Source organism: Dermacentor variabilis, unplaced genomic scaffold (assembly GCF_050947875.1).
Source record: "Dermacentor variabilis isolate Ectoservices unplaced genomic scaffold, ASM5094787v1 scaffold_12, whole genome shotgun sequence".
Classification (NCBI taxonomy): domain Eukaryota; kingdom Metazoa; phylum Arthropoda; class Arachnida; order Ixodida; family Ixodidae; genus Dermacentor; species Dermacentor variabilis.
This window is the reverse complement of record NW_027460280.1, coordinates 52532206-52604294: the sequence shown is the minus strand read 5'-3', so window position 1 is coordinate 52604294 and position 72089 is coordinate 52532206. Positions and strand designations below refer to the sequence as shown.

At 47.7% G+C, this 72089-nt stretch overlaps 1 protein-coding gene and 1 pseudogene across 1 annotated transcript; both read left to right on the top strand.

Annotated features, from left to right (window-relative positions):
• The first annotated feature begins 37385 nt into the window (after window positions 1–37385).
• Window positions 37386–37544, top strand: LOC142566453 (U4 spliceosomal RNA; annotated as a pseudogene).
• A 4685-nt stretch (window positions 37545–42229) lies between these two features.
• Window positions 42230–48117, top strand: LOC142565823 (uncharacterized). The gene is made up of 2 exons (XM_075676369.1): window positions 42230–42548; window positions 47824–48117. The coding sequence occupies exons 1-2, from the start codon at window positions 42230–42232 to the stop codon at window positions 48057–48059; spliced, it is 555 nt and encodes a 184-aa protein (XP_075532484.1). The 3' UTR covers window positions 48060–48117.
• The last annotated feature ends 23972 nt before the right edge of the window (window positions 48118–72089 follow it).

Here is a 72089-nt window from a genome sequence, read left to right as displayed (position 1 = left end):
GGCCTCTCCTCTCTTGTGAAGTTGTATCCAACTAGAGGATGCCGCTTTTCATACAACACAAAAGGACAAAGTGTACAATTATTTGGCCTATGAAATGGATACATCACAAGTGAGCTATGCATGGGCTTAAGCTGTGTGAAAATTAGTACATGCAAATATATGACATTGTTAAAGAATATGTGGTATCGAACATGCATGTAATGGCATGTTTAAATCTGGGAGTGTTGCATTCATGTGCACAGTCTATAGGTGATAGCATTATTAAGGTCATGCCGTTTCCTGTCGTTTCATTGCGAAATACACACACCGTTCATCTCGTGGCTAATCAACACCCACTGTATTCTTGCACATAGAAAGAACAAACAGCACAATGACATATATGCTGCATTAGTGTCTTTTTCATTTACACGGTCCAGGTTTTTACGTGTTTGCCCATTTTGAAGAGACATCAAGTGCATGTTACAAGTGTCCCAATATGCACAGCACAATGTTTACTGCAATAATCTTATTCATGTTCTTGAATAATAAACAAAATAATAAACTGAAAGCTCCTTTATAAGGTGTGTTCTGGGGGCTCGACTGGAAAGCAGTGAGTGCACTGATCCTACTGTTGCAGAGCAGCCCTCTGGACAGCAGAGCACGTGCCTGGCGCTCGCCTACTGCCACCAGGCGGTTGAGTGCCTCCAGCAACAGAATGTTTTGCTGCAAAAAAAGTGGATTGTTGGAATGAATCAACCGCATATAAATTATTATTTACAAATAAAAATGCTCATTGCACTATGGGTACTAACTGCCCTTAACTGTGGAGGCCTTTAGTGTAGGCATAATAAAACAATTTGTCGGGACAACATTGCTTTATTTTTCATAACGGGTTGTTTTTTTCAGCCAATTGTAATGTTTATTAGTGTGCCAACAGCTGAGGTGTCCTCGAACCTTCACGAGTCTCTACTGTCAGCACCACAAAACCTATTTTTGTTCGCTGCAAAATCAATGGCGCTCCCTACAATCCCGTCGTATGCGAGCTGATTGCATCCTATGCATACAAACATCATATTTTTGTCCCGTTACGTAATTTTCTACCATCCTCGGCTGCAGGTGTTTCTCCTTGACATCCATTCTGTCACGCTTATGTAATCACCTGTTATAAGTTGGCTACAAGTGATTGAAGACGTGCATGGCCTGCCCACCGATTCCATTTTTTTTTTCTTAATCTCAACTAGCATATCAGTTGCCATGGTTTACTACGCCACTGTCTTCCTGCCGTAATGCTATCTCCAACAATTTTTGTTACTTCGCTTTCTGCACAGTCCTCGACTTCTCAAGTTTCTTTGTTAACCTCCAGGTTTATGTCCCATATTGCATAACCGGCAGAATGCAACGATTCTAAACATTTTTCAAGGATATCGGTAACGTGGCGATCACGATGCGGGAATGCCTCCCATGTGCTGTTCAACCCATGAAATTTTTCTATAAGTTTCCTGCTTTATATCAGTACCTGCTATTGATATTTTACCTGGATAAAATACTCTTCCATAGATTCTGCGGGCTGAATGTCACTGATGAATTGCTGTTATATCACTAAGTTAGTGAAGGTTACCTTTATCTTTTCCATATTTTCGCGGGCCCACGTACATGTAAAAGCACAAACACTCTTATGCTCTCAATGCCTTTTTTAAACTGCTGGACATTTAGTTCGTTACTACGAAAGTGACTTAATCCGTGCACTATTATTATGCTAAATATGAAACAGTAGAAATATACTTATCCGCAGTTTGTCGATGCCTCCGTCACTGTGTTGGTTGCGAGATCCATCGTCGGCACCATCTCCTTGTCGCATCGTAGCTATATCGGCTGCCTTCCTTTTGCACACACTATGCAATATTCGTGACGCTCGTAGTCACGCAGAGTGGAGGAACTCAGCGCACTCACAGAAGCAGCACCGGATAAGTTGTTTGTTCAGGATTGTGCCGTGAACAGTAGGTACGCGTTGCGATCTGTAAAATCGCCTAAGCTATTCGCAGTCTTTCGGAGTGCACGAAAAGATTGCTCACGGAAGAACAGAACTATCCAAGAAATAGTGGTCATTGTCGAGCCTGATCACTACGTCGCGCACTGCAAGCTCGTTGTACGAGTTTGTTTACACTGGGCCTCTTCGATGTTTAGCCGCCATGCTCGCCCGATGAATGTATGTGATGACGCCACCACAGCGTTCCCTCGTGGTATAATGCGAAGCGTACTAAATTACAAATTAGTCGAATACACATTCAGTGTACATCTTGTAGCTTTAAAATGCTTTTAAACCACGTCAAACTAACTAATAATATTGTATTAAATGCATTTGTTTTATAACTCGCTTGTGCGTGTAATGCACTCGGTGGAACGACAAACAAGTGAAAGAAGGCGCGACCATGCACCGACGGTATGATCACGTGAGCCCCAGTTTGTCGACCGCCCAGAAGGCAACGCCCAAGGAATGATAGCCACCCAGAGTGAATCTAGATAAACCAATGAAACTGGAGGCTTGTCGAAAGATAAACTGTGTCTCGGTACCATTTGTGCTTTCATCTTGGGGTGTCGCCAGAGCTCGTGAAGATCCCGAGTTTCGCCAAACTCGGCGCATCCTGCATAGCACCCCTGGCAAGGGTCTTAACATTGCATGAAACCGGTTTCCTAAAGTTAGCTTTAGCGCAGTACACTTGTCTTATGCGGTAAAGCATACCGAACACAATGAGACGAAGCATATTAAAAGCGGGAAGGGGCCACTCTTTAAATGGCGCGAACAGAGAGGAAGCACACTCGAAGAAGCATGGAATTCGAACCCAGCCGAATTATTGTTCGTCCTTTGATTGTCGTTACGTTATCGTCATCATTGCGTCGCCGACCGTGCGTCGCCGACCGTGCGTCGCCGCAGGGACGGCGAAATGAATGGCAGTGGTGACGCCAAAATTAATTCCTTGACTTACTATACATGAACAAAGCAGTTAGACAGGAAATCGGCTTTAATCGCCACAGAAACGTCTCAAACAGCTTGAAATGGCTTCCAGTACAGTTATTATACGTCTCAGTATTCTTACTGTGACCGAATGTGAGACGTGTTCGCGTGTATAATTAAGGAACGCGTACTAGACCCCGTTACGGTCTGATATACGGGGCGTGCAAGGTGGGCAAAACCAGAGTTCAAATCGCCACAGCCACGTCTGAAACAGCTCTGACCGCCTGACAACACACTTATTAGGCATTCTGGCGCTCGTACTGTGCCAGGAGAAAGCGGGTGCCCGCGTGTATAATTAAGGAATACATACAGGGCACGTGTTCCAGCGAACACTTCCAAAAATCTTTAAAAGTTGCCTGTGGCAGATATCACAATTATTGTTTATGAGCTGGTCTACTCGAAGCGGAGGACAATAGTTGCACAAAAAATTGATATCCAAAATTGATTGATTAATAAAAATTCACTAATTATGTTTTTAACTAACTACAGTATGGCCCATATTGTAATTTACAAATTCTAGCCGAGGAGTTCGCAAGGCGGATCCACTTGGAACGAATTTTCAATATGACACCAGTTTCGAGATATAAACTCCCGAACTTCGCGGAGAAATGCATTGGCGTTCCAGTTAGTTTGTTAACAAAACATCGTTCCATGCATTGAAGCAAACAATTAACTGGAACGCCAATGCATTTCTTCGCGAAGTTCGGAATTTATATTTCGAAACTGGTGTCGTCCTGAGAATTCGCTTCAAGTGAATCCACCTTACGAAGTCCACTGTTAGAATTTGTAATTTGCAATGTGGGTCATAAGATAATTAAGTAAAAAGTTAATTAGCGAATTCTTGTTAATTAGTCGACTTTGCATTTCAATTTTTTGTGCAAGTAGTGTCCACCGCTTTGAGTAGACCGGCTCATAAACTATTATTTAGCTATCTGCCAGAGGCAACTTTTAAAACATTTTGAAAGTGTTGGCTGAAACACCCTGTATATTATGTCCCGTCACAGTCGTCCCGTTCCATTTTTTGGTGTGCTTCAACGCAATACAATGCGTATGTTTCAACGCATAACATTGCTGTACTGCGGCAAAGCTAACTTTCAAAACCGACGCTATGCATTGTTTTTTAGAGCCCTGCCGTTTAGGCGTACGTTTAGGTGTTTACGGAGAACAAGCATTGATTTTTATTCAAGGTTAATTTATTTCGAGAAAAAATTATCCCAGAAGACCAGCGCCACGAAAACTACATAAACAACAGTGCGCAATTAGAACACATTTACAATTTACGAAAACATAGTACTCTAAACCGCGAGAAGAATGGAAGCAGAAGGTCCCGGTTTTTTGTATATCACAACTACATAAAGTCAACAGACAACGACAACAAGGAAAATATAGGATGAGTTACTTGTGTCAATAGCAGCGAGACGACGGCGACTAGGTTATTAAGACAGTAATGGCATGACAACTGATTTTTTGTACGTCACCCAAGAAAAGTTATAACACGCTGCGTTACGAGCTGGGCCTATATGGAAGGCGATGAATTGTAGCTGCTACGAGTAAACGACTGGAGAATGTGGGCCATTCCAAAAGGAGCTGCAGCCTAACACAGAATCACAAACCGCTACCTGTCACGAGAGAAGAACAGGAGAAACTGGTGCGCTCTTGTATTTCTAACCAATGCGCAAATCACCTCAAAAATGTAACTACCGCTGGCACGCGAAATGTGTGGATGTCACCTTACAAGTGAATGATTTTTTTTTTCAAGGTAACTTCCCACCAAACGGATATTTACTGTCGAAGTGGATCTGTTTGCTTCCCATTTGAAGAACCGCTTGCTTTCCTAATTGTCCTGTGAATCGTTTCGTTTTGTGCTTGTAGACGCGGATATGACTCAATTGGCCACTCTGTGAACTTTAAGCACGCACGTTTTTGTATTTGCAATAAATATTATGAATAAAGAAAAAGACGACTGGGACCTAACGATTAGAGCATCGGGCTATTATGCAGGAAATCCGGGGTTGAATTCGACCACCGTATATTTCAATAAAAAAAAATATTGCTTTGGCTCTTTCGCCTGTTTCCGTGGTTGGTGACCTGATGTTGTGATCATGGGTGGTGGCCCTGTGTCTCCATGGTTTAAAATTTCTGCAGCGCGAAACACCGAAGTGCGCAAAGAAAGGTAAAAATAAAGGACGAAGAAAGAAGCATTGCAAGAGGACAACGGCAGGTGCTGTCCTCTTGCAATCCTTCTTCCTTCGTCTTTTTTTTTTACCTTTCTTTCCGCACTCCAGTGTTGCGCGCGCTGCAGAAATTTTAAAACATGGACCCAAACGAACTGGCCCACATCGCGATTCTTTTTTCCATGTGTCTCCGCTGCCTATATATTGTGGAGATGCGCTATTCTAACGCGTCCCCTGATATCTTGTTTTCCCGCATGGCTACCGTCTCCTGCATTGCGGCTTTGCCGCGTGGCCTGGGGCCCGCGGCGGTCGGCGTGGTTGAAGCGCAGTGCGAGAGATGGCGCGAGTGTTGCGCTTCTAACGCCGCCTCATAGCGGGGTTACTTGGGTGCGGGAAAGAGAAGGCGCTGCCTCTTTGGTTCGCGGACGGCAAGCAGCGCGGGTGCGGGAAAGAGAAGGCGCTGCCTCTTTGGTTCGCAGACGGAAAGCAGCGCGGACGTACCGCGCGTGCACCGATCCATGCTTCTGCGAGACCGTCTCGTGAGGCCTCGTGCGAACACGCCACCGTTCGCGTGACCGTACGCGCGAACGACCAGGCGTTGGGATCCAGCATGGGGCGAACATATTCGCTCGCTATCCGGTCGCGGTGAGTCGGACTTCCGCGGCTTGTCGCGCGCCCATCGGCATGTTTTGTGGATAGCAACTGGCTAGCAGACATTGATCTATGAAAGGTGCAATAAATGCCCTTGTGATTGTTTGCACTACTGTGTTGTCGTTCCTTTGTCCCAAGAGCAAGGGTGTGAGAACCCCACAATATATATAGGCTTACGGTGGAACCGTTCGGGCGTTCGTGTGCGGTCGTCGCCGACATCTGCTGCGTGTCTCTTGTCGAGGGGCGCAGTTCCTTCTTGCCGGCTCACCCCGAGTCCCACAGTGCGTAGCATTTCTGTGGTTTGAAAGTGGAGTGTGTGACCTCCGCAGAGTAAACCTAAAGTGAAGAAACCGCCGGTGCGCAGCCATCGCCATCGTCGTAATGCTGTCGTCATTGCGTTGTAGTCACGCCGTCCTGGTCACGTTGCCGTCGTCGTCGCGTCATAATTTGCGTCGCCGTCGCTTTGCCATCGTTGTCGTGCACCCTGTCATGCCGTCAACCAAAACATGTCCACGATAACGTGTGCAGCCGTCATCAAGCATCGTTATCGACGTCATCGCTATATACCTCGGAAGTATTGCTAGTGCTGGTGTGTGCATGTGGGTCCGTGCAAGCTATTCGCTGATTTTGACAATCATCTTTTTTCTTTCAACAATTTTCATTGAGGAGGGCCGCATCGACTCCTAAACGCAAACAACCCAACCAGCCAGTCACAGCCTAGCCTCGCCTACACTCTACCCCACCTGTGGCTTTACCTACCTGTGACCAACCAGTTACAGCCCAGCCACTGACTAGAATAGACTATAGTGTCACGTGGAGTGACGTATGAAGAACACAGTAGCAATACTGTGAAAGACGAAACTAACTTTTTTTGGGCGAACCTGTGACCACGAAAAAACAGGCTACACTTAAAGGGACACTAAAGGTTACTATTAAGTCAACGTGGACTGTTGAAATACCATCCCAGAAACCTCGAAACGCTTGTTTCGTGCCAAGGAGAGACTTATTTTAAGAGAAAATGCGTTCTGAAGCGTCCGCGTACCTCTAGCGCAGTTCAAATCGCCCGCCCTCCGATCGAGGAGAACTGACATCATGGTCTCATAGTGACGTTGCGCCATCGGTGAGTAGAACGGCGTCCGCAGACGGCGCTACGGCTTTTCTGCGCAAAACGCGAACGCGCGGCCAGAAACAGAGCCAAGACAGAGCCGACAGCAGAGCGAAAGCGGGAGTATGGTGGCTAGCGGAAGGAGAAACGAATTACGTCCCACGTTACGTCCCACGGCACACGGAGAGTCCGTTTTCGTTAAACTATAGGCTGCAGCGAGCTCGCAGCGTGGTCGGCGTGGTCTATGAGAAGCGACGAGCCTTTTCGCACTCGCAACAGGGCATAAAAATGTGCGAATCAACGGAAAACTCGGCCTAGAAACGTGCTTCGCCACAGCCAGGGCTCAATACGACCCAAGCTGGCACGACCCAGATGTCGTTTCCCGCACCGCCACCAGGCGCCGCTACTATACCTCACACTCCAGCGCAAGACGCCCATAAGCTGGTACTTCATTCTATGACGCTAACTTCGACGCTCGTCGCAATGGACCCTGACACCGACAGATTGGCTCGCGATGGTGGGCTCAACTTCAGCGATTTGAGCACCGACGAGCGCGACCTGCTTCTGAGGGCTCGCACTGCCGGCGTCGTTGCGTACTACGACGGTGGCCTCGACACCGGCTCTCCGGAGCGGGAAAGCAACGAGGGCTTCCCACGACATCACATGGACGTGGCATTCTCGCTGCTTGTTCCAAATGAAAGTTTCGCGAGCAGAACCCTCACAGCACGACGCGATAACGAAACTACTGAAACTCCAAAGCGTGCGCGGCGCAGAGTCGAGCGAAAACGAAACCTTTCGAACACCCATATTACTGAAGGGTAACGTCAAAATGTTATTTTTTCCTAGAATCGAATAGACGTAGACAAGTAGCATTTTTTCCGGCTTATAATCGAATGAAATGATATTTTTAATACGAGTAGTTGAGTATTAGTAACACAAATTATGAGGAGACCTTTCGTCATCGGGCTAGTACCGGAATGTCGCTGGGGGGTCTCAAATCGTGTCATGCATTTACCTCAATTTCTCGGTTACTAAAGCTCTGTTCGCGATTATATTGACGACTTAGACGTTCTAGAACATTGCTCTACCACTTTAACTTGAGTTTCTGGTAACCTTTAGTGTCCCTTTAAAGAACGGCGACAACGGCGAACACAGTCGGCGATCGTCAAAATCTGATCAGCGGGTCGAGCGCGTCGGCTTTTATACATCAGTCGTCGAATGTTCCAGAGTAATCGCTGGGACCCGCGTGCCTTCCACAAAGTCCTACATTATTCGCGTCGCGCACACATGCAATCAGATTACACAAGGTTCAGTCACAGACAGCGGATGGAAGCATCGATAACATGCCAGAAACTTCCGATACATGCAGGCGCGTCCTGCGCTGTGCGATAACACTTGTTAGGCGGTGAAACGTTTCGCCCGATAAAGAGACACATGTACACGTGTCAAGAGCATATCCTTGCCCCCTCGCCTTGCCCTTCCTGCTCGCCTATCTATCGTAAATTTATATTTTCGAGCACCGCTTTTGCCATTCTGGTGGACATAGTGCAGCCCTTTCAGATGTACCGAAAATTATGCCTACAAAGTCAAGACATGCTAAGTCTCCTGTTTAAGGTTGTTAATAGCAGTATGCATTGCCCAAAACTTCTTGATCGTGTTCAACTTAGCTTACCGCAAGAAATCCACCGGCCAGCTTCTTGGGCGAGTTGATGTTGTTTCATGCGATACTGGGGTTCGCGTGGATCGAAGGACAAAGCGAGGCGCGCAAATGCATGTGCATGTATCGGAGCGCTTTGTAGCAGCTGATGTTTAGTGAAAATTCCGTGTCTTCAATATACATAATCGTACAGCCATGTGACGCGGCCTTTCGATCTTCCTGCTGAATTTAAGAAGAAAACTTATTTTTCTGACAAAAAAACTGATGGTGTTGGGACATACTTGGAACCTTCGCTGATTTTCGCTTCTGCAGCTATAACTTCTCGTGTCAATTCTCCTTTGTCGGAGCTTATTAGGCGGCCCTTTGAAAAAAAGCGGGAAGCAACCGTAGTCACTGGCAGTGCGTTGACAGCTGCCAGTCTCTGTAAGGCGTAACGCTTTGTTTGTGCTCTAGTAACCGGTCATTTACACCTGTCTCGCCGATGTAGCTTCGGCCCCATTGACAGTGGTACAAACCACAACTTCTGCTCAACGAATGAAGTGCTTCTTCTGGCACCGCCTCGGGCTTTTCGTAGTCAGGACGAGAGAGTCCACACTGACGCTTTTCTGGCGCCGAAAAAGAAACTCTATTACCCCTACCTGGCTGGCCACTTTCTTCAGTCAGTGCGACACCTAGTATAGATATTAGAATGAGCGGAAGCTTCTACTTAATATAGTTGCGCTCGCAGCAACGCCATCTGGGTTCCGCCCTTTAATACGTTGCTTGCCACTGAGGCCTTGTTGCAGTAGTCATGTCCTATGGCTCGACTTCAAAAAAATATGCAATACGTGTTCTGCCCAAACTGACATCAGAGCTCAATTGCTGTGTTCAGTACAAGTGTAGATAAACATGTTGCATGACTAACTCGCTTTCAGGCCTCGTCGTCGTTCAATTTTTCTCCTATTCGTTTCTCTACTTTATATTGTTTTGTTTACCATGGTTGCCTTTTCTTTTGTGTATTTGTTCCTAAGAGCACTTTGAAGACTTCATATAGCTGTTTCTGGGCGATATATATATATATATATATATAAATAAACGTTTGATAGAATTATTATTATTATTATTATTATTATTATTATTATTATTATTATTATTATTATTATTATTATTATTATTATTATTATTATTATTATTATTATTAAGCGTGCGTGTCTCCCATGATGACAAGGAACTGGTTCGAGTAGACAAGTATACCCCTTGTCTTTCAACTGTGACGACACTGAGACTAGGCTTCAGAAACAATGCACCAAAAGAGCCCGACTCTCCGAAGTATAATTTCGCCGCTGCGGATTACGTCAATCTTTATCGCCATCTTTCTAAGGCACACTGGTCCCCTATATTAAAGTCGGGGAATAAAAACTATCAAGTTGGACAGTTCATTGCATGGAATCCTGCAGGGGAGAAGAATTTTGTTAGTTAGTTAGTTAGTTAGTTAGTTAGTTAGTTAGTTAGTTAGTTAGTTAGTTAGTTAGTTAGTTAGTTAGTTAGTTAGTTAGTTAGTTAGTTAGTTAGTTAGTTAGTTAAATGGTGTTTAATGGCGCAAAAGCGGCTAAGGCTATGCTGCGCCAAACACGAGGTGTTTTAAAATCCAGTTAATGAAGGAAAAGGGTTTGTCAATACTCTATATTTTATGTAAAAATCCAGTGTCGTCTAGAAATTTACGGGCGTCACATAATGGGACTAGCGGATCATCACCTAAAATTAGAGCAGGGTGTAAAGGTATGTGTAGTTGATATTATTTGTGCAAAAGTGTTCTTCTGTGTGTTTCAGTCTACGTACATGTGAGTAATATGTGCATAACTGTTAGTGGCTGTTGACATTTCTCGCATGTTGGTGTGTCTTCTTTCGTAAGTAAGTAATTGTGTGTGAGGTGTGCGTAGTCGACATAAAACTACTTCGATGAACCGCTCTTGATGATAGCATGACTTCCACTCGCCAACTATGGGTTTCGTGAGATGTAGTTTGTTGTGAGCACAACGGTCCCATTCGCGTTGCCATTTCGCCGTTAAGGCTTTTCTAATCGCGCGGATGCTATCTTTGTATGGAAGTGTTGTGTTTTTTATCTCTTTGTTCGCTGCCATCGATGCACATCTATCGGCTGCTTCGTTACCCGGTATCCCAACATCACTTGGTACCCAGCAGAAGCGGATTGATCTCCGACCATGTTTAGTATATCCCCTAACAGGGGTTCACACTCAGATTTCAGATTTAGAGCCTTCAGTGTACTTAAGGAATCAGTGTATATGACTGTGTTTTTGTGCTTGCCAGTGATAATCTTTTTAACTACAGCCCATACAGCGTAAACTTCAGCAGTGAAAACAGAGGCATGTTTTGGTAGACGAATACTTCTTTCCCAATTTTCTGTTACGGCCCCTACACCCACGTGTTCTTTTTTTTTTTTTTTGGACCCATCAGTGTAGAATTGCATGTGATTTTGATATTGGTCCTGAAGAGCACGGAATTCTTGTACAATGTGTTCGTGTGGAGTGTCTCTTTTCCTTAAATGTGTTAATGTCCAGTCGCACAACTGCGTTAAATCGTACCACGGGACCAACCGTTCTGGTTTATTGGCAACCTGGTGGACTTCGTGGGGAATTTCATAATCCCGACAGTATTGCTCATATCGCAGTACAAGTGGCCTAATCGTGTTTGGTTTATTTGTGTAGTGTAAGCGTGAGTTGCACTGTGTGACGATGTTGTAGCATATGTGTTGCGGTGATGACTGAATTCTGAGTACGTAAGAGAATGTGAGTAATGCTCTGCGCTGCTGTAATGAGGGTTCATTACATTCAACATATAAACTTTGAATAGGTGACGTTCTGTAGGCACCACTTGCCAGTCGCAATCCAAGGTTATGTACTGGATCAAGTCGTTGGATATAGGACTGTCTGGCTGAGCCGTAAACCACGGAGCCATAGTCTAAAACCCTACGCACAAGAGACCGGTAAATACTTAAAAGACAGGGTCGGTCGGAACCCCAGTGCTTATGAGATAGAACTTTGAGGATATTCAATGCTTTATCTGCCTTAATCTTTAGTGTTTTAATGTGGGATAGGAAGTTTAGTTTTTTGTCAGAGGTTACTCCGAAGAATTTATATTCTTGTTTTACCGGCAGCGCGACATCATTGAAATTTAAATCCGGGTCTAAGTACAACCCTCGTTTTTGTGAGAATAGCACTGTAACAGTTTTTTTTTTTTAGTAGAGAAGCGAAAGCAATTTTTCTCAGCCCGCTCAATTAGTTTATTAATTGTTATCTGAAGCTGCCTTTCACATGTTCGTAAGTTTGAGGCGCGGCACGCTATTTGCAGATCATCGACGTATATGGAGTGCATAATTGAGGGGGGATATGACTTTGTTAACAGAGTTCATTTTTATTATAAAGAGTGTTGTGCTTAGTACGCAACCTTGTGGCACGCCGTTTTCCTGGATAAATGTGCGCGAGAGCACATTGCCTAGACGTATTTGGAATGTTCTGTTGGACATAAAATCAGCGAGACAGTTTAGCATTTTGCCGCGGATTCCTACCGCAGCGAGGTCACGTAAGATCCCGAATCTCCACGTGGTGTCATACGCTTTTTCTAAATCGAAGAACACTGCCAAGCAGTGCTGTTTTTGTACGAATGCCTCACGTATTTCGTGTTCAAGTCGGAAGAGGTGGTCTGTCGTTGAAAACCCTTTTTTATAGCCGCACTGATGAGAATCAATGGAGTTCCGTATATGAAGCGTGAAAGTTAACCTGGCATTAACGATACTTTCACATGATTTCGCCAAACAGCTTGTCAGAGCAATGGGTTGAAAGCTGCTTGGGGATGTGGGAGATTTACCTCTTTTTAAAAAAGGCACAACTATTGCATTTTTCCAGCTTTTTGGCATGTTTCCGGATTCAAATACTTTGTTAAATAATTTAAGGAGAGCCTCTACGGATGCTTGGGATAGGTGTGCGAGCATGGAATAATGGATCCGGTCAGGACCTACTGCAGTTTTCTTGCCAGCACAGAGAACCCTGTTAAGTTATTGTACCGTGAATGGAGTGTTGTATTCGTCGCTTGACATGCTAGCAGTTGGTAGTTTCTCCTTTTCTGCCGACAGTTTGTATTTTAGAACGTGTTTGAATAGTTAGCCGAGCTGGAGACGTTGTAGAAATGCTCCCCAAGTATATTCGCTTGTTCTTGTAGTGTTGTTTGAGTACCTGAAGGTATAAGTATGGGTATCGCGTATGATGAGTAGTCCCCCTTAAACTTCCTGACCTGTTCCCACATCCTTTTGAATGTGACGGTACTATTAATTGTAGATACATATTTTTGCCAGGAAAATTGTTCCGCCTGTCTACGGATATATCGAGCTTGCGCTTTGGCTTGTTTGAAATTTAGAAGGTTGTTATATGTTGGGTAGCTGCGTAAGATTCCCCAGGCCTTATTTTGCTGCTTTTTTGCCACGGTGCATTCATGTGTCCACTAAGGATTAAGCTTTTTCCGAACAATGCCAGAAGATTGCGGAATGGCCTTTTCGGCTGCAGAAGGTGGGCTCATAGCTGTGTGAAAGCACAGTCTACTAATCCATTCATCTTTACCATGCAGACACTCACCGTCGTCGCCAGCACGCTCCTGGTGGCTCTCCTGCCTGCCTACGCCGTACCTGCACCGAATCTCGCCCCCAACTACTTCGAAGATGGCCGTCACAACTGGCGCCATCCACTGACCACTCTGCACGTAACTGTCCCGCCACCAGATGTCGCAATCTTCGATCCATCCTGGCCAATCGCAACGAAACAAACGTCAACCTCAGCCGCTATAAGAGAGTGCCACCCATCTGCGCCACTCTGTGGGCTCGGTAGCTGTGTGAAAGCACAGTCTACTAATCCATTCATCTTTACCATGCAGACACTCACCGTCGTCGCCAGCACGCTCCTGGTGGCTCTCCTGCCTGCCTACACCGTACCTGCACCGAATCTCGCCCCCAACTACTTCGAAGATGGCCGTCACAACTGGCGCCATCCACTGACCACTCTGCACGTAACTGTCCCGCCACCAGATGTCGCAATCTTCGATCCATCCTGGCCAATCGCAACGAAACAAACGTCAACCTCAGCCGCTATAAGAGAGTGCCACCCATCTGCGCCACTCTGTGGGCTCGGCAGCTGTGTGAAAGCACAGTCTACTAATCCATTCATCTTTACCATGCAGACACTCACCGTCGTCGCCAGCACGCTCCTGGTGGCTCTCCTGCCTGCCTACGCCGTACCTGCACCGAATCTCGCCCCCAACTACTTCGAAGATGGCCGTCACAACTGGCGCCATCCACTGACCACTCTGCACGTAACTGTCCCGCCACCAGATGTCGCAATCTTCAATCCAGCCTGGCCAATCGCAACGAAACAAACGTCAACCTCAGCCGCTATAAGAGAGTGCCACCCATCTGCGCCACTCTGTGGGCTCGGTAGCTGTGTGAAAGCACAGTCTACTAATCCATTCATCTTTACCATGCAGACACTCACCGTCGTCGCCAGCACGCTCCTGGTGGCTCTCCTGCCTGCCTACGCCGTACCTGCACCGAATCTCGCCCCCAACTACTTCGAAGATGGCCGTCACAACTGGCGCCATCCACTGACCACTCTGCACGTAACTGTCCCGCCACCAGATGTCGCAATCTTCGATCCAGCCTGGCCAATCGCAACGAAACAAACGTCAACCTCAGCCGCTATAAGAGAGTGCCACCCATCTGCGCCACTCTGTGGGCTCGGTAGCTGTGTGAAAGCACAGTCTACTAATCCATTCATCTTTACCATGCAGACACTCACCGTCGTCGCCAGCACGCTCCTGGTGGCTCTCCTGCCTGCCTACGCCGTACCTGCACCGAATCTCGCCCCCAACTACTTCGAAGATGGCCGTCACAACTGGCGCCATCCACTGACCACTCTGCACGTAACTGTCCCGCCACCAGATGTCGCAATCTTCAATCCAGCCTGGCCAATCGCAACGAAACAAACGTCAACCTCAGCCGCTATAAGAGAGTGCCACCCATCTGCGCCACTCTGTGGGCTCGGTAGCTGTGTGAAAGCACAGTCTACTAATCCATTCATCTTTAACATGCAGACACTCACCGTCGTCGCCAGCACGCTCCTGGTGGCTCTCCTGCCTGCCTACGCCGTACCTGCACCGAATCTCGCCCCCAACTACTTCGAAGATGGCCGTCACAACTGGCGCCATCCACTGACCACTCTGCACGTAACTGTCCCGCCACCAGATGTCGCAATCTTCGATCCAGCCTGGCCAATCGCAACGAAACAAACGTCAACCTCAGCCGCTATAAGAGAGTGCCACCCATCTGCGCCGCTCTGTGGGCTCGGTAGCTGTGTGAAAGCACAGTCTACTAATCCATTCATCTTTACCAGGCAGGTTGGTAACTCGCAGGTTCTGTTTTGTAAAAAATCAAGCAATTACTTCTTAGTACAGCTGCCGAGCCCGCAGTGCTGTGTTGTTATTATTGTCGAATGTTCGCAAGTGATCCGTTCTTTAATACTTTTGGCAGGGGATATTGAAACTAACCCGGGACCCACGCTAGATTCTGTGCTCGCTGAACTAAGAATTGTGTCCGCAGGCCAAACCAAACTAATCTCTGAACTTCAGACTGTTAAAGATCACCTGCTATCTACGGACGTAACATTGACTGACGTATGCAAGCGTTTGACTGATCTTGAAGCACATTACAGTCGGCTCTCAAGCATGCGCACTGAATTAGATGACCTCAAAACTTTAAGCGCTAAAATAACCCGCCAGTATCATGACCTTGAATCCCGTATAGACGACAGCGAAAACCACTCGCGCCGAAACAATCTTATATTTTATGGCATTCATGATCCCAATCCTAAAGAATCCTTCGCTCATTCTGAAGCAATAGTCATTCGTCACATCAGTGACAACCTTCAACTAACCACCGATCCTTCACATATAGAACGCGCACACCACCTTGGACGCTATTCACCTGATCGTGTCCGGCCTTTGATCGTAACATTTAACTCATTTAAAGTCAAACAGTCAATTTTATCGCAAGGAAAGAAATTCAAAGACACAAATTTCAGCGTTGGTGAAGATTTCTCACCCTCAGTCCGGCATGCCCGAAAGCATCTAGTAACCTTCGCCAAAACAAAATCTACAGCATTTAAGTTGAGCTTCAAAACATTGTTCATCGGTTCAAAACGTTACGTATTTGATGAATCCTCCCAGAGAGTAAAGGAACTAACGTAGCAATCACCACGATGTCAATTATCCTCAAGCACACCCCAATCAGCACCGCAAACTACCCTATATCTTTCCGCAGTTTTTACGAATATTCGCAGCTTTATTTCAAAACGTGAACTCGTCTCTAATCTTGTTTCATCCTCCAGCAGCAACTTACTCGTATTAACAGAAACATGGCTTAATAGTGACGTCACTGATCACGAGATCCTGGCTGACTTGCCGAATTTTCAAGTATTCCGCAAGGACCGCGATGGCAGAAAGGGAGGAGGAGTGCTCATAGCGGTTAGCCAGGAACTACCATCCACATTGATTAATCTTTCATCCGATCTCGAGACACTATGGATAAAATGTCAAGCCACACCCCAATCCGTTTTACTGGGCGTGTGCTACAGACCCCCGCAAAGAAACCCTGAATTCCCTGGCAAACTTAATTCCGTACTAAGTGAACTTTCAACCAAGCACCCTAATACACATATAATCTTGTTGGGTGACTTTAACTTTCCAAACATTGATTGGCCTAACCTAACTGTTGACGGAGGATGCCACAGCGAGGCAATCGAGTTTATAAATGTTTGCCTTAATTTTAACCTTACTCAAATCATATCCAAACCAACCCGTGTAACCCAAGATTGTGAAAGCATTTTAGACTTAATACTAACCAGTATCCCTGAAACCATAAAATCTATCTCATACTTGCCAAAAATAAGTGACCACAAAGTAGTTCAAGCCGACTTTATAATTACTCCACTAAAACGACAAGCCACCAAAAAGACCATACGACTCTACGACAAGGGAAATTACACCGCTATAAATAACGAACTAAATCATTTTCTTCCAATATTCCAAGAAAATTTTCATTGTCGCTCACTGCATGAAAACTGGACGCTATTTAAGGATAAAATAGATATATTAGTCGACAAATTCATCCCTAAATTTAGTTTCCGTGCCTGCTCTCAAAAACCATGGTTTACTAAAACACTTAAAAGACTAGAAAACAAAAAAAAACGCCTCTTCCGCTCCGCCAAGCTGCGGGATAATGAAAACTCCTGGCTGAAATATTATACAGCTGAAAAAACATATCTAACGGCAATTCGCAACGCTAAGCATTCTTTTTTCCACGCTGACTTGCCGAAAATGCTGACTACGAACCCAAGAAAATCCTGGCAGATTATAAACCCAAACCACGCATCCACTGTCGCTCTAACGAAAGAATCAGGTGAAGTGGCTACTGACTTTGAATGTGCTAATATATTTAACGCCGCGTTTTCATCCGTATTTAGTAAAGAAACCGACAGGCCACCCCCTGTACACTCCAATGTCTTCGGAACTGCTATGCCGCCAATTTTCTTTGTCGCATCTGGAATTTCTGCCATAATCGACAAACTTAAACTATCTTCATCAGCCGGGATCGATAACATTAACTCAAAATTTCTAAGGAACACTCAAAACATTTGTGCATCATTTTTGTGTTTACTGTACTCACAGTCACTTTCCACGGGCCAGCTTCCTGCTGATTGGAAATACGGAAAGGTCATTACAGTCTTCAAGTCAGGTATCAGAGAATCACCGCTAAACTACCGACCCATTTCTTTAACCAGTATCCCGTGCAAAATCATGGAGCATGTCATTTACACACATATCATGGACTTTCTCGATTCGAATAATTTCTTCAATCCTGCGCAGCATGGATTTCGCAGGGGTTTCTCGTGCGAAACACAACTGGCCATGTTTGCGCACGACTTACATGCAAAATTAGACTGCAATTTTCAGACTGACGCCATATTTCTGGACTTCGCGAAAGCGTTCGACAAGGTACCCCATAAACGCCTTCTACTCAAACTTTCACTGTTGAATCTTCACCCCGACATCATAAATTGGATCCGTGAATTTTTAAATAACCGCTCTCAGGCTGTTTTTGTGAACAATGCTACCTCTGCTTCCCTTCCAGTAACATCAGGCGTTCCGCAAGGGTCCGTCCTTGGCCCGCTTTTATTCCTTTTATACATTAACGACCTACCAACTCATGTATCTTGTAATATCCGAATGTTTGCCGATGACTGTGTTATTTATCGCACTATTACCAACGCCTCTGATCAATTAACCCTTCAAAGTGATCTTAACCATGTAAAGCAATGGTGCGATGATTGGCTCATGGAACTTAACCCTCACAAATGCAAAACCTTATCTTTAAACCGCCGCCGCTTTCCACTTGTTTTTTCTTATGCGATTAGCAGCGTTCCTGCCGAAGCAATTCAATCGTTTAAGTATCTGGGAGTCACTTTCTGCCATGACCTTTCTTGGGCTTTGCACGTCACTAACGTCATATCATCTGCAAATAAAACACTTGGATTTTTGCGACGTCATCTACATAACGCACCTAAGAACGTAAAATTGCTCGCTTATAAAACTCTCGTGCGAACAAAATTGGAATATGCTTCACCAATTTGGAACCCGCGACAAGCTTATATTCAAGACGCCCTTGAGTCACTTCAAAACCGTGCCACTAGATTCATTCATCGTTCGTATTCTTATGATGTGAGTGTGTCATCACTAAAATTAGAATCTCATTTACCCCTTCTCTCATGTCGCCGCCGTATCGCCAGTCTTTGTTTATTCTATAAACTCTTTCATAGCTCGATGGGCATCCCGCCATACATTGTTCCACCAACACGCATATCTAACCGCACTGGTCATCCTCTTCAAGTCGCGCGCCCACGTGCACGCACCGTTACCTTTTCTACGTCATTTTTTCCTCGTACAGCTGCTGACTGGAATGGCCTTCCGGGCGACACCGCTGCCATCCCTTGTCCATCCACCTTCATAGAAAGCGTCACCAATCACCTTTCACCATAGACTAACACATGGTTTCTCCTTATTTCTGTGTAACCCACCCCTGATGTAATACCCCGTTACGGGGTCTTTAAGGAATAAAAAAATTACCGACGATTACGTTACTTCCTAATGCGAAATTTGAGCGCAGCAAAGAAGCTGTTTCACCTTTTCGATAGATTGAGGCAAAGAAATCGAGCAACACATGTATGCGCCATCACAGAATTTTTTTTTGTATTTCCCGTACTCCTGGATCATCTCGACGGCGGCGACGGTAAGCTTCTGCTTCGGCGGCACGCACCTCTGGATTCTGACGGCGACGGCGCTGGGCCTCTGCTCTGGCAGCTCGTTTAGCAGCAGCAGCAGCAGCAGCAGACGGAGGACTTCCATCGGTCGTCTCGCTCATGGCTCAGAAAGAACTGGCAGATAATTTCGCAGTGGCGAACGGCAGCGGCAATTTCGGCTCGGGCGGTGCACATATACAGATCCGCCGCCACCGATCTGGCTCTCTGATTGCCACCGCACAGGGCGAACGGCAGCGGCAATTTCGGCTCGGGCGGTGCACATATACAGATCCGCCGCCACCGATCTGGCTCTCTGATTGCCACCGCACAGGGGTTGCATTGGAGGAGGAGCGAAGAAAGGAATTAAGTTCGAGCCGGCGCTTTGACAACCGGAGACTCGCAGGAAGAGGGGGGAGGGGGGCGGCGTGTACACCCAGCGGCAAACGATGGGGGCAGAAGCGCGCGCAGCAAGCGGACAACACGATAAAGGGAGGAGGGAAGAGATAGCAGCGACTGACTGATGCCGCTGACGCCGATAGTGAGTCAACCCCAGCTGCGGAGTTGGTTTCAGGGACAACGCCGCCGATGCCGACACAAACAATATGATACCCTCGCTTCCGCAGCGCTAAGAACCAGGTCTAGCCGTGGGAAGGTGGTCACGTATTCGTCGACGTGCCGGGGCCTACGTGAAATAACCGGCGCGTCGGCAACTGAAGAGCACCCTATCCGCCACACAAGAACAGGGGGGGGGGGGACCCTTTCCTCCTCTTTCTGCATGGCGGCGACGGTGTTCTATGCAGTCACGTTATCTTGACTCTCTAGCGGCGTCAGCGGCATCCAGCGGTATCAGTCGGTCGCTGCTAGCGCTGGGGGGATGACAGGGGGGCGGAGCTGGTTACGAGGCCGACGACAACGCCGACGACGACGCGAAACCCAGGAACGGACGCCAAAGAGCTGCGCTCTAAAATGAAATGAAATGAGATTGCGGAATGGCCTTTTCGGCTGCAGAAATAATGCAATTGGTAAACTTTTCATTAATTTCCTCAATGCTTAGGTCCGCTAAAATAAGTTCCTCCAGTCTGGCGCTTTCCGTAAAAACAGCCCAGTCTGCCATTTGTAACTTCCAGTGGCGTGGTTTGTGGGGTAGAATGGGTAGTGTTGATGTAAGGTGGATTAAAGCAGGTAAATGATCACTGCCATATGGATTCTCCAGTACGTTCCATTTAAAATCGCTAAATATATCCGGAGAGCAAAATGCTAAATCAATGCAGCTAAAAGTACGTGAACTCGGTGAAAAATGAGTTGGCGCACCTGAATTTAAAATACAGATGTTGTTTGTTAAAATAAAATCTCCGATAATTAAGTTGTCCTCTTTGGTCATTCTTATCGCTGCCCCAAAGAGTGCAATGAGCATTAAAATCTCCAACTAAAACAAAAGGCTTCGGCAGCCGGCTAATTACATTTTCCACGTCTCGAGTTGTGAAATGGGTATGGGGAGGGATGTACAACGAACAGATGGTGACAGTCTTAAAAGTTAGAACGGTGACAGCTACTGCCTCAAATGCAGTATTTAGTGAAACGTTCCGTGTAGGGATGCCGCCTTGAGCGACAATAGCGACACCTCCTGATAGACGGCTGGAGTGTTCGCGGTCCTTTCTTATAAAGCCTTTAAGAAAATTTGTATGCTTTGTTCCTAGGTTCGTTTCTTGAAGGCAGAATGCCACTGGTGATAACTTATTTATAATGTCTTTGATGTCACCTAGATTGTGAATTAGGCCTCTGCAATTCCAATGAATGATGAAAGCCATGCTATTGGGATTGGAAAAAAAGTTACTTGTGTATGTGAGCTTACGGGTTGTAGGTGACATGTATTTAAAAGCTGATTACTCTTATGAAAGGTGGTAACCGTTCAGGTTACCTTTCCTTTTCTCAGCGAAGGTATAATATGCTTATCCTTCCGTAAGCGCTCCAAGGAACGCTGGTCTTTTGGCGTCAATGACGCCGGGGTTTTCGGATCGACCTCCATCGCCTTTTCCGAGGCGCTGGACGATCGAGAGCCAGGTGCCGAGACGCGGGTCTCGGGCCGTGGGGTACGGTTCAACTTCGGGCCCTGCGGCACTGTGGTCTGCTGGGCCGTCTTCGTTGCTGATGGAGCAGCACTGGCTGCAGCCACCAAGGGGGCGGTTGGGGTTTCTACAGGGGAACCGAACGTGGACCCTGTAGATTCCTGAGGCCGGTGTGACGCTGCCCCCTGCCGCGTCACACTGGCATAGCTTGCTTGAGGTAAGTGCCCTAGCCTTTTCCTCGCTTCGTTGAATGAAATCTTTTCCTTTACTGTGATTGCAATTATTTCTTTTTCTCTTTTCCAGCAAAGGCAGCTCCGCGAGTAAGCAGGATGATCGCCCTTGCAATTGACACATTGTGCGGGAGCATTGCAGTTGTCAGATGGATGGTCGTTGGCACTACAATTCGCGCATGTTTCCTTTCCTCTGCATGATTGAGATGCATGCCCGAACCTCTGGCACTTGAAACACCGCCTTGGGATGGGTATGTACGGTCTGACGTTGATTTTCAGATATCCTGCGTCGAGTGAACTAGAGACAGTGCTACTACCAAATGTCAAAATCACATGTTTCTTCGGGATCTGTTGGTCATTCCATCGCAGTGTGATTCTCTGAACCTTAATTACGTTTTGCTCCTGAGATCCTTCGAGGAGCTCTTCGTCGCTGAGGTTCAAGAAGTCTTCTTCAGATATAACTCCCCTGCTAGTGTTGAGTGAGCGGTGTGGAGAGATTGTTACTTTGATGTCACCGATATTGGTGAGTTCGGCGAGCTTTTCTAGTTGACCTTTCTTGGTCAGTTCAAGGAGGAGGTCTCCGCTAGCCATCTTTAAGGCCTTGTAACCCGATCCATTTGTGCTTGCTAGGCATTTCGATACTATGATTGGTGACAGTTTTCTAACGGTGGTGTTGCCTTCACTATGAAGAACATGGTATTTCGGAAATGCGTCTTCGCTTGGTTTTAAAAAGAACTGCAAAGTTGCTTCGGTGCGACCTCTTTTCAGAGGCCGATCTGAAAGTCGCGGGAACGCTTCTGCCATTGGATGGTTTCAAAATTCGGTGGCGGTGGTAGCCACCCACCACGGAGCCCAACAAGGGAACGCTACAGGTTCCAAGAAACCTGCAGACGCCAGCTATACAGCGCCTCTATAACCTAATGTATATACCCAAGGCTGAATATATCACACACGGTTAACCCTTGCCGCCAGGAACAACGGAAGTAATAAGAAGTGAAGAGAAGACAGGAAAGATGGGAAAGTGGGAGAGAAAGACGAAGATTGGAGAGGAGGACAGGAAAAGGCGACTGCCGATTTCCTTCAGGTGGGTCAGTCTGGAGGTGCCGTCTATGTGAAGCCGAGGCCGAAGAGGTGTGTTGCCTCCGCCGGGGGGCCTTAAAGGTCCAAACATCCAGCATCGGCTCAACCCCCAGGATCCCCCTTTCCCCGCACACGGCTAAGCTGCGCACGGCTACACGCGGGAGGGTCCAACCCTCGCGGGCTCGGGTACGCGGTGTCGCAACACACCAAACGCCTGCTGACACAGACGCCCCTGCGGGGAAAGAATATTGTGAAAAATAACTAGGGTGTATTTGGATCCGACTGCTGGTACGATCTGTTGGGAACTCGGCGCTGACGCCCGTGGTTGTACCTGGGTCGCAAGCCCCAAGGGTAGCGTTGGCCTGGCGGCCTGGGGTACAACTACAAGCATCCGAAGGTCCCGGCAAAGCATGAGTCGACAGGTAACAACGAAACAACTTGTTTATTTTAACATCGCAAAGAGTTGGCGGTCAGGTTTGACCGAAGTAGAGAGACGGGAGAGCACTTCACTCAACGGAAGAAATCGGAGCCCTCCTCTGGCGTCCGGGGGCAGCTGTTTTTATACTCTCGCAGTTGAGGGCAAGAAGGAACCCCTCAAAAGACGAGCACGTGAATGTACAATGGGCTAATGGTGACGCACACTGTCGTAGCGATGCCGTAGCACCATGTCGTGGCGCTGCGCACGATCTCGTAGCACCTGGTCGTGGCGCTGCGCAGCACACTGTCGTGGCGCTGCCGGTCGGACACAATGACTGTAACGAGAAGATGGTCCCTGCTTTGGCATCGCCTGTTTCGGGCACAATGACTGGAACGAGATCCCTGCTTTGGCATCGCCTGTTTCGGGCCCAATAACTGGAATGAGATCCCTGCTTTGGCATCGCCTGTTTCGGGCACAATGACTGGAACGAAATCCCTAGGCGGTCGCATCGCCGCAGACGCGCCTGGAAACACCTGGCGATGAGTGTTGCGGTGACGACGATCGGGCCAAAATGTCCGCCGCCCCGCCGCCGTCGCGCCGGCAAAACCACGTGTCGCAGGCGAAACGCAACAGACCGCCCCGCCGGGGAAAGGAGATCCCGATGGACAGGGGACTGCATCCGCTGTCCGGAGGGATGTCGCTCGATGATGCTCATAACCGAAGTCGGGCGTCCCTTGACGTTTCTTGAGCGCAGCGCACAGAGAAGGCCTCGTTCTCTCGTTCAGGTTCGCACGGGACACTGCAAAGTGACTTCGGGAGAGTTCACATTTTTGTTCTCGTTCCCGGCAAGCGTTAGAACTACGCTGAAAACTCAACCGCTCAGTCAGCAAGCACGGCACAACCCTCACTAAGCCCTGCCAGGCTCTTTCCCCTTTTTATACCACTGCCTAGTTCCTTACAGTAGTCTAGCATCACTCAGAACGCGTCCACAAATTGAAAAATTGCACTAGAAAGCATATCATCACTTTGAAACACTAAACAAAAGCAATATGTTAAAAAAAATCCTGCCTCAGGAAGAAAAACATCAGTAACAAACAATTTTGAGGCTGATTCCTACGTTAGGGGCTTCGACTTAAGCCATCGGCGTTACCGTTGAGACTCCCCTTTTTGTAACGCACCTCAAAGGAATATTGTTGTAAAGCGAGGCTCCAGCGCAGGAGGCGGCCATTTTTGGGAGAGATGGTCTGCAGCCATTGGAGAGGGCAGTGATCCGTCTCAATGATAAACCTCGAGCCGGCTAGATAGCATGACAATTTCTGAACGGCCCACACGAGACATGCACACTCTTTCTCGGTGGCGCTATACGCCTGCTCACGACTGGTCAGCTTACGACTAGCATACAGGACGGGGTGTTCTACTTCTCCATTTTCCCGTTGGCACAGTACAACGCCCATGCCTCGCTCACTAGCATCGCATTGAACAATGAACCCTTTTGTATAGTCTGGCGATCGTAGCACAGGCTGGCTTGTTAGGGCACTCTTTAGGGCGCTAAAAGCTCTTTCCTTTGTCTCGTCCCAGACGACTGTTTGAGGCTCTGTCTTTCTTAGAGCATCCGTCAGGGGAGCCGCGATATCAGAGTACCTAGGGATGTACCTCTGATAGTAGCCGGCGACACCTAAGAACGACCGAATATCGGTCTTCGTGCGCGGTTGCGGAAAGTCTCGCACAGCGGCCACTTTTATTTCAGAGGGGCGGCGACGACCCTGACCAATCACGTGACCGAGGTAGACAACCTCGGCCTGTGCTAACTGGCACTTAGGAGCCTTTACTGTCAAGCCTGCTTCGCGCAGGCGGGTTAGCACTGCCCGCAAGTGTGTCATATGCTCAGACCAGGATGCGGAGAATATCGCTACGTCGTCTAGATACGGTAAAGTGAATTCTTGCTGTCCCCGCAACACTTTATCCATGAGACTTGAAAAACAGTATGGCGCGTTCTTCAAACCAAAACTCAACACTTTAGGACGGAATGTTCCCATTGGTGAAATGAACGCCGCATACCTACTAGCCTCTTCTGTAAGTGGAACCTGCCAATAACCCCTGACAAGATCTAGGGTGGAAATAAACTGAGCGCTACTAACTTTCTCAAGGCGCTCCTCGATGTTAGGGATCGGATAAATTTGATCCTTAGTGATGGAATTAAGCCTGCGGTAGTCGACGCAAGGACGAGGTTCCTTGCCCGGTACCTCAACTAAAATCAAAGGGGAGGTATAATCACTCTCACCTGCCTCAATAACACCGAGCTGTAGCATTTTCTTTACCTCAGCCTCCATAATATCGCTCTGGCGGGGTGACACCCGATACGCCTTGGATCGTACTGGCTCTGGGGAGGTAAGTTCAATATCATGAGTAAGTACAGAAGTCCTACCAGGCCTCTCAGAGAACAGACCTTGAAACTCTCGTAATAGCTGGTGTAGTTCGGTTTTCTGCTCAGGCGACAGCGGTGCTTTACTGATAAGGTCACTAATGACTTGACCGGTGTCTTCCCTGTTCGTCACTGAGCCTAGTCCCGGAAGCTCGACCGGAAGCTCTTCAGGAACGTTTACCATCATGCACACCACTGCTTCCCTTTGTCTATAAGGTTTGAGCAGATTACAGTGGTAAACTTGCTGTGCTTTCCGCTTTCCTGGCAGACTTACCACGTAGTTAACGTCCGACAGTTTCTGAACAATTCGTGCTGGGCCCTCCCACTGCACGTCTAGTTTGTTGTTTAGCGATGTGCGCAATATCATGACCTCATCGCCAACCTCAAAACGACGGGCCCTGGCTGTCCGATCATAATAAACCTTGGCCCTCTGCTGGGCCTTGGTCATTGCTTCACCTGACAACTCCTGTGCCCTTCTTAAGCGTTCGAGGAGCTTAAGCACGTACTCCATCACGACTGGGTCGTCGCCCCTACCTTCCCATGATTCTCGAAGCATGCGAAGCGGAGATCGAAGCGAGCGACCGTACACCAGTTCAGCTGGCGAAAACCCCGTAGCCGCATGCGGCGCGGTCCTTAAAGCAAACATCACCCCAGGCAGACACAGCTCCCAGTCAGTTTGATGTTCAAAACACAAGGCTCTCAACACGCGCTTCATGACGGAGTGGAGCTTCTCAACGGAATTCGACTGTGGGTGGTACACTGAGCTGTGTAGCAGCTTTACCCCACACCTTTCGAGAAAAGTTGTCGTCAAAGCGCTAGTAAACACTGTGCCCTGATCTGATTGAATTTCTGCAGGAAAACCAACTCGCGCAAATATGGACAGTAGTGCATTAACTATCTCAACTGAGCTGAGTTCTTTAAGCGGCACTGCTTCAGGGAACTTTGTCGCTGGGCAGATCACAGTCAAAATGTGTCTGTACCCCGTGGCTGTTACCGGCAGAGGTCCCACTGTATCAATAACGAGCCGTCTAAAAGGCTCCGTAATGATAGGTACCAATTTCAACGGCGCCCTCGATTTGTCCCCTGGTTTGCCCACCCGCTGACAAGTGTCACATGTCCTCACGAAATGGTCTGCGTCCCGAAAACACCCTGGCCAATAGTACTCTTGCAAGAGACGGTCCTTAGTTTTCTTAACTCCTAGGTGTCCGGACCACGAACCCCCGTGTGACAAGCGCAACAGATCCTGGCGATAGCATTGAGGCACGATCAGCTGATCGAACTCCACTCCTCTTCGGTCTAGATACTTCCGGTACAGGACTCCACCTCTTTCCACAAAACGCGCAGTTTTCCTGGCGATACCTTCTTTGACATTGCAGCGCACGTTTTCCAGGCTGCCATCCTTTCTTTGCTCGGCTATCAAAGCCGACCGGCTGACTTTTAGCAACCTATCAAGTCCGTCTGACGTAGGCGCGATGAGCAAATCAGTAGATAGCTCTTCTAACTTTCCCGAATCGGGATTTTCCTCTCCAGTATCTGGCGCCTTCAACGCTACAGACTCAATTTTATTCAGTTCGGGCGTGCTCTGAATATCAGCTTGCTGCGCCTCTGACCCTTTTTCGTTGTTTGATAACGTCGGCCCCGCAACTACCGCCTTTGCAGCGAGCTCCCGAACCTTCGATCTGGTTAAGGCCTGAACACTAGCTTCACCAAACAAAAGCCCCTTCTCGCGCAGGAGGTGATCGGACCTGTTTGAAAATAGGTACGGGTACTGGGGTGGCAGCATAGATGACACTGCCGCCTCTGTCTCAAGCGCTCCGAAAGGTCCTTCAATAAGCACTTTTGCTACTGGCAGACACACGCTATGAGCTTCCACGGCTTGCTTGATCCACGCGCACTCGCCCGTGAACATATGGGGTTCTACGTAAGATGGGTGAACTACATCCATCGTAGCTGCGGAATCGCGAAGCACTCGGCACTCTTTCCCGTTCACGAGGAGGTCTCGCATGTAAGGCTCGAGAAGCTTCATGTTCTCGTCCGTGCTGCCTATTGAAAAAAACACAACTTTTGGTGTTGTTTCCGGACACTGCGCCGAAAAGTGACCCGGCTTCTGGCACGTATAACAAACGCCCGCTCGCCTCATCTCGAACCGCTTTCTGCGTTCGGCTTCGGCTGCCGTCTCTTTACGTTTGGTCGGATTGCTTTCACTCGCATCCTCACTACGCGTGTCCCCCTTAAATCTCATGGGCGTGAACCTTGGCCTCTCAGACTTGGAGCCAAATTCACCCTTTTGACCGTCCTTAGCTCCGCGAGCTCGACGCGTCACAAACTCCTCGGCTAGCTCAGCGGCTCTAGCCACCGTACTCACGTCTGGCCTATCCAAGACCCAGTATCGCACGTTCTCCGGTAACCGACTATAAAACTGTTCTAGCCCGAAACACTGCAGAACTTTATCGTGGTCACCAAACGCTTTCTCTTCTTTGAGCCACTCCTGCATGTTCGACATAAGCCTATACGCAAACTCTGTATATGACTCACTTTTGCCTTTCTCATTTTCCCGAAACTTCCGACGGAACGCTTCCGCAGACAGCCGGTACTTTTTTAGCAGACTCGATTTTACTTTGTCGAAATCCTCTGCTTCCTCTCTATCCAAGCGAGCGACTACGTCGGCCGCCTCGCCGGGTAACAAAGTGAGCAAGCGCTGTGGCCACGTTTCCCGAGAGAACCCCTGCTTCTCGCACGTTCGCTCAAAGTTAACCAGGAACAAACCAATGTCCTCTCCAAGCTTAAACGGCCGCATCAGGTCAGTCATTTTGAACAATACGCGTTCTCCTGCACCGTGTGCCTGACTTCCATTACGAGCGCGTTCCATCTCTATCTCGAGACGCTTCATTTCCAAAGCGTGTTGACGGTCACGCTCTTCTTTTTTCTCTTGTTGCTCTCGCTCTTTCTGTTCTTTACGTTCGCGCTCTTCTCTTTTTGCAGTCTCCCTCTCTTCAATAGTCTCAAGGCATTCCGACAGCTCGTCATCCTCAGCCTCTAACTCAAGAATAGCCTTTATCAGTTCTGGTTTTCTGAGTTTGTCTGAGACATCCAGACCCAACTCTCTTGCAAGCTCCAACAATTTCGGTTTGCGCAACGACTTCAAATCCATGGCTGCTCTGAATGCTGCTTTCTCTACTGCTTACTATTGTCTTGCCGCAAACTAACCCGGCAGCAACGACAACCACAATTACCAGCTCTGTTTCTGACACTAACAAAAAGCCTGGCAAAGCTCAGAAGAAGAAAGTCCCGCACTCACCAAACCTCGCAGGCAGGAATTCCGCGCAGTCGTTCCGCTGCAGGCAACCAGTCGTCACACAGGGCTCGTTGCACTGCTCCCGGATCGTCGTTGAGCTGCTCAGCATACTGTCAACTGCATCTCTTTGCTGCTGGCCTCCGTTGTCGTGATCTCGCCGCTGGCAGACAGTTGTTTGAAGTCGTAGGCGATCTCACCGCTGGCAACCAGATATTTGGATCGCGACACTGGAGCGATCGGATGGGAACTCGGCGCTGACGCCCGTGGTTGTACCTGGGTCGCAAGCCCCAAGGGTAGCGTTGGCCTGGCGGCCTGGGGTACAACTACAAGCATCCGAAGGTCCCGGCAAAGCATGAGTCGACAGGTAACAACGAAACAACTTGTTTATTTTAACATCGCAAAGAGTTGGCGGTCAGGTTTGACCGAAGTAGAGAGACGGGAGAGCACTTCACTCAACGGAAGAAATCGGAGCCCTCCTCTGGCGTCCGGGGGCAGCTGTTTTTATACTCTCGCAGTTGAGGGCAAGAAGGAACCCCTCAAAAGACGAGCACGTGAATGTACAATGGGCTAATGGTGACGCACACTGTCGTAGCGATGCCGTAGCACCATGTCGTGGCGCTGCGCACGATCTCGTAGCACCTGGTCGTGGCGCTGCGCAGCACACTGTCGTGGCGCTGCCGGTCGGACACAATGACTGTAACGAGAAGATGGTCCCTGCTTTGGCATCGCCTGTTTCGGGCACAATGACTGGAACGAGATCCCTGCTTTGGCATCGCCTGTTTCGGGCCCAATAACTGGAATGAGATCCCTGCTTTGGCATCGCCTGTTTCGGGCACAATGACTGGAACGAAATCCCTAGGCGGTCGCATCGCCGCAGACGCGCCTGGAAACACCTGGCGATGAGTGTTGCGGTGACGACGATCGGGCCAAAATGTCCGCCGCCCCGCCGCCGTCGCGCCGGCAAAACCACGTGTCGCAGGCGAAACGCAACAGGTGTCTAGATCTGCTTTTCATGCATTTATTCCTGGCTGCTCAAAGAATCTCTTGGCCAGAATTGTGCAGGCCTGCAACGAACATTCACTAAAAATTGACATTTTCCACGGACATTTGCCCACTTTCCGGGCAGCTCTCGAACTCATTTGATGACCAGTTTCCAGAAATGACGGTGTTCCTTTTTTTGTGCCTTGAGTGGTGAAGCATTGGTGTATGACATGTGCAAGTTATCTTGTTTATTCGTGTGTATGTGTCCGCCTTGTTCTATGTCAAGAGTACCCTGTACTTATATTTATCCAAGTACACATAAGTATCGTATACTTATGTAATTGCCCAGTCTTCGAGAAATCTCAGTCACTGTTTTTTTCTCTGTTATGTGGTGTATATTGTTGCGTAATGTTTGGTTGTGCTATGTTGCGTTGCGCTGCGTTGTTATGCATGTTACACATTACAAACTGCACTTGTATGGTTTGTGCGTGTTCTGTCCCTGTTTTTGACGTACATACAGAGTGTCCCAACTATCATTCAACAAGATTTAAAGATATGCAAATGCCACATGGCTGGATAGAACCAAGTTTATTTTGTTTGCCGTCGCTTGGAGATACTCAGAATATTTTTCTTTCATTCCACCTAATTACCTAATTAGTCGTAATTAATTAATCAACTTTACAAGTATTACAATTAGATCAAAAGCGCCAATTAGAAAATTGTAGAGCAACATGAAAAGCTCCCGGTACAGCTTTATGTTGCTGAATACGTGTTACATAAAAGTGTTTTTCTGAGCACGAAAGAAGCCCGCGAATGCACGCAAAAAAACTTGTAAAACGCTTAAAGGGAAGCTGAAACACTTTTCGAAAAAAATGAGTTCTCTGCGGCATTCTACAGTTTTGAGTCCCCTGAACACGAATATCTGGTTCAATAAGGGCGGAAACAAACGCAAGTGGCTGTTTTTTCAAGAAAACGCGCACCAGCGCCTCAGGGCATCGCGAGAACGCCGCTGTTGCCCGTGATTGGTCGGGGCAGCTGTGACGTCAATCGCGGCAGTCGCCGGTCGGCGCCACCGCACGCCGCCGCTTCAGAGCGTAGCACGCTGTTCTGTTCTGGCTTCATAGCTGAGTTGTAAGCATTATGGAACGTTCTCGCTGTCTCGGACAGCTTGTATTTTCGCCGTACATGTTCGGACCGACAGCCGATAGGGAAAACGATGGCGGCAATGGCGGTAACTGCGGCAACAACGATGTTGAGTGTGCCAACAGCGAGAGCTATTTGTGCACCTTCTCGCGAGTTGGAAATCTTAGCTGGTACGTATGTTTTTTTTTTTGTCATGTAGCTGCACGTTCCAATGACGGGAGAAAAAATGCGCTAAAGTGTCACTGGGAACTTGCTGCTGGAAGAATGCCGACGCACTAACTTCTCATTAGATTGTAAACACGGGTGCAATTCCGCGATGTCAAGCACCTTGCCGCTGCTTGTCTAAAGTCCCGTGGTTTTTTGAGTGTTGATACACGATCGCGAACATAAGTGCCGCGTTTCAAACCGCGTACATGCAGTGCTGCGAGGTACAGTCACTGAAGTTGCTTATCATACACATCCAGAGATGGCCAGAGGTATTATATGTGCAATATTCATGCTATGGTCCGACGGCTTTGCGATTGTGGCTCGATCAAGAATCGGTATGCGTGCTCCATGCTAGTGTTGACATAAAGATATTAGGCAGTTTTAGCACCGCCATGTGGTAAACACTATAACTGCAACCGTACGTCCAATGTCACGAGGCAAGCCTATATTCCATTTCATACCTCAGGTGCAACGCTGTGGAAGCTACGCACGAAGTCCGGTCACTAAAATTTATTACTGCGCGCGTTTCCGTCTATGCTTCGCAGCGTGCCAGCGGTGTTTGCTCGCACGAGCATGCACGTGAACCTGCCGCGATGGGCAGCTTCACGAAAGAACATGTTACGAAAATCGCAAAAGAAAACAAACGTGAGCGGCGGCGGCGGCAGATCTCTCGTAGCGTCGTTCAGTAAAGCGCAGGACGGAAAGAGGCATGCCAGTACATGCCAGCACGCCGGTCCGGCAGCTCGGTCGCCGCGAATGACGTCACTCTCGCCGGTCCTCTCCTCTGGCAACCACCTCACCCGGCGCTCCGGGAAGCGACGGGGGCGTGTCCGCGGGGGTGATTTAGAAAGCGATTTCCGCCCCTTATATTAACAAAACGAAGAAAAAAATTCGGAACCGTAAATTATTAGGTCTGTTCTTCCCAATCCCAGCAATTCATGAAAATTGAAAACCGTTTCAGCTTCCCTTTAAGCTTCGCCTTTAAGAGAGGAACGCGATAGCATTCAAAGATCCCTGACTGCTTCTCACGCTTTCCAGCAACTGAAGCGTATGTAACCGTAATGTTTACCCGGAAACGCTGGCCGCCAAGGCTATGTACGAAGGCGGGCTTTCTGGTAGAAACGCGACCTCTTGCGTGGCCGCGATGCGATGGAGGCGAGCGCCAGTTGGAGGTATTGCAAAGAACCGGGCGCTCCGCTCCGTGGCCCCCGAGACACCCTACGCGCCGGCGCGCGCAAATGGCGGACGACGCGGCTGGTTTGTGAGTGGTAGAAACGCCGAAGAAAAAGGGTTTCTTTGTGTTTTCGCGATACAGAATTATGTTTTCTCGTATAGTCAAATTACAAACCGAAAGCTATCACGTCTGTAGGTTGTGTTTAAGTCATCGTTCACAATTTTTCTGCGCTTATTTTAGCTTGAGAAATTCAATTGGTTCAGTAAATTTCTTGCGTCAGATGGCGGGCCTGGGTTTGGGTGGTTCGAAATGTTTTTCGCCGAAAGCCAACACCATGAGACTTTTGAAGCGGGTCTCCAACCACCGTGGGGGTATGAAAGAGGCGAATATCCTCCGAATAATCCAGTCATTGGTAATTTGCAACATCACCTACTTTGCTGCGTATCTAAATTGGTACAAGGCTGAAAAAACCAAGCTCAACATCCTCCTACGCGGTGTCTATAAACAAGCCCTCGGCCTCCCCGGTTGCACCAGCACTGACCTCCTCCTTCAACTAGGCGTCCATAACACATTGGACGAGCTAATCGAGGCCCAATGGGGCTCTCAGCTGGAGAGACTCACTCTCACAGCGACGGGCCGCCATATCCTCACCTCGCTCAGTATCACCTGCCACCATCAACACGGCCATAAACACCAGATCCCCTCCACCATACGGGCCTGGATTCAGGCCTACCCTACTCCCAGAAACGCCCACACAACAAACTATCCCGAGCGCAGGCTACAACTTTCCGCCTGCTACAAACCAATACTTACCCCTCGTTACAACGTTACAACAAGATCTACCCAGACATTTACCCCAATCCCACGTGTCATATCTGCAAGGCACAGCCAGCCACACTTCCACGCATGCGTTGGGGCTGTACACAACAATACCCCGACACTAACCCCACGACCCTCTCGTCGAGATGGCACGCTGCCCTGCGTAGCTCCAACCTTGACGACCAACTCTGGGCTACCCAGCAAGCCTGCCAGGCAGCGAAGAGGCAACACCTCGACGTCCCCACGTGGGAGGCCTAGGCCCAGCCACCACCTCTTGCTGGTATCAATAAAGTTTATTCGGTCAGTCAAACGACGTCCGACGCCGACACCGAATTTTCTGCGACACGGACTCTTTAACGTTATCGCGTTAATACATGCCGAATACATGCCTTGAGCGGCCAGTTGCGCGGCCATATTGCGTGTATTCGCGGGCTTCTTTCACGCTCAGAAAAACACTTTTATGTAGCACGTATTCAACCTCAAGAAGCTGCACCGAGAGCTTTTTATGTTGCTCTACAATTTTCTCATTGACGCTTTTCATCTAATTGTAATATTTGAGAAGTTGATTGAATGATTATGACTAACGGCCTTGAAGAAGACAAGTCCCCTTGTCGAAACGTTGGCTCCTGCTTTTACCTTGTTCTCGTTTTGCTCATCGTCTTGAATTTCCATCTCCCGCCTTTCCCGTGTTTTACGACTAATTGTGTAATTTGGCAGAATGCAAAAAATAATCTAAGTAGCTCTAAGCGACGGCAAACATTACCTTGGTTCTGTCTAGCTATGTGGCATCGGCATATATTTAAATCTTGGTGCATAATACTTGGGACATCCTGCATATCTGTGTATGTATATTATACCATTTCTCACGTGGGCCAGTATACCAAGATCACCAGGTTGTTCCTGGACACGTTAATAAAATTGATTGACTATTACTATTATTAATCTTCGTCACACGCTAATTTCAAACTTACAGGTATACCGCCTAAAAGCCTTCAGTGTCACACGGCAAAGCACACATCACTGCACAGTTCATAGGCAAGCTGGCCGCGTGGAAATGGAAGAGCGGAACCGCGTAATGAAAAGGCAAGGCCCTTGTTAAAGGCGAAATTATTTTAGCTCCCTCCAGTTCTTTTCGCGACAATAAACCAATGATCAAAAGTTATGCGGATAGCGACTGTTCAATGTCATTTCCTGTGTGCCACGGGGTCGCAATAAACCAAGGGTTCAAGGATCGCTGTAACTAAAGAAAGCACGAGGATGCAGCTATGTTTGTACCAAAGGAGGCAGGTTATCTATACTTCCGCTTAAACGAGCAGCAAAATAGCACGCACGTCACTGAAACTCTAGTGTGATGTACAGGTTTTCGTCGTGAATGAAACCTTCCTGGTCTCCCATCTCCAAGCTGAATTTCGCATTGAAGCTGCTCGTGTTGCATTGATCCGGCCAAAGTTTTATTACTGCATGATGGTCCATCAAAATCGCAGCTCTGACGTCCTTCGCCTCGTCGCTCGGATGCATCACGATCACGTGGACTGACTGATCACTACTCGACGAAGTTGTTCCAGCAGCCAACTGCAGCAGACGAAGGCCGAACGGTACAGGCTCGAACACATGTTCGTTTCCTTGCTCTGCTTACACAGTTTAACTGTGTAGCCGGCCGCAGGCGTTGCGAGTCTTCAAAAGCACTTTTTTTTTTCTCCGAGAGCTTGCCGGCTCAACTGTAATTACGTCTGAGAACTCACGCGTCGCCACAAACACATGTGCCTTTGAAGCCGATCGAAACCGCCCAGCCATAGCTTTTTTCGGTGGTGGAAGGCATCAATCGTCTGGACGCTTGATGGCCTCTTTGGTGTTCGACAAAACGCGGCCTTAATCTTATATAGGCATATCGCTAAATAATTTGTGCCTATGACGGTGGCGTCCCTCTGACTTCCGTCACCCGATGCCAGCTCACCTAATTTTCCCAGCTTCATGCTTCGTGTGTATAGGTCCTTTGACAACGCTGTTATGCTGCGTAACATTCAAAGGTCGAGTCTTGGCCGGGCACTCACGGTAGTGGTGCACCAAGTCCTTGCGGACGAAGGCAGCGTCGCAATCGGTGCATTTCACTTGTTCGTCCGAGCAGCCGATTATATGTATGTTCCTTAAGTTCAGAGAACGTGCCTGTGAAGCCGCAGGTGTAGTTGACTCAGCGAACGCGTAGCTGCGTTCCGTATGATGACGCTCGAATTGAAACACAGTAAGGTCCCTGGATATGCTTGCTTTCTTTAGGCTTTTATTTCTTTGTCTTTCTTTTTAATTACTATATATCCTACGCAGGGACATTAAAACACAGCGCTCCATTTTTTCTTACCCTGGAAATACTTGTGCCACTAAACATTATACTGTTCTTGGAAGGGCAGCTTTCACTGCCTTTGACGATTTATTCATAATTACGGACATTTGCTCAAAATATTACGTACTCATTTATGTGCGCTGGCTCGTACCTTTCGTTGAGCAAAGTGTCCTTTTTCAGGTTAAACGAGAGGAAAGGGGGTTAACCGAGGGGACCGAATCCGGCAACATTGATGCCTTCAGGTAGCATATGTGGGTTTATTGACCAGTTGCCTTCCCCCAAAAAGATCACGTTCCCGTGACGCCTGCGGCAAAAACGACGTTCCACGTCCGCCGCCAAGGTCTATGAGTGGTGGCGCTGGCTAACACTCCCAGGGTTCTACTAGTACACATAAATACCCAAGAAAGTGGATGGGGGAAACGCCGCCGCGGTAGCTCAATTGGTAGAGCATCGCACGCGAAATGCGAAGGTTGTCGGTTCGGCTTCCACCTGCGGCAAGTTGTTTTTTCATCCACTTTAATTTCCACTAATTTATCGTTTCTTTATTTCATTTATTCAGCACAAGTAATTTCCCCTATGTTGTCCTTGGTGTCAGTGTTTGTTGGCTTCTCATGACATGACTTTTTCAGGTTAGTAGCATTTCTTTTTAAATTTAAGTCCTATTTTCGCGATAACTGAAATTATTTATAGCCGGACGAATGCAGCCTTTCCAGTTAAACCGCAGTTACCCTCTATATCTAGCCACGCTTTTGAGAGAATATCAGGCTTCCAGTCTCACCATCCTCAAAGTAAGAACACTACAGCAAGCGTGTTTTTTAACACTATACAAAATTTTACTGAAATTGCCTTCGGCAATTTCTATTTTTCGAGCTGGACCGCTCGAAGTTGCGGACATTACTTACACATTATATAGAAATTCACAATAAACTAATTAACGAAATGTCACTAATTAAGTTTAAACAATTTACTTTATGATACTTACTACAATTTACGAAGTTGTAGCCGGCCAGTACGCAAGGCGTATCCACTTGCAACGAATGCTCAAGCTGACACCGGTTTCGCGACACTCATTCCCAAAGTGTGCGACGAAATACACTGGCGTTTCAGCGAGTTTTGTGTTTCAATGCATCAAACGGCGGTTTGTTAAAAAGTAGGTGGAACGATAGTGCATTCTCTTTTGCGGTAAATTTGACAGTGCATATTGCAAAACCGGTGTCATCCTGAGAATTTGTTCGAAGACGATACGCCTTGTGCACTCACCGCGGCTACAAATTTGTAAATTTCAATATGCGACATAAGGTAATTAATTAAAATATTAATAGGTAATATTTTCCTAATTCGTCAATTAGTGACGCGATGTAGTGCCGTGAGCAGTGACTATGCCCTATTATCACCCCCAACTCGCTCAGGAAGACATTGTCTTTGATCGACTTCAACTGCACGTTGAATCGCTTTCCAACATTTTCCTGTTTCTGGTCTCACCATAGGGATTGTCACCACTGCGCATCTGTGAAAATATCTTTAAATTGACGGCTTCCGACACAAATAAGAGTTTAAAGTTTGAACCATGCAGTTAATGTCTTTCCTCTTGCTCGTCCTTCTATAAGTTGCAATGCATATTTCTTTCAGCATAATCATTCAACTGACCCTGCAACAAGTTTGCGCAGTAAGAAAATTAACATTTAGACACCAGCACTAAATAGTTATTACAAGCCAATACTGCTCTTACTGTAACCTACCTCGCCCGATACAAGCTTGAAATATTTCTTTACTTAGGCTAATAAATAATGGGACTCCGTCATGTCTTGTCCCCACATCAGCTTTTGTAAATAATAACGGCGCGCCAGTTTGTGCAGTGCAACAAGTCTACCCGAAACACGTATAGTAACTGCGAAATGCAGACAGGCTCGGCTTTTTTTGGGGGCAATTCATCATTATTTTAAAGTTTAAAATTACACTTATATAAATAGGAAATACGGGTGGTATAATTATTGTTTACTAAAGTATTTCTTTTTTGTTTGTTTGTTTAGTGTTTGTTTAGGTTTATTGCGAAGGACAGATAATACCAGACGTTTCAGAAAATGCATTCAAAGTCGAGAAGATGTGCTAGATACGCGAATTTTTCGGGATTGATTTTATCACAAAGGCATGACTGCTCACCCGACGGTGAAGTGGCACGCGAGTCATGAGTATCTGCTGAGGCCGTGACACTCGCGCCTTCCGGCGGCTTATGAATTCCGGGTGAAACTTGGCGCAGAGGCAGTGTCGCATCTAATGAAGTTATTACTGAGGAGCGACTGTTGCTAGCTGAAGAAAACTTTTCTCAAAACCCCGCCTCCATGATATGGAACCCGGTGGCTAACTCGATGCCATTCCTGAATGAATTTTTCGGACTTTCTTGATAACCATCAGAATGCCCAACTTCGCTGCACGTTATGAATCCCTCTTCCACGTCATCATCGTCATCATCATCACCCCTCATCAGTCCTTTACGTCATCGTTCCCCCTCTCCCTTTGCCAGGTTAGAGTGAACTGGCTCATTTCAACCTCTCTGGCTTTCTTAAAAAAATATTCTATCCCTGTCTGGCCGGCGTTCAATGCGCTGCGGAAATCATACGCCTCAGCTAACTGCATGTCTAGGAACAGTTATGATATGGGATGAGGGAGTTCAAGCCTGGCGTCAGGACAACCGAATTATTCCGTTAAAAAGTTATTTAGCCTAGCTTTTGTAATTGCTAGTCTCATTACTACCGCTAGTCATCATAAAATGTATACCTCTGTGGTAAAAGCAATCTCGAGGAATCCGCGTAATTATTGCACCTTCCCTATTTCTAAGGAATTTCGAAGAGATTTTCGAACACCTCGCATATGCATTAAGCGTGCAGAAAAGTTCGACACAGGAAAAGTATCAAATGCGGTGCCCAGGACTACAAATATCTATTTATTATGGCCACATGGATATAAGCGAGACAGGGCGCTGTTTAATGAAGCACTGGGACTAAGAAAAAAGAAGAAAAAGGTGTGGCCAGTTCGCAGCTGGCAACACACAGTCGTGACTACAGTTGTAATGTGTTTCTTCGTGCAACTGTTCGTTTTGCAGCGCCAGAAGGCGTCGAGGTGAAACTTTTCAGGAACCGAGTATAAGCGGTGTTTATTGGTGAGAGCCTTAAAGCGAAGAATGAGCGACACCAGTTTAGTCTAGAGCGGCAGAATATTTGTTTTATACTCTCCATTTTCATTCATTTCAATCTAAACGATCAATCACTAATGGCGCAAATGAAGACAAAACTTCTTTTTTCGCACTCATACCTCAGCGCTGGTATGCCAGTACGACATCACGAATTTCGAAGTGTTTTCTCGTATTGAGGCCATTTTATTGTGACCGGTACAGGCTTTCGAAACTTGCTATAGGTTGAGTCCTTCGTTATTTTGGAGTGCGGCGTAGTCATTCTCTACCAATAAACAAGTAACCAGGGCCGAGTAAACGCTGTCGAAATCCATGACGTCACGGCAACTGGTACGAGAAACTTTCAGGGCGGTGTCGCCACCCATCCTTAGCCGCTGGTCTTAGTTCTGACGGCAACTCGCCGTGGTCGCTTAGTGGCTATGGTGTTGGACTGCTAAGCACGAGGTCGCGGGATAGAATCCCGGCCACGGCGGCCGCGTTTCGATGGGGGGCGAAAACGCCCGTGTGCTTAGATGTATGCCCACGTTAAAGAACCCCAAGTGTTCCAAATTATTTCGGAGTCCCCCGCTACCGCGGGCCTCATAGTCGGATCGTGGTTTTGGCACGTAAAACCCCACAATTTCCTTTTTAGCTCTTACGGCCGCGCCACCTGTAGCGTCGAAAGCGCAACTCTGGCACTGATCCACCTCCACTCGACGGCGTAGAATCCAGCTGGTGCACGTGTTGTTGTTATGACCGCGTGTGATTCGAAACTTCTGAACCACGTGCGCCACTGTCCTGCAGGTAAACGTTGTCATATCCCGCTGTTTTACGATGGCAAATTTGCAAGACATCGAAAACTGCCCAGGAAAAAAAGCGTGCGGACGGCGGTTCTGCTGCATCAAAGACTGTAGCGGCCGCGCAGGACTGCCTGATCTCCTGCTCTACAGATTTTCTGGCCGGCCGTGGTTTTGTGCTCGCGCTTCCTTCCTGGAGGATCGCACTAGAAAGTACTGTAGTCAGTAGACTGAAGTTTTTGGTCGACAAAGAGTCTTGCCGGGAAGCCGGCTTAATTTTTCTTTTTTTTTTTTAAATTCTCCCTATCATCTAGAGGTATTTATTTTGCTGTACGAAGCGTACTGCGTTGTGGCTGCGGGTGTTCTGGCTTGCGTGAGTTGCTGAGCACTTCACGCTGTGCGGCTCTACTTGGGTTCAGATTGCCGGCTACGGTCACCCGAGTCTTGGCTGCCGGAGCGGCCCAAGGGCGTGCCGGTGCCTCAGCAGTTGCAAAGTACTGCGCTTGCTTGGCAGAACATAGCAGTCTAATACAATTTTTGTGCAAGCTGTTTAAAAGAGCCTTTTAGTAATTCGAAAAGATATGGCGCCTATCGGCCGTGGCGGCCGCATATCGATAGGGGCGAAATGCGAAAACACCCTTGTACCTAGATTTAGGTGCACGTTAGAGAACCCTAGATGGTCGAAATTTCCGGAGTCCTCCACTACGGCGTGCCTCATAATCAGAAAGTGGTTTTGACACGTTAAACCCTATAACTTAAATGGCGCCTATCATTCGTGGCCAATGAGACTTCGCAAGCGTGTCAAAACAACACCACGGAAGAACACGTTTTGTCTACGGTAACCCAAATGGTTGGCCAATAACACCTACGCCTAACCCTTAATAAGCTCATTCGTGCCTGCTCACTCAATTGAGCTGCTTGATAAAAGCATAATATGATAGTTGAGTTTTCTCAAGTCCAGAGATACGCTGTAGTTGTGTATATGCCTTGCTGGGAGTGATAGCCAGCACAGTCACACCAGCGACTTCTTTCACGCTGTGAACTTGCCCGGCGGCAAAGGGCTTTTTCCCTTTACGACGAATGGCAGGGCGTATCCGACCGTCTAATTTTGAGATTGGTTTGAAACCACACAGCAAAACTTGCGCCATTTGTTCGTTTCAAAACTAGCATGAACATTCGATCACGCTGGCAGATCCGCGTGGGCAGACTGAGTAGCGTGGTCCGTCAGTGTCAGTTTTAACGGAAGGTTCCGCAAGAGGCACTGACGATCGCTGCTCGGTCGCGCCGCCTGGGCAGTGTCAGGAGCGTAACCACAACACTCCTTTTTAGTGTTCTTTTATAGAGCGTGCGGTAAAATTGCAGATCCCGTAATTCCCTGTTGCAGTGACTGTTGAAGCTGCGCGGCGCCTCGGCAGCCGGCGGAGAGCGTTCTCATATTTTATAACTGCCTTCATGCAAGCTTTAGCAGATCCCAGTGATCTCTTAAGAGTCGGTTGATAAATGAACTTTGTAAATATCTCCAGGCCTTTAGGCGTTCGCCCTCAACTGACGCCGATCTTGATGTGGGTATCGGCAAACTCTTTGGTATAGCACGAGTATATATATATGCCGACATGTGCTGGTGCATATATTTTAGGAGCGTAGACTGTTGGGCCAGTTGGTGCATCATGTGGTGTCGTTTAGCGGGAAAATGGGCGGGAAGAAACGGAGTGCACAGGACAGACGCTCACTTACAACTGAAGGCATCGTGATCAGCTGTTTCTTTATTTCTAAGAACATGACCACGTTTGTTTTTCAGGCTTCTGCGGTTATGTGGTTATACTTGTGGTACCGTGGGTTCTCGATCGGACTCGGATGCTTGAAGACGAGATATCTTACTCTCATTCCGCAAGCTGTTCTTCGGTGACGTGGCCGTTTGGTGCCCATTTATTTATGAGAACCTTTAGTTTGCAGTCCGCACACGAGTCGTCCATCTGCTCGTGCGTCCTTATTTTTCTTTTCTTTTGTGACTGTTGTCTACTGTATACGTAAGTTCGTGTTTTTTTTTTTATCTTCGCATTCTTAATAACGGGAAAGTGGCCCGCCCTTTATTTAATGTAGCGGCATCATGAAGGAGAGTCCGGTCTCGGTCGAAACTCGCTACCCAAGACGACTTTGGGCGTTCTGTAGACATCAAATCAACAAGGTAGCCACTACTGTTCTCGCACGGCGACCTGAATCTAGAGAGAGGTTAATAAAAAAATACTATGTATATTACTAGCCAGCAAGCAGAACACCTTGAAGTTTTGGTTCGTGTTTTCTCCAGAAAACAGATTCAGGAACAGGCACTATGCTATACGATGCGCAGAGCAATATCAACATTGCTACAAGTAAGCGATAGCTAGTAAGCGTGATCATTCAGTAACATGCATCAGTAAGTGGAGTATTTTTCCCGCGCTTTGATCCCACTGAATTGATACATTAGAGGCATGCAATCCCGCATGTGCATTTGTATGTCGTCTTAAGTAAATTTTCTTTCTCTCGTTGTATATGTTCTTTTTCTTTTTCTATAAAGAGGGCGAATGAATCACGCTCTTGCGAAGTTCGCGCGCAACTCCAACACATCTTATAGGAGCGAGCGCGTCCGGCCAGTCTCGGCTGTCCTCGTTATCGCAGAACAGACGGTCCAGTGTCGGTCGGCCGGCGTCAAAAGCGTGGCACGGCTGGCGAGAGCCCAGATGCAATCGCCCTCCTCCCGCCACGAGGGGTGAGCAGCCGCGGGTGGAAGGGCGCGCCCCCTCTCCGCCGACGGGCCCTGGATTGGCGCGGTCTTATTGAATTAGGGAGCGGGGAGCAGCATCCTCCCATGATGACGGCCATCAGAACCCGCGCGCGCGCGATGCCGCTCTCCCTAAACACTCAGCACGCTGCCCCCCTCCGCGAAGGGAGAGCCCCCGTCGGGGTCCATGACGTCAGCCCGAGCCCCCGACTAAAGAGGGGCGGGCAGCGGCCCCCTTCTCTCCCGAGTCTCCGCCTGCTTCACGCCCGTCCCCGGCGCATTGTCCCGCCGGGGGCCAATCCCCAGGCCGGCCGCCGCTGTGGCCGACGAGTAGAGTCGCCCTCTCGACCGAAGGGCCAGAGCGAGCCATGACTGGCAAGGAGCGCGCGTCGCCCATCTTCCGGCCCTGGGCCCAACAGCAGAGCGCCGAGCCCCGGATCGTGCAGCCCGAGCCGGTGTACCTGCTGCCCGCGGCACTGCAACCGGCCTTCCCGATGACCGCGTGGGATGTCGCCGCCGCCGCCGCGCACCACCACGCATCCTCGCACGCGCCCGCGTTCCTCCAGCAAGAGCTGGCCGCCCGGTGGAAGGCCAAGAAGCAAAGACCCAAGCGCTTCCAGTGTCCACACTGCAAGGTGTCTTTCTCGAACAATGGACAATTGAAAGGACATGTGAGAATCCATACCGGTATGTTCCTCTCCTGCTCTTCGCACGAAAGGAAAACGCAGTGGCACAACATGCGCGGTGGCCAGCTCGAGACTGGTGCATACAGTTGCGCCGTCGTGTTCTGTCACAGCGGCGATCCTTTGGTTACGTAACTCCAATTAGCGACCGACCTCACTCAGAGTGTATGTGTGTGTCTTCTGTCGCTGGAACGATAACCTTCTGATCACTTTCGTTTTTTTTTTCCTTTTTACAAATCTGCATCGTGCTATAAGCTGTTTATTTTTTTTTCTGCGTACGAGGTTTCCCTCTGACATCATTCTAGACGCACTGGCCAAATAATTCATGATCTTCGAAAACCTTCTATAATCGGAGTCCTGAATAGTGCTGCTCAATCATGCAGTAATGCATGCGACTCCCATGTCTACTCTTGTAGTTTCGTTTTTGATTATGAAGCTTTGTGTTGCATGTACAGGTATATGTGTGTCATCCGACTTTCTTTCCTCACGGGCACACTGAAATATAGGCATGCAGATATTGTCGGCAAGGATCTTTCGCAAATGTTTTGCTTCCACCCCACACGCTATATTCATGCCCGAGTGTTAGCTACGAACTTGCGTTTCTTTGTCAGCTGCGACATGCTTCAGTTGATAATCCAACACGCTTCGAGAGAAAATAACCAAACCGAAAGCTTGTGTTTTTGGAACGCATATACAGGGTGCTTTTGTAACACGCAGGTAAGATCGAGCGGAGGCAGAAGTGGCGACGGTGAATATTTCCTCACTTATGGAACAAAGGCGCGTTAGTGGAGCATTTTCCGGCACACCTGACCGTGTATTAGGGCTGCATGCATGCATTAAAGAAGAATAAAAGAATTCAGCTCACGCTTTGCTCGAGTGGAAAAGCGTGTCACACGTATATGGTTGGATTACGTCAGCTGAGTGAGCAAGCTTAATACTCGATCTTGCAGTCGTTTCGCACTTGGTGTACGTTGATTTCACGTGAGCACACCTACAGCGTTTTGTCTGTAATAGGGAATCGTTCTGTAGAGATATCAGGATAGAAACAAATATAGGGAGGTTCAGGATCCGGTTTGCTACCTTACTGTGGGAGATGGAAAACCAGGAACGAAACGTAAGGGGAAGAGAACACCTGATATGGGGCCCGTGCGCACCGTATGTGGGAACTACACGGCACTGTCGGTGACCCTCGCGCGGGCGTTCACTCGACCAATACAGCAGATTTAGGCCGCAGGCAATAATGACTAAAGACTATATCGGAAAATAAGGCAGCCTAGTTGAAAGACTCGGTACAAATATTTGTCCTGTGTCTTTCTACACGACATTGCTGTCTGGCTTTCTGCTCTGGTCTTTCATTCTTCATTATCTGCTCACGAGTCCCATGTTTTACGATACATGGGACCTATTGACCAATATCGCAACTCTGGAGCCAGAAACGCTGCCACCATGCGCACACGCTCTATGATGGAGCTTTATATCTAAAGGGAAAAGAAAATGCGCCCATTCTTGTGCGCGTAGGATGGCCATGCACAATCTTCATTCATTATTCAAACAAATCCGGCAGCGCCAACATGCATTATTGCATGGGGGATAGAACAAACTAAAAGAAATCAGCAGAGTTCCGTCTCATGACTTCCACCGGTAAAAAATTCCATTCCGATACGGTCCTAGAAAACAAAGAAAATTTATAGACATCTGTCCTTGGGTGACAGGAGCACAATGAGTGTCTGTAGTTCTTTAACGCGAAAGATTCAACCCCTCTTAACGTGATGGTCCAATAAAGGTGACCAATGGCAATGAACGCTCAGGAAAGCAGATTATATATATATATATATATATATATATATATATATATATATATATATATATACTTAAGGATAGAAATATGCATACCGTGCCACGAGTTTACGAAAGCAAGTTTTAGCATTAAATACAATAAAGTTGTACGTTGAGTCCTCGCGACTTCAATCGTCAACTAAGAACTTGCAGCCACGGTAGGCGGCTGGCACTTTATAAAGCATCTTTCCTTGCCAACGCGATTCTTTTTCGTCCCATTTTTTTCCCATCCGGGGTCTCGACACAGACACCTCTCGTCGGCCGCTTAAGAAGCTCAGGTTGTATACGAACTCCTCGGCTATCAGCGGCTATAGCAGCAATTTTAACATTAAAGCATCGTCCCGCATGGAACCACAAGCTATAGCTGCTGGAAGAAGTTAATTTTGTTGCAACATACTTCTTTAGAGCAGTGAAGTCTTTTACGTGTGTAACACAATTTACTTTGTGACCTAATTTTCAGAGCACGAATAAATGAAAATACTTTCACGAATGTGCGCCACTAAATTTAATTTAAGTTTTGTAGGTCATAGTCACCATGCGCAATTAGTTATATTCTAAACATGTATTTTTTTTGTATAATGTGTTGAAAACCATCGAAGGATAGAAATTTTAGGCTAAGTGAGAACATGCATTTTTATTGTCATGCAATGAATTTTCAATAAGGTGATAAGCTTTAAGAAGGCAATATAGGAATGCACTAGGACGTTCAAAGCAAGAATGGCGATCTTTTAAGCAAGTTCACATTTATATAGCCGTAAAGCGTAGTGCGGCTTCAAACACGTATTCCTGTGTGAACATGCAATGCAGCTTCATTAAGGTTGGCATATGTGGCAAATTATTTATTTCGCCCCTGTACTTTCTAGTAGCTATGCAGATAAAAATAAGGGGGTAGTCAAGTTGTTTGCATATTTGCCATATACACAGCACCTGACATGTATTCTACACTGGTTTATTGCGACTTCTGTATATACTTCCCTTAAGTACATTCAATCTTGCTTTTCCCTACAAAACATGTAAACAACCGTCACAGACATGGTTGGTATGAAATAAAGTTTTACGCCCTATCATAACCGAATACCGTATTGCATTTTATCATCTGAAGGGTGAATGATGTAAAAAATATGTGCACCGGTTCTTTCGTGTACCGTGGCATGCTTGCTGCGGCACAAACCAGGCGTTCAAGTGAGGCGGACTGCTTTCGTTTTTTACAGCGAAGCTGTATATGGCTACTCGATTCGTCCGTCCGTCCGTCTGTCTGTCGATCGCCTGTACGCCGAAAACTCCTCCGGCGCAACCCTATGCGCATGTATACGAAAAGAGAGAGAAATAGAGAGGCGCGCAATTAGCCAACACCACCTACATAGCACAAGGCCTGTTTACTACACGATCCATGACGTCACGCTACCTGGCCCGAAATTTCTATTGACAAGGCTAGCGTGATGAAAGCGGTGACGTAAAAATCACTGTTGCCTACTCGGGAGCATCCCCATTAGATTCTCAGGCAGTCTGGCCAGGTAACGTGACGTCATGAATCGGACTGAAAAGGCCTTGTGCTACCTAGGTGGTGTTGGATCAGCTGTAACAGTAGTGACGTCATTGCTCTCCGTCGCTGCCGAGCGCGCGCGCAGCAGTTTCTCTCCGGCTCCGAAATGGGTAGGCCACGCGTTGTACGTACTCCTGAGGAGCAGGCAGCTTTCGATCTTCAACGCCGCCAGCAGAACCTGGAGCAAGCTCGTCTGCACCGTGCCGATGCTGCAGCCCGGGCACTAGAACATGCTCGTGCAACCGAGCGCAAGCAGCAACTGCGCACCGAGAATCCGGCAGCCTACCAAGCCGTCGTTTAATGAACCGTCGGGATTAACCCAGCGACGAACACCGGAGCCGCACGTTTCACCTTCGCTGGTTAACCATCTGTACGGAGTGCTTGGGCGGTGATTTTTTTAACGAGCACACTCTCAATGGTTTTCGCCGTATACGTGTTCAATCTGAATTTTCAAGACTGAGTCATAAACTCAGAATAACCCAACCTCTGAAATTCTGATGTGTGCCGTATATCTGTCTGGTAAGTATAGAGATTGTACCTTGTTGTTCTCGCCAGAAATGCGGTCGTTAATCTGCTACGAATATTTTCTTCTCGACAGATCGAAATTAGCAAACTTAGTTCAGTTGCCACAAAGAGGTGGTGCAACATCTTCGACACTGCCACAATATAACCTGATCAGTCACAAGGCAGTAGCGCCAGCAGAAATTGCAACACGACAACGAGTACGTCATCACGCCGTCATTACACATCCAGAGTTTATAAACACATTGCGCACATTGCGTGTTCACATTAGACGCATTGTGTACATCGCCACCCATGAGATGCCATCAACGGGGTTTTGCAAGAACTTCTAGAATTGCTGTGGCTGCTTTCAGTACGAATTCAAAAAAAGAAAAGAAGAAAAGAAAAAACAAACGCTGCATGAGAACTCGAGACAGTAACGTGGTTTCTAACCGGCTCGTGACTACTTGGCCAAAGATGGAAGCCTCAATTGCCCTAATTTATATTTTCCCTTTATTTTCGCTTGAACTATGAGCTCTTTGCCAGGGTACTGTACTAAAAAAAATCAAAGATTGCGACGAACGGTACACATTTTTTCGCAATAGTACCGATGGCTCCTTCCTTTGTCGTATCAGAAAATATTAAGCGAAAAGTTGGAACAAAGCAAACACATGAAATGATATCGCTGCGTAAAAGTAAAAGTTTGTGTTGAGGCACTGCTGACAAAATAGCCACTCGGAAATCACTTGGCTAGAGCGTGACGCTTTCTGTCGAGGTGCGTTTCACCATGGGGGGCACAAAAATGTCATGCAAAAAAGTATTATTGCGGCAAAGACGGAAAGCGTTCGGTGGGGACCATAACTATACTCCATCTCACAAGTTGTTTCCAGCACTGTGGAAGCTGCAGGACTCCTTATCCAGTAAGAAGGCCGAATGACCCTCGAGAGGTGTTCATCCGCGCCGCGTCGGCTGCATTTAGGCTGCTAAATTCGCGGTACGTGCATACGCAAATGTCCTAACAATACACGTATTGATGTAACATATCATGTACCAAGCAAAACCAAAACTCTCCAATCCTGTCATTAATCAGACAGTTACGCTCGGAACTATATTTCTGCTGCGCAAGGATATTGCCTGTGTACGCCTCGTACCTTCGGCAATGCTAGAAACGACTTGTGAGATTGAGTATATATACATTCTATAGAAAGCTCGCACGCGGGCCGCGGCCAAGGTGAATGCATCTTCTGCGTGTATCATAACTTATGCACACTATATATAGTAGCCATCATTGATTCTCATTCTGGTAATTTGGCTGCAGAAGCATACGATGTGCTGTTATTGTGACAAGTGTTGCAATCTCCGCCGCACTCAAGGCCTGTTCTTTGTGACGTCTCTGCAGGGGAGCGCCCGTTCGCCTGCGAGCACGAGGGCTGCGGCAAAACATTCACCCGGAACGAAGAGCTCACGCGACACAAGCGCATTCACACGGGACTAAGGCCCTTCCCGTGTCCATTGTGTCAGAAGCCATTCGGCCGCAAGGACCACCTCAAAAAGCACGTGAAGACACACGAGCGAGCTCTGCTTCCTGGTCTTCCCTACTTTTTCGGCGGCGCGCCGGACTTCCTCTTCATGTGAGCCCCACCGACAAAATGGACGCACTTCTGATGACCCATCGCCAATGTCTTTTCTGTGAACAATGCAGCAATCTCCGAGGACAGCATCACCAATAGGCCGCTGCTTGGAGCTAGCCACTCCTCGCTAAAAAAAGACGTCTAGAACTAACCCGATGTATGCACACTGAGAAAATTTCGTGACTTGTTTCCCCTCGTAGGACAACTGTACTCTACGTTGTTGCTTTCTTTTTCGCCTTGCAGCTCTTTAGCGTGTTATTATTTGTTCAACTAAGAGAACCTTCCAAATTACCATTCTTCCAGTAATTAACGAAGGTATCGCTGTTCTTAAAGCGTTAATACGACGCAACGATACCTGCCGTCTTGTAATTGCATGAGACATTAAGCTTCCTTGGTCATGAGCTAGGCTAAGTAAGCGATACGTGAGACCAGTTCCGAAGCTTAACCTGTGCAACTTTTCTAAGTATAGTCTTCTACTGCACTGTTCAAGTAAAGAAGTGTGCTAGATGAGCGAGAAAGATTGATCATTTATGACAGCATATTTATATAGTGCTCCTGTACAAAATGAGCGAAACTTGTACATAAAAATATTATAGTTTTGTACAAATACATAGACTCAATGAGTGCCATAAGAAACATTGCTACACAAAGTGAGCACGACAGGGCCGGGTAACTTTACAGCATGCCCTCACGTCCTCTTGCCTTCGCATCACATTTCAACAGTGGGTCCAAGTGTGCTCAGAAGTGAGGAAAACTATTTTTGATGTGCAAATTTTATGAGTGCTCAGACGTCTGCATCAGAGCAGAACATATTTCTACAACTCTCTTGCTGTGAGAACAATGCATTATCAGTGAATGCGTCATAGGATTGAGTAGTTGTGCGTTGTGATATATGCTACCCCTGAGGCAGCTGCCACTAAACTTTCTGGCCTCATTCCTTTTTCTATACCATATGTATAGTGCCATGTTTACCAGCACTGTGTTAATTTAAACCTTAAATTACGCGAACGTCTAATTTTTTTATGTCTTGTTAAAGAGAAAACATCGCTCGTCCCCGATTATTATTCATATCGATCCTCAATGTCCATACGGGTTCCGAATTACAATACACGCAAGCATTGTAACTATTATTTTATATCACCATCGTTACCAGCCAATTGAAACCTCCCAGTAAAACTGTACTTCTCAAAGCTCAGAGATTACGCACGCTATAAGTGCAGGCGCTTTTCAACATTGTGAGCCTATCTTTGCTCAAAGCTAGCCGTTGCCAACAACCTCGATTTGTGTACAAACGATGCGTATAATTATTTTACTGTGTTTTTTGCGTTCGTGTGTGCGTGTGTGTGACCTGTCCTGAAAACTCCAAGGACCCTGGATTCTGTCAGCGAATGCATCTCCGAGTAGTCGACAGCACCGCTGTTGTTAGCGCGAAACTCAAAGTTCACCATTCTTGTCATTGTGTCACTTTTTGTACATATACTATTTTCATATTTATTGACAAAATAAATAATTTATAATGATTCTGTCTTTTCTTTGCGCAACTGAATCACGAAACTATTTTAATCGAAGTAGCTAAAAAAAGAAGAACGAAAGAACGAAAACAAAACGCGCTGCAACCAATTCAATAACAATTCAAACCCACATACTCATGATGAAAGAGTGCTTATAAATTCAGCGACTTCTACCTCAAATAGCACGCCCTGGATTATAGCAGGACTAACACATTCAGTTTTCATTACAAGAGTTCACTTTACATTGCCCATTTGATGCCCATGTGACTTTGGTTTCAGCTGCCGCGGCTACTCAGCTTCAGCGAAACTTTAAAAATATGTATATGCCACGTAGCTGGACAGAATCAAGGTAATGTTGTTTGCCGACGCTTGTAGATACTCAGATTATGTTTTGCATCTTGCCTAGTTACAGAATTAGTCTTAATTTATTAATCAACTTCTCAAATATTATGATTAGATGAAAAGTGTCAATGAGAGAATTGTAGACCAACATGAAAAACTCCCGATACAGCTTTCTGTTACGCATTACGTGCTACATAAAAAGTTTTGTCGAGCGTGAAAGAAGCCCGCGTGAAGCGGGTAATCAGATGCTGTAAATCTGTCCCTTTAAATACTGCATTTAGCGTAATGCATTATGCGTACTGCATTTAGCATTACTGCATGAGCTTTAATTAGCGCACCCGCGCTATACGCAATGTGACACAAGCGGCGATAATCTCAAATAGCTATATATATATATAGCTGGGGTTGGCAAGATAGAAGCATCCGTGCGATTGTCGCCTAAAGAAATAAATAAAAAAGTTGCAGTTTCGCACGAAGGGCGAAGCATCGATTGCGATAGCGCATTAGCAGACAGCGACACGAAGTATAGTACTTTTATCGGCCGTATCAACTTGTAAACATTTGCTTGCTAACTAAATTAACAAGCATGGGGTCAGCGCTCAAAGCAAACATGAACACATCACACTCGATGACCGCGGACACTCGCTGCCAAAGCGCTGGCGTAAGGAAACGTGGCAGTAGCAGCGAGCGAAGTGACCTTCGCGCTGCCTATCGCTTCAATGTAAAGTGAGCGCCGAGAATGCACAGCACGCACAAAGCTACGAGCTCCCGACCCGCCTATACACTCTCAAGGTATACGGTTGCACGACCGCGCGCAGCCACCGCATGCACAGTTGCAGCCGTAGTAGAATGCCGCCCCCCTCCCCTCACCTACCTGCACAATTGGTCGCCGAAGAAACCCACAACTGATCGCCGAGGCTGATTATAGGCAAGAACACACGCGCACACATCCCACTGGGTGCTTTGTACGCCTCATCGCCGCAGAAACTCCGGCCAGACTGACTTAAATCGCTTCAGTACGTCTCACAGAAACGTTTCTCATGCTGAAGACGCCACGTCGTAATAAATAGTCCGCGCGATGCGAAAACCACCAGAAACTGCCGCCGAGCGTACACGTTGGAATACATGGAGCGCTCGCCCAAGCCAGCATATCTATCCGTAGATGACGCCACTGCCTACGCAATATGGCGGAGCGCATTAAATAAGAGTCTATAGACACAAGCGCTCGTCTAGTCCAATTGCCTTGAAGATGTGCATTAGCGCTTTCGTGGCCTGAGGGTTTGTTGGAATAAGAAATGAATAAGCGTTCGTGAAAGCGGCGCTCAACTACAGGCGGTTCCACCCTGCAGTTCCAACAGCTCTACCGGAGCAGCGATTGTCCCATCCAACCCTTCATACAGCTCAACCTTTCGCATGTTGTGACATCGACAACGACAGAACTTGTGGTTATTCAAGGTGGTGATAATGATGGGCTTCAACAGAAGCCTAATCGACGGGCAATTTTTAGCGACCCCAAGGCCACCCTACAAACTCTACAGTTTGCCTTATGTCGGGGATCTCATGAGTATTTAGTATATAAAATTAGACATGCATGCTCGCCGCCAAGCTTTATAGAGTACGGCCATGACATTATATTTCAGTTCCTGTCGAACCAGTGCAGAATTACCGGCAACGATAGGGCGAATGAAGCTGGGCGTCCGACTCACCATGCAACAAGACCATGCAGTGAGTGTCAATCAGAGTTGCGGTGTGGCGCCCTCCATTCTATTCCCACTCCATTCCATAGAGTGGGGGTCCCCGCAATTTCACTCCTTTTAACTCCTCGCCAGTTATATAGAGCAATTTTTATCGGATTCTATAAGCTATAGCTTTCCCGTGCTTGCTAAAACATGCAAGTCAAATATTCGAGAACTTCAGAGCGTGCAAGCACAGGCACTACGTGTTTCCCTAAGCATTTCGCGGAATGCCTGAACAGCAGGAGCCATTATAATGGCTCAAGACCATCCGATCACGACTTACAGTAAAACCGACACGCTTAGGGCCCATGTTCGTCATGTTTCACGGACGCAATCAAGCTCTCTTGCCTGCCCGCCACAACGACGAGCACAGGCGTCCTTTTCCAACGAGGTCAGCATCCATTGTGCCTCCCTACCATCGGGCTTCACACCCTCAGCACGTTCAACATCAGCTTTGTGGTGTTTAAAACAACCTCAAGTGCGCCTTACGGTTCCAGGGATAAGAAAGAAGACCGACCTGCCTACCTTGGCCTTGAAGCAAGCAGCTCAGGATTGTTTGCACACTTTCTACTTTGACCGAGTCCACATATATACGGATAGCCCTTCCACTCAGACCAATTCCACCGGCGCAGTGGTTATACCATCACGATCAATAAGCATCCGATACAAGATTTCTCCCTTGACAACATTAGCCGGTTCGGAGCTTGTTGCCCTCCGAGGTGCCGTTGATTATATTTAACAACCAACCGGCTAATCGGTGGGCGATATTCTGCCATTCGAAGGCGGCCTTACAATGTCTTCTGTCATCTCTTCATCGCGGGTCGTGTGAACAACTCGTGTCGGAGATACGAGAAATGCACCATCATATGACCGCGAAAGGAAACGACGCCGTGTTTCAGTGGCTGCCTGGCCATTGCGGTATCTCCTGCAACGACCTCGCTGACGAAGCTCCCAGCAAAGCACACGAAGGCGCAACCCTTGTTTCTGTACCTTTATCGCGGACTGACGCAGCCCAACAATTAAGCAAGCTAGCGCACCGTATGACATTGGAGAAGTGGCACACACCTGAGTTCACTCAACATCGATTGCATTCCTTCGATACATCTATGCAACTGCAGTTGTTACCAGGGCTTCCGCAAAATGAGGAAACAATGTTGTGCTGCCTACGCTTGGGCGTCGCATTCACCAATGCATATATGTTTTTGATTGGAATGGGTGATAGCGCCGAGTGCAATGCCTGCGGTGTCGAGGAAACTATAGAACATCTACTGTGCTATATACTGCCCATCTTTTGAAAATGAAAGACATGACCTCTGCACAGCTCTCAATCAGTTAGATAGAAAGCCGTTCACCATGAACAAGATCTTGGGACCATGGCCTCGCATATCGCAGCTACAAAAGGCCACAAAAGCACTGCTGCGATATTTGAAAGCTACCGGATTGAGTCAGCGTCTGTGATCCGGACTGAGTGACCGAATGATATCCCTGGTGGACTTTCTCTTCTTCTTTTGATCTTTCCGTCCCCTTTTCCCTTTCCTCAGTGTAGGGTAGCCAACCGGGCTCAGTCCTGGTTAACCTCCCTGCCTTTCGTTTATCATTTGCTCTCTCTCTCTCTCTTAACCCAACGCAATGACGGGAGCTGGAAAATTCCCACGCCCGGCGCGGCTGAACTGATACAATGCACTCCTCCAATTCCAGCCAATAAAACGTTTTTTTCTTATACTTGAAACTACAGCGCGAAATTACACAGTACGAAAATGAAGAGATTACGGGCAAAGCGCTGTTACCACCACGCCCAGCATATGGTGCTTTCTCTAGTTGTTTACTGGTTGCGCTAGCGTAAAAACAGACTTTCTGGGTCTTAACTAGGATACAAATAATGTTACATACCATATTTCTTGCGTGGGTACTATTATTTTGTCACGTAGATGATACTAACACAAGAACGAAAAGCACTTTAACGAGCAACATTTCTTCTTGAGCACACCTCTCTGTCCGCCGGTTATCGCAGCTTGTGGATACTCGACAGTGTGCGAAAAAAAAGAAAGTGGCGCGCTTTCCAAATCACCGGGAACTCGAGCGAAACTGTTTGGGTGTCATTTTTGGCCTCCATCCTTATGTCGTAGGTCCAAGGAGGCTCTCGTTAAATCGAATCATTCTTGACAACTAAAAGTTGTTATCTTGATGTACACTTTATCCTTGTAGAGAATAAAAGTATCTGGGTCTTCAGAAGTGTACAATTTGTAGAATACCATGCTGTTTTCCCGGAGTTGCCACTCCGCAACTCTCCATGGTGTTAATACCGCTGTTGAAAATCGATGCAGCGCGGCAACATTGAAACGGTATAGCGCATCGCAAACGTCATGCATGGTTTCGGGTCCCACGGGCAGCACGATTTCCTTTATTCCACTTTAATTTCTCATTTCCTTATTATTTCTGCAATACAATTTAAAAACAGTTTGCTTTTGTTGCTTTCTACATTGACTGCTAAGGAGAAAACGAGCCCCTCGGTTCGCCTGATTATTCCTTCAAGTTATATACACCACATTCGGTATATTTATCTCCATTACTATTCAGTGCACATTTAACTTCCCAAAGCACAGCCCGGGCTATGAGAGACACCGCATTGGGAAGTTTGGAATACTTTTGTCACCTGAAGTTCTCCCACGTGCACACAAATAGCGACACAGGGTGGTTTTTTATTATTATTATTTTATTCTGCCCACCGCACATAAGTGCGGCCGCTGCACCTGGGAATCGAGCCGGCAACTTCGTGCTCAGCAGTAGAACGCCGTGCCGCTAAGCCTTCACAGTGGGTATTTAGCTGTAATGTTATTGTGGCAAAAGAAAGCACGCTGTACAAGTAAACAATTAAGCGAAACCTGTGCGCAGAAGTGCGAATATCGGTTCTATAGGTTCGACAGACGTTCTAAGAGTTTTGTTCAGATATTTTTTTGCTGTATATTTATAAAACAGCCAGCTGTTCTCAGATTTATATATAATCTTCTTCTCAAAGAAGGCTGTTGAGCGAGAGAGTAACCTTTCTATAGGTGTTATAAAGATATTTCTGCTTTTAGTGCCCCCCCCCCTCCACTATCATGAGCAAAAAAAAACAAATATTATATTCGAATTGCTATGCGTTTGCATTTTATGCTTCATTGAGACGCATTTCAGAAGACTCCCACAGGACGAGAAATCAGGATACATTTCCCTCCTATGAAGTTATTTCATTTTCCTGAAGTAGTGAAAGACACGCGGGAACAGCACAATAATTCGTTTCGCTTTGCGTTCGCCATTCTTTTGTTCAATTATGAAGTACCAACTTGCGCATTAATGCACTCTGTGTGAGTGCGTGCGTGCGTGTGCGTGTGTGTGTGTGTGTGTGTGTGTGTGTGAGAGAGAGAGAGAGAGAGAGAGAGAGAGAGAGAGAGAGAGAGAGAGAGAGAGAGAGAGACTGTCTGCCATGCACTGCTTTCCCGAATCTAAATTTCCGATTATAGTAAAGTGCAAAAAATAACAAAGAAACCGACAGTTAATTAAGCCTTCCCGACACGTTCCACCGACTGCTGAAGATAAACTTTCAGCGAGGTTTGATACAACCTCAAGAGCAGCAGCTACGATACACCGCGGAACATTGGCCATGAGCCAGAAGAGGTCAGAGCTCCGCGTTGCATAGCCCCGCCCCGAGTTCAAAAACGGGAGGAGAAGGCGCACCCTCCCGCGGAGGGCGCGGGAGCGACGCACGGTCCACTGCGTTCGCGCCTCGTACTGGAAGCGCTCCGCTCGAAGCGGGCCATCTGTGCTGATTCGCGACTTGGCTACGGGGGCCGCATTGAATCGAGCTTCTGAAAATAAGACGTCAGGAGCGCGGCTTTCCATCCGTGTGTCCGAGAAGGTCGCCAAAGTTGACTAAAGAGCTCGATGGACTCGGCGTCGAACCGAAAGAATTGATATGCATCAGCGTGTCTCGTGTGTAAGCAGACCAGAGGCACTTGCGAAAGCCGCGCGGCAAACGCGACACTCCGTTGTCGCGCATTGGCCACGGCCGGGCGTTTTCCGCCTAGGACCGGCAAGATTGAGAACCCCGGCGCTGCTCCGGTGACGGCCGTGACTAAGCGAGCGTCGCACCCCTCGCCGCCTTTTCCTCCACCGCTTTGGCATTCCGCGCACTCTCTTAACAGCGACCGGTGGCCAGCTTCACGGCTAAACACGAACCGAACACACACGGTGCCGAGAGCGCTGTCTGCCGAAAGAGAGCATGCGTCCGTGTGCAAAGCAGTGTGTCGCCTAGAATTCACTGACAAACGTCACAAAAGTGAGGAGCACGAGGGAAACTGCGTTGCAAGCACGGAGCACCGTCGCAAATCGTTTAGCATCACGCTTTCAGCACGCGCTTCCCTAAACCTTCCTTTGCTACGGAGCACCCGTGCTGCAAAAGCTACCACGACCGCCAGGCTACCGCTACAGGGACCTTTGTGTTCGGACGCGGCATCTTTGTAGTGCGAGCGGCACTTTGTTAAAAAGGCATCGGTGTTTCCTTTTTGTTATTTCTTTTTTTTCTCTCTCTCTCTTACTCGCCCCACCGGAGGCGCGTTGTTGCTGCGAGCTGTTTGAAGCGTCGGCGTGACGGCGACGTTTGCATCGAACCTCTTCACTAAACGATCCCCAGACACAATGAAAAGTTTGCTCATTTGTAAGCGCGAGTGCGTTACGGTGGTGCAGAGGGGCCTAGGCGCGAAGTCATGAGGCAAGAGGGGTCGTAGCTGCTCTTGTGGCTCTGTTCCTCTCTCGGCTTTTTTTTTTTTTCCTCTTCTCTTTTTCTCTCTCTCCTGCCTCTACATCAGTAAGTTGTGAAACGCGCAGAAACATGGTGACACGTTCGCGCTTCTCCGGCGCTCAAAGACCCACGCGACGCGGACCACCGACCCTCAGCGCCCCAGGCGCGGTCTTGTTCATTGCTGAGAACCAGAAGCTTCGTTTCGCTGCGCATCGACGCGGCCCGCTTATACAGGTACCACGACTTTGTCGGCAGCCGCCACTGAAGCGAGCATGCAGTCTATCCTTGCGTGCGCTCCCGCGCTATACAAGCGCACACAAAAGGCAACGCCGGCTCGGCGCGGTTGCATAAATTATGCGCGCGAGACCTGCTTTGTAATTCACCACATACAAATTATCTGATACTCCATCTGCACCTACTGAAGCGTATAAGGCTGCGAAACTTGTCGGCAGAAGCTCAGAGAGCTAAAGTAAGCCTTAGTCTGTGACCGCAAGTGTTTCTTTTCTTAACTGTTCAGTGTTCTTACGTTTTACATCTTATGTTCGGAGTAACGTCTTGATAGCGAAACTCATCGATTTCTTTCACCATCACAGGTTTGTTTCCGTTATCTCAATGGAGTGTAGTAAGAGTTTTCAATAGAGTTTTTTTATATATATAATACGTTAACACTGTTTCAATGCATGCATCACTGAAAGCAGATACTTTAGTCATAACAGACGTCGTAATGAAGACCCTAACTGACTATGTCACCTGAAGTTCCATATGCGCGTTACATCACCACTTTTGAAAAATGAAGGAAATACAACATGGAACAAAGTGAAATGAAGACACGCTTCAGGAAACGGGAAAGAAGTCGCGTTCGTTTATAGCCACGACTTATCGCGCCTTCTCCACTTCAGCATCCTGCCTTCAGTCGAGTTTGCTTTGTGGATTCTACTGCCAAGGTTCCAATTCCCGCCGAATTCGGCACGTAAGACGAGTCATAATTACACTGGCTTTTTCCATAGCATCAGCTCTCAAGTACACCATCGCAGACACAAATTCTGAGCGTCAATTACGCGTGCATCCGGCTTTTGTGGTCGGTGAAGTGCTGAAATGAGGCAATGCGACCTGTTCTAATCCGAACAAGGAAGATTTAGCTTTTTCACGAAGATTCTTAAGTCTCGAAATGTTCCGATTGGATAGGGTAGAAATGTGTGCGACGAATTCATTTACCACGTCGAACACAAGTACATACGAACAGTTTATGATGTGTCGTATACGCAAATTTTTTGTTCTTCCTTTATTTTTTCTTACTAAACACGCTTCCTTGTTTGCACTGACAAGGTCTTCGTTATGGGATATTCGCTACACGCATTGTCGCTCCGTACGAAATAACATTTCCCCCTGTACTTCGCGCTACCCTTCGCCTTACACACTAAAACAAAGCGGGGAAGTGTCATTACGGATGAGCAACTACCGCGTATGTAAGACTGCAACCGAGGATAGCGTTTGCCCGAGCTTGTTTGATGCACATTGCAAGAAGGGTTTCCTGCCGAAAGTACTGACATGGACAGCACTGAAGAAGACACTCGACACGCCGTAGGACTAGCAACTGAACGTTTAATATTCTGTTTGACACTTATTACACCAAAAAACCGGTCTAGTCGTCTCTCTCTCTCCCTTTCTCTCTCTCTCTCTATCTCTCTCTTGTCACGGCGATAACTCGATTCTTCGGCTGACAGACTAAATTTCTGCAGTAACATTTTTTTTTTCTGTTAGTATAATTGATGACGGTAATGCGGGATTGGTCACTCCCGTCTGTGTCCCTGGATTCCAAAATTTCGTGTGTCAACTTGTCTATATTTAAGCATGCTTTTCGAAAATGTGATGTCGTGAAATTGTACTGTGCAATGGAAACGGTGTTGGTGAAAATCGAGATGCTCGGAGAGAGTGTCTTCTAAATATACCGCCACTTTCGAATTACAGTGCATGTTTATGTGTGAGTGTGTGTGTTTGTGGGGGGGGGGGGGGGGGCGGCAGAACGTACAATAGCAGATACAAATAACAGAATGTAGCACATAACTTGCAATAAAATACATAAAGCACAAAATAAGCCACGCGGCAATTCTGCGCGCATTTGCAGGCTTCTTTCACGCTCGGATAAACACTTTTATGTAGCATGTATTAACCCAAAGAAAGCTGTATCGGGGGATTTTTCATGTTGCTCTACAGTTTTCTCATTGACACTTTTTATCTAATTATAATATCTGAGAAGTTGATTAATTAATGAGCACTAAATATGTAATTAGGCGAAATTAAGAAAAATAATCGGAGTGTCTGCAAACGTCGGTAAACAACGTCACCTTGGTTCTGTCCAGCTACGTAGTATTCGCATATCTTTAAAGTTTGCCTAGAGTTACGTGGGACACCTTGTATAAATTTGTCGTGTTTACGCGTCCAAAGCGCAATTATGGCAGATTTTGCAGATATCTGCCATATGATATCAGCAGATATCGTGGAATCGCGATTCACTTGCTCAGCAACAGGAAGGCAAGGCGTGGTGAGGAAATTTCGGAGAGCGACGGAAGCAATCGCGGAAACAGACATTTGTTTGTGAAAGTAGAATTCCTGCTAAGCAGAGACAGGATGAAGGCGGGGTGAGGGAAAGAGTCTTCATAATGCTGTGGACGGCGATGATGACACATTATTGGCACTGAGCTCGTGCTGGTGGGCGAGTTGGTTATACACGTTTACGTGGTTGTCCGTGTCGTCTTCCTTCGTCCGTCGTTTTATTTGGCGCCTTCGTTGTAAGCATTACTGGCGACACTGGTGTTCATATGAAGTTGAAGCTCCTTCACATCAAACTTTTTTCTTGTTTCACAACTTCAACGGCGTTGAGAAATGCGAAAATTGCAGTTATTTTACTCACATAATGGCCGTTACTTCCTCAAAGCCGTCCATATATACCTACAGCTCTCTATCGAGCCGCCTGGGCAAGGGCCGTCTTGAATAAAGTTATCTGCATGGAAATTTCAAGACAAGGTTATATATATATATATATATATATATATATATTATTTATTAAATCAATGAAGCGTCTGGGGTTTTCAAACGAGCACTTCACTCTCAACACGCGATCGTTTAGCGTTGTTTTCACTTGTGGATTGCTACAGATACAAAGAGAGAGAAAGAGAGAGAGATCATAAGGGAAAGGCAGGGAGGTTAGCCAAGCTGAGCCCGGTAGGTTAGCCTGCACTGGGGAAGGGTTAAACGGAATTAAAAGAGGAGAACGAGGAGAGAAGTTCACACTTTGCATAGTTACGCAGGCAAGCGTTCATCGCTACAGAACGAATAAAGCTGAAATGAACTAGTTAGCGCTCCTAAATAATAATCAACACAAACAAAAACGAATTGTACGCAGCGTATAATTTTTATGCACAGACCATATAGACTGCTAGTGTGCCTGTTTTGGTCATCATCTGTGTTCCCGTGCACCTGCACCGTTTCCAAAGGAGCTCCCGCAACAACGGCATCCTTCCTTAACTACGCGATCTACCGTTTTCTTTGATCGAAGGAGCCTTGAATACGTGCATAACTATTCGCGCGAGCAACTATGCGCAAGGAAGTAACCGGACAGTGAGCAAAATGAATTTGTATCGGTTTCTTGTCATACAAGTTTGCGATAATGTTGTTGAAGAAAAAAAACGAAAACTTCGTGTGGAGGAGGAGATAACTTTATTGAGTCCTGGGGACTTCATGTGATTATTTTTTTTTCTTTAAAGCGATAGCTGTGCATACAATATATTTTGAAAAATTCGGGGTCTCTGTAGCAAGTATCATCATTATGTATATCATAACCAAGTTTCATCTGCAGTGTTGCCAAGAAAGGCAAACTTTGTCCTCACCTAGGCTCTGATGCCGCGTCTGTGATGTGTAAGCCATCATGCTATCATCACCTTTTGTTGTCATCACTGTAGGACCAGCTGCCGCTGTTTTCGGTCGTTCTTCTTTTTAAACGGTTCTCTATCATTCATTCCTCTATTTATCTTCCAGCCCAGCTTCAAGCATGCCTGTCAGCCACTTTCTTTACCTCTTCGTGTGTGCGTGTGTTTCTCTCTCTCTGTGTAAGGAGGAAGGGGGTAGCTACTTGTTATTTTTTACGTAAGCTTCACAAGAAAATAGGCATCTTTGTAGACGCAGGATTAGGCAGTTTTTCTGCTGTGTGCCGAGTGCGTGCATGCGCATGCCTTCGCTTTCCATTAAGTCTGGTTAAAGTTCCCTGCATTTCCCCTTATCACTGATCTCATTCTCTCCGTTGACACATATAGCTGAATATATAGTTACGCGACGTGTTCGCTTTACCACGGCCGCTAGATGAAAACGCACAGGCGTTTTAATCAAGCTTCTATGGCTTAACTTTGTTTTCATAATGCCGCTGACGCGCGCCATTGCTTGCGCACATCGATTCTTTCTAGTGGTGTTTCTCTGGTCTCTGTGTCTTCTCGTTGTGTCTCGTTTGAATTTCAACAGGCCCCATGAATAACGAATTCTGCTTCTTCGCCCTCGCTACGCCGTGACAATGCCAGTCAGACGTGGCTGTGTCGAGCGCACATGGTGAATCGCTGAGTGCGGAAGTGACAGCACGCTGACGCCCCAGCTAGTGCTGTTTGCCGCCATAGCTCAGCTTCGCTTGGCCTGCCATTTCTGAAACAATACAGCTGAACTTGGCTGCTTGCCTTGCACACTCCGGGAATCTATTGCACACGTGAAGGCCACGCCACTGAGTCAGCGCGGCCCGCGGTCAACAGAGAAACGACGCTCGACCGCGCCGGCTCTCGAATCTGCGTGCATCCGACATGCGTGATCCGAGCGCGAAATAGAGACGGCGAGCGCAAAGAGAGATGAGGTTTCCGCTGGCCCACGCCCTCAACAAGCGGCACGCTCTTCTTCATCGGCGGTCGCTGGGAGCCAACAATACAGGCGCAACGAGCCCCAGCGAGAGAACGCGCGCGCGCCACCGGCACACTCGAACAAACGAACCCTGGTCGCCGCCGCGTACACTGGGCGCACAAAGTCGCCGGGGGCTCCCGCGGGGGCTACAAAGGCGCCGCATCTTGGTGGGAGGGGGGGTCGACCAGGCAAGGAGGAATAGGTTCGCATCGCGCGCCATTGTTTCCATTGCGCGCCCGCTGCGGGTCCGCCTCCTGCGAAGGACTGCTCCTGATTACGGCCGCGCCAGCCCGAGGTGTCGCCCAGCGGCCGCCGTTGACAGAGTGATGCATGAGGTTACGCCCAGCGGGGCACTTTGAAGGTCGCCGCCACTGCGATGGACACCTTGCGTGCCCGCTTGGCCACCTCTCTCTCGCTTTCGAGACGTCTCTCTCTGTGGCCGCGCGGTCCGATTGAAGGGCAATAAACGCACACTGGCACAGTTGTCTCCTTCAATGGGCGCCCAAGAGAGGCCGGTCGTCTCGCACCAAAGTGCAGCCTGGTCGCGGCCGAGAAAGTGGGGAGACCGTGGGTACGTTGGGTCCTTCTGTCGCGAAAGGAGCCGCATCCGCAGCCGCACACGGTCGTCAAACCCTCGTCCACAGAGACGTAACCGCAAGTGACTACGCGCCGCGCACACGCTGCGTTAATGCCCCGAGAAGCGCTCGGGGAAGCAACAACGAGGTGCCGAAAGCCCGACGGGTTAAGGGAGTCGCGAACGATCCGGGATTGAGCCGCCGTTATGCTCTCGTCCCGAAACCAAACTAGAGGCACGTTGACGGCGCTTCGGCCATTGAACTTGAGCATCGAATTGACAAAGAAGCGCCACTCGAGAGCATAAAGTGCCTTTCGCGCTCGTTATTTTCGCGAGGGAACGCTGGCGCTTTTTCCCTGTCGTATTCCGCCATGGGTTTCTTTGTGTTAGATGGCGCTTACGCTGAAGCCTTGTTACTTTACGATCTTACGGTCACGAGCGCGTATTATACGTCCTGGTATACATAGTACGCACACCGAGTTTATCACACCTTCAAAAGATTTCTTTACTCCTGTACGCAGCGGCGACGATGACAAACAAGTAAAGAAGCCACGTTTCCGTCATTGTGCGATTGGTAGAACTGAGATTCTATGACAGTGTAAACGAGGCTAGATTTTCTTTTCAAGCAGAAGGCGTTAGTAGGCAGCTTTAAGGACGTTTCTAACAAGCTCTCGCGAGATCTTGTAGAGTCTCGCCTCGTCCCGTAGAGTCTGGTTGCTTCGATAGATCTTGCTATGTATCACCAAACAGTGTTCACCGCTGGTCGTCAGGTAAACAAAGCCACATGAATGCAACACAATGAAAATTCGTCAACACCGGCTGCGCCAAGAATCGAGACAGACAGTTCTCGAAGCTGAGACCGGAACTGAAACGGTACAATATCTTGTGGTATATTATTATGAAGAGGAAATTATATATGTGAATCATGTTTATTGTATATACACAGTGATTAAGAGAGCTGTAGTCAGGTCTGCAAGCACAATAACAACAATGCGCAGGACAACTAAGGGTGGAAAAAATTTTCTCCATATTGAAACAACGACATTCATACGTATACATTAAAAGAGGTAAGCATAAACATTAACAGAAGGTGACAGCGAGGCCGTGGTATTGTCAACAATGCAACACAAAGGCAAAGGGCAGTTAAGGGCATGTCAACCTCTTAGTTCGACCTCTAGCGTCAAGACCCAGGTAACCAAGAGTATTAAGGGCCAAGTACGCTCGGGACTCGGATCTCTTTCGAAGGTGCTGTAGAAGGGCTCGGCCGCCTGCCGTCTGTTTGAGGTTGAAAACACCTTGGTCTTTTGCGAGCCTCGATTGTTCGTTGGCAGTTCCTCACGTTCGTGCTAAGCGGAGTACTCCTTTGGCGGCAACGCGTTCGCTCGTACTGGAACATCTTGAAACTGAATATGCACGTCATCTTCAAATTTTTACTGATGGCTCTGTGGACAAGGTCAGAGGATCTAGTGCAGCTGCTTTTCACATTCCCTCTTTGAAGTATGATTGGTCCGTTCGCTTCACTGCAGTCGTGTCCTCCACAACGGCAGAAAGCGTTGCCATTGAGGCAGCTCTCAAAAAGCTATGGTTTTGTACGCCTCAACCTGTTGTCATTCTTACAGATTCGAAATCCGCCCTTCAAAGGTTAGAGCACGGGTTCCCTACTGATGCCTTATCTCTAAGCTCCCTACGTTCGGTGCGAAATCTCCGTGTCAAAGGCTTCTCCATACGATTCCAATGGGTGCCATCACTCATAGGTATCATAGGCAACGAGATGGCGGACAGCCTCGCCCATAGAGCGCTGTCTGGGAATCCTTTGAGAAAAGTGCCTCAAGAGGACAAGAGACTCTTCAGAGAAGTGGTGTCGTGCCACTTCAGTTCTTTGTGGAGCTCACCTCACAAGCCATGTGTGATCAAGGGTCTCAAAAGAAACCAAGCCACCTTACTGCTCCGCATTCGCACGGGCTCTGCTCGTACCCCTGCGTGGAAGTATAAGACTGGCCTGGCGTTATCACCATTATGTTCAACGTGTGGTGTGTGCGGTGACATAGAACATTACCTAATGTGCTGTATTGTGTATAACGCGGAAAGGAAAGTGTTATTCGGGTCCCTCAAGAACACAGGACTTCCTCACAGCTCTCTTCAGGACATTGTTTTCCCGCGCGGGAACCGATTGTGTAGGTAGGAGGTCTCTCGCCTTCTGTTAAATTACCTACAGGACACGGATTTGGCTTCCACATGGTGAACTGAGGAGTGCCCATTTGTAATTGGGAGGTCTGTGTCTGATTATGTGATTTATTTATTTTAAGTGTCGCTACGGTGGAGCAATTGCCGGCAGCAACTGCAAGGCTAATCCCACCAGTAGCCTACAACAACTCAACTCAACTCAACTCAAGGGCATGTCAAAAGTTACTCCATGCAGGAGGCCAATGAAACACAGAAATTGATAGGGAGAAATGCATAACCACATAAAAATGGGCAACAAAGCAGTCACAAGTCATCACGCGAATTCTACAGAGGCGGAATCATTTGACCTAAATGCAATTTCGGGAACACTTGGTTCAGCCTTCCAACGTAACACACGAATCTTCCATACTTGGAACTGCATGAGTATGGGCATGAGAAAAGGCACATGATCTCTAATGAGTCATCGTGAGATATGGGATGGTACGAAGACTGACATCGAAGTCTTTCTTTGAAGTTAGCCGGAAGCCGTCCCGAATTCATCTGCACAAACGTTTGTTCGACCGAGCTTCTGCTACTTGCGAAACGCACGGCGTGCGAAATATCGGAGTTTAGCGAGGCGATGAAAAATCTGTGCCGTGAATAGCACCATGTAAAACGCCGACAACAGCCGAGACGACGAAGTGTGGTAACCTATAGTTAACGTGGCAGCATCAGTGTATGCAGTTGGGGCTCGAGTTTGTTGATGCATCTTATACGAACAAGAAAAAACTGCGCAGACAAGAAAACAGCGACGGAAGCAGAGACGACACCATGGCGCCGAACTACAACAGAGTTATTGGAAAGTGTCCGTCATATACATTCGCATGCTTATGACAAATGTTGTTGCGTGCATGTCGACAATACAGCAATGCTCTATCAACATTTGTGGGGCCTTAGGTCTCACAGGAGTACCGACCACCGCGGGCAGCATAGCCGCAGGGACGTTTCCTATAGCAGCGTGTCCCAGCTTGAGCCTGTGCTCTCGCAGCGACGGTCGATAGGCGCCCTGACTATTTTTCGCCCTTGGTGCGGGATCCCTTTGGTTCTCCGCCGCCCCGAGACCGGGCGTGTGTGCAGTGTCGGGTGCTGCCGGATACAATAAACGGTTTCCTCTTACTCAGGGCAATAATGCGTTCTTGCGTGCGTCGCTCGGTAGCCCATTGCGGCCTGAGCTCACGCGCAGCGGCACTAGACGGCTGACGCGGCCCTGTGGCTCGCTAAGCTCAAACCCGCGGTGATCGGTACTCCTGGGAAACACGAAGACGCCACACATTTGAAGCGCGATGTAAAAAACTGCGCTTCCTTAATTCGATAGCGCAACAGAGGTCAAAGTGACAGACTGCGTACCTATAGTCCGCGAATCATTTTGGCCTCCATTACTTCACGCATTTGTTTGTTTATATATATATATTTTTATTGTAACATGTGCTTCGTATAAAAAAAAGTGAATTAATCGCGCACTTGCCACAGTGTAAGGCCAGAAAGTGATCATTCCATTTCGTCACATTTTATTGTGTTCTCTGGTTATTTCATTAATATGCATCTTATCTATCATACAAAAGAGCAAAATCCACTTCCATTCAATATGCTGGTTCCCTGCACACCTGGGAAACATCGAGAAGGCCCCCCTTAATCTCAACGTGATGGCCCATAGGAGCGCGCGAGAACTAACCCTCCGCAGCGCCGCTCTCACGGGTCCGGACTACCTCCGAAAGAACATATAGAGAGCTCACTAAACACTTCTACTTCAGCCGAAGAGAATTTGCCACACCGTATCCCACACTCAAGAGACCATAAGCACTCCCTTTGAGACTACTTCAAACCAATACATACCCCACACCCAAACGCCTACACTACTACACTACTACATGGCGGAACAATTCCCCTATGCGCAGTGCGCGAACTGTAATGGATCACTTAACCTCAAACATATGCTCTGGCTGTGCGACCAAACCGCCAATGCCGATCACACTCAAGACCTGGCCAGGTTCGAGGCTGCCATTCGCAGTCCGGATCTGGTTGAACAGCTTTAGGCAGTCCAGCAAGCACCCGACGCGGCCGCGGAGCTCCGTCTTCCGGTCCCGACGTGGGATTAGCCCTCCTATGGGTCACCCCATATCCTTGCAGAACCCAATAAATTTTTCCATCCATCCATCTATTCATCTTGCAGTTTGTCACACATGAAGCTTCTGACAACTTTGTCTTGACTCCGTTCGCAACAGAGCCGAACGGGGATTCGACAGAGACCGTATTTTCTGGGTTATGCGAGAAATACTCGAACAACATGCCTGGTCTTCTACCGCCGAGCCAACGAGCAGCTATCGCGGCGGGTTTGGATCGCCTACCTTTTTCTGAAAGCGTACTAAATGCGACAACCATTAACTGCCGGCATGTCCATCATAACTCATCACTTCCTGCCACCGTGACCTGCTGCAGGACGCTGGTCCAAAGCTCATCTCCGCGTTGACATTCGTGAAATTCTCGAAACACCCAGTTACAATTTCCTTATTTGTACACACGTGGAATGCAGAAATGCTCTCTTTGGGACACCACTGCCCAAATTAGAACAATGTTTTGTGCGTGTAAGAGAGAAAGTGAAGCAGAATTCTTATTTTAGGCCTCAAATGTTTCACAAAATTGCCAAAGCGGTAGATGTAGAAAACTGCAGCACCAAGTTTACAACTTCATACACCTTAAACAGACTGCATCTATTAGAATGTCTATTAGAATCCATATATCAGAAACCGGACAAATATGCATTCATTTGGAGCTTATGTTAAATCCTCACATCAGGTATGTGAGTTTTGCGAAAGTCCTATACAGAGATTAATTCTACATGCCAGAACAGTGCACAATTATGTCAACATTGTCTACATCTTGGTGTTTTAATTAATTCGGTCACGTGATGTCTGTTTTCATTACGTAGTTGTAGTCTTAAACACAATGACATAATAATAATAATTCTGGGACCATTTTCACGAGTTTTCTCTTACGTAAAAGTCGTTTTCAGATTTGCCCGTGTTCGACCGCCAGCTATTCGGGATATAGATCGACGTGATAACCAAACAATCGCCGTGATGACGTCCAATTACTGTCGCACTTCCGTAAGAAACGTTGCGAATAACAGCCCTTGTATTTGATAATCTTTGTAAAACAAGTTAGGCCCCAACTATGAAATCTGCTCCCAGTTGTCGGTATATTTAATCATTTTATTTCAATTAAATGTAATAAACCTAATTGAAATCGGTTCAATGGATGCCGAGAAAGACGATTCCTCCTGCCCCACGTATCTACACAGGCGCTTCCAAAGTCAAGTTCCCCCTCAAAAACGCGATATACGTTAAGTGTAGATCAGTCCTGCTTATAGCATGTTCCTTGATTACGTAAACACGTTTAGCGTATGCGTGTGCATGCGTGCGTGCGTGCACCTGCTATATCGTGTCCCTCACAATCCTTCCCCCGCGCATCGCATCTCCGAAACCGTGACGTTTCTTATCACTTTTCTTTTTGATTTTTCTTTCACTGAACATAGCAACGAAAATTACGAATCGTTCCAACTAAAAGATAGATCATTTGTTCCGCAATACCTGACAAAAGACGTCGACGACGCCGGTACAGTATTGTGCCTCAGTGGGAAGACTTGACTGTAAAATAATTGACACCCTTAAAAGTGAAAAAGGGTGTAAATGTGTCTATAACTCGCACCCTTAAGTGTCTCACGTCCTTAGGGTGTGATTTATATAATTGACACCCCAAGGGCGTGAGTTATAGAACCATTTACACCCTTTTTCACTTCTAAGGGTGTAAATTATTTTACAGTGTATATATTGAAAGAGAAAAACAAGGGCCGGAATCAAGTTCGGTGCTTCGTCATTGCGATGAGCGGCGTTCCGAGTACATAGCCACCGGAGACGAATCAGCTAATTTAGTGGAATACGAAAATATCCACTCAGCTGGGACTAAAGGGAACGTCCACCTCCCACAAGCACTGGGGTTTAAAGCTGGTGGGACCGTTAACTGGTCAGTGGTCTAGATAAACAGGAGACTTTTAGAGTATTGGTGGGGAAGAAAAAAAGCACTCAAGAGATGGAGCCGGGATATTTACAGCCATAGGCGATTTCACAATATAGTAGAGATAGAGGTTTTAATCTAAAGAAATAATATGAAGTGGAGATAGCCAGAAACGAGTCGAGAAAAAAGGGCCCATTATATCATATCGGCCTACCACGCATTTTCCTTGTTGAGTCACGCGACAAAACGTGAACGTGTGAAAATCAACTGCCGCTTTGCTTCTGCTGAATGGAAGACCTCAAAGAGGGTCATATAATTTAAAGCTATCTCGTACCCTTTTATGGTAGCTTAAGTTTAATAGAGTTTCTGGTCCAGAGCAGTGCTGCTTTCTTGTACTTCTACTCTTATTATAGGCTAAAAGGCACGCAAATATTGCTGGCTCGGCCTTATGTGCTTACACGCAGGGTCGTTTGCATTTCAGATTCATTCTCGCAGAACCTTGCCTCAATGTCAGAAAAAAAATAAGAGAAAGAGAGAGAGAGAAAATGGTTCGGCCACCGTCCGAAGTGTTTGAACCAAAATTAAATTGTTGTGTAGCAGTGATCCGGGATTCAAACAGAGCCCTCTCGACCTTTAGAACAACTCTTAATCATAACTAGAAAGGAAGACGACGTTTACGGGCTTAAGTAGCTGATATGGTAAATGCTGAAGCTGTCTTAGAAAGCTGTAGAACGTTGATGCAGGTTGGCTGAAGTCAACACCGAAGACGAAGGGAACGCGTAGTCCGAGGGGGTGTTGAACTCACCACCCAGTTTATTAACAATGAGGAAGGAAATGTCGATGACAACAGTCAGGCCAGTGAAGTCGCTGGTGAACGATAGACGCAAAATATTATAACCATATGTAAACGATCTCAGCGAACAAAACCGCAGACGTTGGAACACGTGCCAATTTATTATCAGTGTTGCCTAACACATTGGAGCGCTGTTCAATGCTTCCCCGGAGGCTAAAAAGGGCGCCACATTTTAAAAGTAACATTTATTCCGCCCGCCCCTTTGCCGTGATGTTCCGGCTTTGCGCGAGAATCCTGTATCACGCATAGTGTAATTCATATAGGCATGCTTCCAGGAGGCCATATCGCCGCCTGCGAGGTAAAATGGTTAGGTTTACAACACATTCACAAAACTTGCAATACTAAATGGTTGCCTCGTTTTCAAGCATTGCAATGTAGCTCAAGAAATGGAAACGGAAGGAGCTCTCATAGTGCGTGTATGCATGTATGTGTTCTTTAATCAGAAGACGCAGAAAGGCTCTCACAACACACGCCTACTGCCAGTCAGTCTGCGGAAGAGTTCACAGGAAGCGACTTAAGGGCGCGACATGTCACGGACGTATATAGGCGGGTGCATGGTTCTTCATTCGGGAAGCCAAATTTTCTTGCAGCATCCTTTCCGTTAAGCCGACATAGCCGCTACAGTGTGTCGTCAGGCCGCCTACTCATACTCAGCTGTCCACCACCGTACATGGGACTTGAGCTCACGTCGCCGCGGTATAGCGCTCGCTCCGGAGCCGGACGCACAAACCAATGCTCTGTAGCGCAGCCTTGGCGCTGGCTAATTTGTGCCCTGTTTTGCACCAGTCGTTCAGAGTGGTGTCCTCTGCGCACGTATTTCGGAGACCACTACAGGGAATACTGTAGCAGACCTTGTGTCCATCGCAAAGAAGTTGCTCTTAAGAATTTGGTGGGGGCCGTTGTGAGAGCCTGCTGCTGTCGCAGTGAACGAGTTCAGAAACCGAGGAACCGGTGAAATGGTTCTCTCTCCCTGATATTTCTTTTACATTTTTTAATGTCTTGATAGGCAAGCTGGTTTTGTGTAATGCGTGGGTTGTTTGACTACATCGCGAAACTAGAACAAAATAACAAAGTTAAGAGACTGCCTGAACGTCGTATTAAACGGAATTTCGCTGTTGATATTGAAGCGCATGAGCGTACCGGCGTGGGTGACGTTTCTTGTAACCTAGATATGCAATTCACTGAAAAAATAATGAGTAGATAACATGCATTAGACATTTCCTCTGCACTTTTGCTGCACGGTCGACCAGAGTATGACTCCCCGGTCTCTATAACCCCTCGTCCCCGCCTTCTCCCTACCACAACAAGGATCAAGCTTAATCGTCAAAAGGCGTTTCGAATGTCGCACTTGACCCGTGTGAATCTCATGAGCTAGATAACAAGCGAAAGCCTCTATACATTCGTAACGGGCGTTAAGGTGACAAGCGGGCTGCGTGATACGCATAAACCTCGACTTTAAAAGCTGACTGAGGTGGTGACATGGCTTGATCCTCAGCAGCGCCGCGTATCACTTAACGCGCGCTTACTGATGTGAAAAGGAGAGCGCCAGGCAGAGCGAAATTGTTACAAAAGGAAAGAAAGAGAGAACGAGGAGCTCGGCGACATACGTCGGTGGAGACGTCGGCTGAGCGGGGCGCGTCACCACCAGAGGAACCTACGCCCCGCAACCGTCATACGCGCCCCACCACCGTGCGCGGCCAGTCCCGCAGCTTTGTGCGCCGCCTCAGGCGCGAGCTGAGCGCTGGCTGCTGCTCCTTCGCGAGCCCCCGATCGCTCCCCTAAATAAATTAGTCCGGAGCCTGAGCATCGCGCGCCCAGCGTCGATTTGTCTTTCTTTTTTGGGTCGCCCCTTGACGATTGTATACACGCCGCCCTGGTGCTGCTGCTCGGTTGGCTCTTCATAACTGCTCGCCTTTTCCCCCTCGTTTCTGTCTGCGCACTCATGGCGGAGTCTCGCCGATGTGGCTAGGATGTCCCGGAGTGAGACTGCAATGAAACTGAAGCAGAGAAGAGGGGGGGTGGGGGCACGTCTCGATTTCATACGGGCTCCCATCTTTGTCGCGTCGAAGAATGGGCGGCAAGCGGCAAGCGACACGGTGCGGAAAGCCGGTTAAGGAGTGCACGCATGCGAAAAAGGGAGCGGGCAGGCAGAGGGTAAAAAAAGAAGGAAAGTACGGCAAAGAGATCCGAGTGCCGCGCGAACACGTATCATCCACTCCAGCGCGATCCGGAAGAAAGAAAAGGCGCGCTTTTCGACTCGAGGAGTCGAGAAGCCATTGAAAACGAGCCTCTTGTGTGTGTCGGACAGAAAAATGGCCTCTCCAGGTATTCATGGTCGGGGTGTCGCCTTTCAGCGGTCGGTCAACGCTTTGGTTGGCTTACTTTGGCCTTTCTTTCTTTCTTTCTTTCTTTCTCTCGTGTCCCCCATCACCTCCGTTCTACACTCATGAGCCCCGCGTCGACTTTCAGCGGAGGGGGGCCCCCCTGCCGCAACGGCGTGATCGAGCATGCCGTCGTTAAAAGCCACGGGGAACCATTGGCCTGCCCCCTCTGCCAGCGCTCAAGTAGGGCTCCGCCATATGGGGAGAGTAGCGCGGGGGGGTTCGGGATGGTGGGGAACCCCCGAGCTTGGTGTCGACGAGAGCACTCCATGAAAGCCGGCCACGGCTGCCGAGGCCGCAGATATCGCCACTCGGCGTCACCACGAGCACATATTGGCACCGTGTAATCCGACACGCGGATTTGGCACGCCGTGTCTTCGCGCGGCGCGAGCCGCTCGAGATGCGCTCCGCCGGAAGCGGACAGTTTTGTCGGCTTGCGCGATGGAGTGGCCTAATCCGTCTTGAGCCCTTTTCTATCCGCGGAAGCTTACGCGCACGCTTCCTCTACGATGTTTAAGAGGTCGTTTACGCGAAACCCTGAGATTAGCTTCACACCGCCGCCGCCTTTCGCTCCGCGGGGATACGGCTACGTACTGTTAGTTTTGTTGAGGTGCTGCGCAGCATGTGGTGCTCGCAACCGTGTTCCGACAGTAATTCTATTTTGGCGATCATCACCGCCACATTTCCACAATTG

Bases quoted from the DNA above. Each gene is read 5' to 3' on its own strand.
- LOC142565823 (XM_075676369.1), top strand. From the start codon at position 42,230: ATGACTGGCAAGGAGCGCGCGTCGCCCATCTTCCGGCCCTGGGCCCAA. The intron at 42,549-47,823 runs GTATGTTCCTCT...ACGTCTCTGCAG, and splicing joins ACATGTGAGAATCCATACCG to GGGAGCGCCCGTTCGCCTGC.